We start from the raw sequence: 72,089 nt of genomic DNA on the forward strand, positions 1-72,089 counted from the left end.
CATATGCTAGATATGGAGGAGCATTTTCAAAAGGGTGTTCAAGTCATTAGATGGAAGTTCACGTGCTGGAAACATCCAGAATGAATACCCATTTTACAAACTGAAATGTAAAGGGGACAAGGGACATCTCTGTAGCAGCATTCTTAGAAAATAGTCACACAGACATCGATGCAGAGCAGAGGGTCAGCCTAGTTGTTAGTGCAGTGGACTGTAAACCAAGAAACCCAGGTTCAAATCTCACTTTAAATGCTCTCGTGGAACAGAAAAATACCTACAGTATCTGAACGTCCACCACTTCTATAGTCTTCAGGCTTGCAGGTGTTAGCAGGTGTTATATATATATATATAGGTAGTACAGCAGAGAACGTAGTACAGCAGAGAGAGGGAGCAAAGTACAAACGGGGGTCCAAACAACAAAAGCAGCACCAGGGGCCTTAAAAATGGGGACACAGTTCTTTAATCATACACCTTAATAAAACAGTCTTCAAAAAGACCAGACACAGGCTGTGTTTCGGCGCACAGCTGCGTCAGAGGTCTACATCAAACACAAACAATAAATTAATGACAAAGCAGTATTTTACATAATGCAACAGATATCAGAAAATTAAAAACAGATTAAAATATTGTGAAAGGAACCCATAAAAGATAGACAAATATATAAATTGTAGAATAAAATGCACACATAAAAACCATTGACATGTATCAAAAAATATATAATACAGAAAAATACACATAAAGATATCTCTCTCTCTCTCTCTATATATATATATATATATGCATATAAAAAACATAAAAGGAAATGGCATATTTAAAAAACTACATACATAAAATCATGTAATAATCCTAATAGTGTATATATTAATCTCATAAAATCATGTAATAATCCTGATAGTGTATATATTGATATATCTCAAAATAGGATGTCATAAAACTAGTAAACAATCATGTAATTATCTCACATTAATTTATTTATGGGTTACTTATATCCCACATTTTCCCACTCATGCAGGCGCCATGTGGCTTACAGAGAATTAAATAAGAGTACAAAGTTAAAAGCTTAGGCAAGCATAAAAGAAGCAAATAGGGGGGGAGAAACTAACAGCGTGAACTAGGCAGGGTAAGGGACAAGGGATGCATCAATCAACATGGTAAGTTGGGGGGGTAAGTCTTAGCAAAGAGGAATGTCTTTAACAACTTCTTAAAAAGGGCATGGTCCACTTGAGTTTTAAGGTGACGAGGTAACGTGTTCCAGTGTTTGGGACTCCAATTGTTGCATGTGTTCAAAAATAGTGATCCAAAATAAAAGAGAACTCAACACAATGGTCGCAAGAAGAATGTGCAGATAAACTCAGCAGAAATACTGGATGCTGCTTGTGGCAACAATATATATTCCTTATGGAGATAGATATTATATTAAATTAAAGACAAATGTAGTGTTCATAGAGATATTCCAAAAAAGGCAATAAAATCTAATCTAATTAAACCAACTAAGCGGTTGTAACAGAAATATGGTAGTGATTTTTTATTTTTAAAAACAAATTAAAGGTGTAAGAATGAACAAGATTAACTTATAGTGACAGACCTCTCACAGCAAAGCATAGCGATAACTGGAAACCAATACGGTCATATGAATATTCATGATCGATATTTGTCTGAACAGACTATAAAAAAATGAAAAAACCAGACAGGACACACATCTCTTAAAACTGATGCATATTAGAAAGGACCCATAACTATTGTAATTACAAGATCTATGAGACGACTAATGTCAACATAGACAGTTAGAGCAATTTTGAGCAAATGGGAAAAAAACTTTTATTGCTTTTAAATGACACATAACGGAACTAACATAAATTAGTTGTAAGTAGTGCCGCTATAATGAACTAGTTGTAAGTACTTCCGTTATAATAAACTTTAGCGATGTGTTTTAAGGCTGATGCTATCCAAAATGCAAAAATGTCAAATGCCGATTCAATGAAGAAACACCGCTATCAGTACAATCAACAAACCGATATGCATGAGCCGACAATCAAAATTTATGTTAAAATGAGTATTTAAAAGGTTACATTCTGAAAAAAAAAAAAAAAAGCTTACCACCGCACACATAATAAAATAGTAACGCTCTCCTTCGATATTGGAGTCCAAAAGATTAAACGGTGTGAACATTACAGAACTTAGTATAAATACATTCAACCTAGTGACGTCAAAAGTGACGTGAATGATTGTTAGCGTTTGAAACAGCGAGGGCAATTACAAATTAAACCATAAGTATGTGTGCTTTAAAAATAGTATAAATAAAATGAAAACGATCTCTAAAAGAGAAAAAGAAAAATCATTTTTTCTTTATTTCTCTTTTAGAGATGGTTTATTTATATTCTAATAACATCAGGGTAATAGAGCAGAAGGACAGTAAGAGGAGAAAATGGAACAGTTAATGTTGAATAAAGCCAACATAGCCAGTGCTAAGAAAAGAAGAAGTATTAGTATAGCAGGTTCAATGGGGCTTACATAATACCGTAAAGACTTTCCGGAAAATACATTCTGAAATAGAAAACTGTTAAATATGTTATAGTTTTCTTTTTTAATTCTTACTGATTTTATATTTTGTGTAAATGATCACACTAGCAACATGAGGTTTGCTAAACAAATTACAGCTTTTATACCAAAGTAAACAAATTCTAAACAAAAATGTAGATCAAAAAAGAATATAACAAATTATATTAATACTTTTATTAAATGAAGATATATAATTTGTAGAACTAGTACACATGGACATAATTATTAATTTGTGAAAACAACATAGTGTATACTTTTATTGACTTAACCAGTCAAAGTAAAGCTAAAAGAGGAATATTATAAGGCCGAACAGCAGTGATCGCAACTATAATGGCCTGTGAAAAAACCTTCACTAAATAAAAAGTTAAACAAAAGCTATACATCACATTTAAAAACTTAAAACACACTTAGGGGGTTGTTTACTAAAGCTTAGCTCGAGTTATCTGCAGCAGGGCCCATAGGAATAAAATGGGCCCTGCTGCAGATAACTCGAGCTAAGCTTTAGTAAACAACCCCCTTAATAAAGTTTGTATTACTCAATATTAAAATAATAGAAAAGATAATGAAATGTTATGATGTTTTATTTTTTTCCTGAACAGAGCCATTTTATTGAGTGGGCAATCTGCTATCCAATCTAGACTTTCTTTGAATTAAAGTTAACAAGTTCTAGTAAGTACTATATTTTAAAAGCAGGGTTTCTCCACCCAGTCCTCGGGGAAACCCCAAACCAGGCTGGATTTCAAGATATCCAGAACAAGCATGACAGATATTTGGATACAACAGAGGCAGTGCATACAAATAGCTCTCACTGATTCACTGTGGATATCTTGAAATTGAGGTTCCCCAAGGACTGGGCTGAGAACCTCCGTTCTAAAGGACAAACATCTTTGTTTTGATATTAGGAATTCAACAATATTTTCCCTCACACAAGAGTTAATGTAAAAAAATTCTCTAATACAAAAAATTGGCAAGTTATTGCTATAAAATGAGAAGTTAATACAAATAAGAAACTGTAAATTAATAAACCTAGGTATGTTCCTCTTCATTTTCTTCAATCTATATCGTGAAACCTTTCTATTTAACAATATATGCAACATGCTGTCATATATTATTGGACCTCCATATTATTCTCACCTTTACAATGATAATACAGTTGAATACAATGCTGGATGTACCTGGTACAGAAATATGAATATATCCTGAGAAAGGAGATCAAATCTCCTTTCTCAGGATATATTCATATTTCTGTACCAGGTACATCCATTCTATTAAAAGGTATACAGTAATGGTTCTACTGGCGTTTTACCATTTTACTTCTGCAACAAAAGTACCTCAAAGCAGATCTGGCTCTCAGTCCCAAAATGCACTGAGGGCTCAGCTTAGGGCACCTAAACGGCCTAGCCCCTCATGGAGTTTGGGACCGAGAACCAGATCGGCTCTGAAAGTTTCTAACAGGTGCCGGGTACTCCAAATACAATGGGAAATGAATGCCAAGAATATGACGATTGTGTACTGATAGTAGTGACACACATCCCAAAGAAGAACATGAATCTGTGTCAAACATTTTGTGAAGTTTTTCTGAATCAGGATTTTTGGACCTATAAGGGATTAAGCAAAAAAACTTTTAAGTAGTCATTCACTAAAGAATGATTTCTTAAGCAACAAAGACAAAAACAAAAAACACTGTGATAACAACAATGTTTAAAATAGGTTTGTATTTCAAAATGTTACTATTGGAAAGGCGAAGATAATATCAAAGATAAATATCATGTTATGAATATTATTAAATAAAAAGGTGTAAGAACAGGGCACTGTGGTTGAATTGGCACATGGATTTGCCACACTCCAAGGCCCCTTTTACCACAGTGGGTAAAAAGCCCCAAAAAAGGAAATGGCTGTGTGGTTAAAGTCAACACTTGCCACACAGCCATTTCCAGGACAGCCCTTACCGTTACCCACTGAGGAGGCAGTAAGGGCTGCCAAGCTAACCCAGCAGTAAAAAAAAAAAAAAATTACGGTCACGCCAGAAATGGTGCTCACTGGGGGGGGCAGCACTACTGCTGGCCTCCGTGTTAGGGTGGTGGTAGTGCCGGATTACCGCACAGCAACCCTTTTGGGAAAGGGCCTCTTAATTTTTATGCCAGACAAAGTTGGACTTTTTGTTTCTACCACTGATCCCTTAGAGCATTCAGCATTAGTCATACTATCAAAACAAAACACCATCAACAGTTCAGTAACCTTATTATAATATACTTCGATAGAGTTGTCCTTGTCCTGAAAAAATTTAACTGATATTGCAGACTTTAAAATGATCTGTTTGCATTCTGTAGCCACAGAATTGCACATCTGTTTTACATTGTTCACAATTATGTAGGAGACAAACTTCAAATTAAAGCAAAACAACTGTGTACCCTTAATCCATCAACATTAATACTCCTATTTATTGAAGTGTAGTAATATTTTACAGCTACCATACATTAAATTGCCAACATTTGGAGTTTTTTTTTTTAATAAAGATTAGTGCATGATATCTACAATAGGGCCCACAGGAATAAATTGATTCCTGTGGCAGATAATGTATAAATCTTTAAAAAAAAACCAAAAACTCCATGGTGTACACAAACTGTAAAACCTGTGTGTTAAATGTTAGGGATCTCCCTAGCAGTTTCCCATTCAGACAGTACAGAAGGAATGTCACTACCATAAGTTAATTATACTGCAGATAACCCTATACAATTGGCTACACTTACTGAGGTGATGTTACCTGCCATATTAACAGTTAATGCATGGTAACATCTTCCATAAGGGCAAGTGCCTACTGATTCCATTTCCCATTATATGTTAAGTGTTAATAGTGGCAATTAATGTAGCAGCCATAGTGTTAGATCATATTGAATGCTGCATTTATAGCTAACGTAGCTCAACAAATAGACTTATCTGCCACTTCTATAACTGAGATCAATATAAGCTTTACTTTAACAAACCACAAAAGAAAGCCACATTAAAAGAAAAAATCAATTATACTGTACGCCTTCTCTAGTATTTTAGCAATCATTTCTGCTTCTATACACATACATCCAAACACTAATGGTTCCTCAAGTCAGTCACTGAATTAAGGTATTTATCAACTATGAACTACTTTTAAAATTATAAAATGTTCCATCCATTACATTTTCAACTTGAAGAGATCTATATCTGTTATTCTGAATGTCCAGCGTTTTAGTTCTTCTATTGTAGATCTGAAGAACAAAAAAAACACAAATTCTAATTAGTTCTTTAACTATAATATTTCTTTCATACATATTTAATACATTTTATGTAGAACATTGACAATGGCATTTGCAAACAATACCAATTTTCCTGGAGATCAGAGATAGGAGCTGGAAGTGTATGCTTCAAGTCACATAACATTATTTGCATTGTAGCTCTGAAAATTTGTATTCTGCATATTGTGCATATTGAATAAAAAATATATTTTGAAAATATTCTCTCTTAGCATTGTATCTTTATTGAATGTGCATGGATTTATGTGCATAATTTTATTTTCTTTAGTCACACATACCGTTCTGCATGGATGGGTATTATCCCTTCCTGCCAACAGGTGGTGATAGAGAAAATGGAATTCCTCCAGGGACATCACCAGTATAGAAACATGATGGAAGATAAAGGCCATAAGACCAATCCAGTCTGCCCATCCTCTGTAACCCCCAATTCTACCTGTTCCTAAGCGATCCCACATGTTTATCCCATGCCTTTTTAAATTCTGGAACAGTCCTCGACTCCACCACCTCCACCGGGAGGTCATTCCACGCCTCCACCACCCTTTCTGTGAAATAATACTTCCTTAGGTTACTCCTAAGCCTATTCCTCTTAACTTTGTCATATGCCCCCTTATTCCAGAGCGCTCCTTCATTTGGAAAAGGCTCTCTTCCTGTACATAAATGCCCTTGAGATATTTAAACGTTTCTATCATGTCTCCTCTCTCCCTCCTCTCTTCCAGCGTATACATGTTGGGGTTCATAAGCCTTTCCCTATAATTTTTGCATTACCGCTTACTAATTTTGTAGCCACCCTCTGGACAGACTCCATCCTGTTTATATCTTTCCGTTGGTGCGGTCTCCAGAACTGCACGCAGTACTCCAAATGGGGGTACTTTAGTTATTCATTTGTACAGCGCTGCGTAACCCTAGTAGCGCTCTAGAAATGTTAAGTAGTAGTAGTAGTAGGGCCTCACTAAAGACTTATACAATGGCACTATCACCTCCTTTTTCCGGCTGGTCATGCCTCTCTTTATGCACCCAAGTATATACTGTGGTACTCCATGGCAGGGCCACCGAGACCCCCAGCTGCACATGCTGCCAAGGACCCAGATGATTGCATTAACGTGATATCGTGTTAATACAATCATTCCATGTCCGGGGTGGCACGCAGCACGAGCAGGAGACCAACCTCTTTGAGAGAAGACAGACCCATCCTGGAAGCAGGCAAGAAGAAGTTTGACTGTGTTGGGGCCCGGGCCCAGGGAATTTTGCCACCTTGCCCCCCCTCTCGGCATCCCTGGTCTCTGGAACAATCCAATATGAACGTGCCCAAGCAGCAGGTGGTCCTTTTTTGTAACGCACCCATGCGCCAACCATCCCTGCAGCCACAATGATACATCACAAAGTGGCTCTTGCTACCCTGCATATACCAGGAAACCCCATATTGCAAACAATCAGAAAATAAAGTCTTTTTTTTTATTTATTACATTTATACCCCACATTTTCCCACATGTTTGCAGGTTCAATGCGGCTTAAAATAAACCGAAAAGGCTATCACCAATCCAGCAGAAGACAAATACAATAGAATATAGTAGGCATCGAGGATAGAAAGAATAGGATGTAGAGGGAAAGCGGGAAAGGTAAGAGGGTCCACAGTGTCCAACTGGGACTTTCCCGCCGGAGCATGGTAACATTCTACTCACTCCCATGCCAAAGAACCTTAAGGCTAAATCCGATGTTCTTTCAAACTATCGCCCAGTGGCTTCCATACCTTTGGTTATCAAACTGATGGAGAGTATGGTGAACGTCCAGTTGAATGAATTCATGACTAACTTTGACATCCTTCACCATTCACAGTCAGGTTTCCGTACCCATTACAGCACTGAGACAGTACTAGTCACCAGCTTATCAAACTTCAAACATGAGCTATCCATTGGTCGGAAAGTACTTTTGATTCAATTTGACATGTCCAGCGCCTTCGATATGGTAGACCACGACATACTACTACATCTTCTTGACTCTATTGGGGTCAGTTCTACGCTGATTCAAGGGCTTCTTAACCACCAGATCCTATCGGGTCACCATGAACTCAACCGTCTCTGCTTCATGGTCTGCCGCTTGCGGGGTACCCCAGGGTTTGCCCCTTTCTCCAACATTATTTAACATCATGCTGGTACCATTAGCCACGGCTTTAGCGGACCTTGGCCTCAATCCGTTCATCTACGCCGACGATATAACTATCTACATCCCCTTTCATACCTCCATATCCGAAATAGCTGGTCTCATTGAAGCTTGCTTCTCCACAATCGAACATTGGGCTCGGGTGTTTCGTTTCAAACTCAACAAGGACAAAACCCAATGTATCGCCCCCCCCCCCCCCCCCCCCCCCCCCCCCCATAGTCCACTCACTGAAACTACTCTCCCAGTCCAAGGCTATGTTCTACCAATTTCCAACAGGTTGCGGCTTTTAGGTGTGAATCTGGATGTGCACCTACAGTTCGACAACCACGTACAACTGGTCTGCAAACAAATGTTTAATGCTATGTGGAGGCTCCGGCGCATTAGACATTTCCTTCCCAGAGAGCTGTTTCGCACCCTTGTGCACTGGCTAGTACTGTCCCACCTTGATTGCTGCAGTGGGATTTATGCGGGCTGCAAACTCTCTCTCTTAAAAAAGTTCCAGACCATCCAGAACACAGCTGCGAGACTGATTTTGGGTGAGAATCGATTTGCACATGCGCAGCCTCTGCACTACAACCTTCACTGGCTGCCTGTACAGGAGCGTATCACCTTTAAAGTTTGTGCTTTGACCCATAAAATTATCTACGGGCTTGCTCCAGACTACATGCTGAGCTTGACTGATCTTCCACCCAGGAACTCTGTGCCTACTGCCCGGTCATATCTTCAACTCCACTTTCCAAGCTGCAGGGGCGTCAAATACAAGAAGATTTTTTCCTCGCCTTTTCGCTATTGCTGCCCAAAACTGTGGAATGCTCTGCCAAGGCACCTCAAAATGCAAACGGACCACACCCTCTTCAAGAAATTACTGAAGACCTACTTCTTTGTTGCAACCTACTCCACTAGTTCCCCTGCTGATTAATATTCCCTTACGTTCCCCTCCCTGCTTAGTTTTCCGCTGTTGGTCAATGCCCCCCTTTTTTTTTTTAATCTTTTTCGCTTATTTGTACCTTCATAATTTGTAATTCCTCCTATTTTTCTGTAAGCCACATTGTGCCTGCATGTGTGGGAAAATGTGGGATATAAATGAACCATAAATAAATAAATAATGTGCTGGTTTGCAGTACTTTAGGTCTTATGTTGGATCCAGGGGGTAGGCCTTCCGGAATAAATTGGTTTTAAGTAATTTCCTAAAGTTGAGATGGTTTTGAGTAGTCTTCACAGCTTTTGGAAGCGCATTCCACAACTGGGTGCTGATAAACGAAAAAGAGGAAGCGTAGGTGGATATTTGAGGTCTGCACAGGTAGGGTAATAGAGATTTAGGAATGAACGGCATGTGCCTGATGTATTCCTGAGTGGAAGATTGATGAGGTTATACATGTAGCCTGGTGCTTCTCCTGTTGCTTAAGAACTGAAAAGGAAGCATAGAGCACACCCAGCACCCAATCTCCCGTCTTGTAAGGTCCTATTGCAAGTTTTCACAATCCTCTTGTGATTTAACAACTTTGAATAACTTTGTATCATCAGCAAATTTAATTACCTCACTAGTTAGTCCCATCTCTAGATCATTTATAAATATGTTAAAAAGTAGTGGTCTTAGCACAGACCCCGAGGGAACCCCACCATTTACCTTTCTCCAACACAGATTGCATTACTGTAATCTGGTCCTAATCTCATCATGGTGAGAATCACTGACAACTTGCCTTTTTTATGTGAGAGAGAGAGAGAGAGAGAGAGCGCGCATAGTTGTTGAAGAAAGACGACTTCTGAAGGTTGCTTGGATCTGCATAATTGTTGAGTCTAGCTATACCCCAAAGTTCATGACTTGTGATTTAATAAGGAATGTGTACTTTCAAAAGGAATTTTGACCAAATATGTGACCACTTGCATTAGGGACCCACAGGAACTCAGTTATCCTTAGATTCAGGCACAGTTTGTTATTTTTAACCCATTCTTCAGTTGCTGTTAACAGGTGGTCAGTTTATTCAGGGCTGTAGGAAAGTATGAGTAGTGCACAGCATCCTTATACATGTAGAAACAATTATACAATCAACCAAATCAACTTGGCTAGTGGTCCGAGGTAGATGTTATACAGAACAGGCAACAGTATTAATCCTATAGCCTACTCACAAACGCTCAACTTGGCTTTCTCCAGAACTTCGGATCCTTAAACAGGAAGGACGAAAACTGGAAAGGAGATGGCGCAAATCTCACCTGGATGAAGACTACTACTAACTACTACTATTTAACATTTCTATAGCGCTACAAGGCATATACAGCGCTGTACACCATACACAAAAAAAGACTGTCCCTGCTCAAAGAGCTTACAATCTAGATAAGACAGGTAAACAGAAAGAACAATTAAGGGTAAGGGAATAAATAGGTGAGGATAAAGGAGAGGGCAAATGAGTAGAGGTTAGGAGTTAAAAGCAATGGCAAAGAGGTGGGCCTTAAGTTTGGACTTGAAAACGGCCAATGACTGCGCTAGACGCACAGGCTCTGGAAGTCTATTCCAGGCGTGAGGTACAGCAAGACAAAAGGAACGGAGTCTAGAATCAGCAGTAGAGGAGAAGGGGACGGATAAGAGAGATTTATCTACAGAACGGAGTACCCGAGGGGGGGCATAGGGAGAGACGAGAGCGGAGAGGTACTGGGGAGCAGCAGAGTGAATACATTTATAGGTTAATAAGAGAAGTTTGAACTGAATATGGAAACGGATAGGGAGCCAGTGAAGTGACTTAAGGAGGGGTCTAAATGTGTGCATAGCCATTCTGGCGGAAAATGAGTCGCACAGCAGAGTTTTGGACTGATTGAAGAGGAGAGAGATGGATGAGAGGGAGGCCGGTGAGAAGCAGGTTACAATAATCAAGACGAGAGGTGATAAGAATGTGTATAAGGGTTCTGGCAGAATGCTCAGAGATGAAGGGACGGATTTTGCTAATGTTATAGAGAAAGAAACGACAGGTTTTAGCAATTTGTTGAATATGAACAGAGAAGGATAGAGAGGAGTCAAAGATGACCCTAAGGTTTCGAGCTGATGAGACAGGGAGAATGAAGTGCCATTCACAGAAATAGAGAAAGGGGGGGAGAGGAGATGTAGGTTTAGGGGGAAAGATGAGAAGCTCGGTTTTGGCCATGTTAAGTTTTAGATGACGTTGGGACATCCAGGCAGCGATATCAGACAGGCACAGGCTGAAACCTTGGTCTGGATGCTGGTTGAGATTTCAGGGGTAGAGAGGTAAATTTGGGAGTCATCAGCATAGAGATGGTATTGAAAGCCATGGGATGGTATCAGAGAGCCACGGGAAGAAGTATAGATGGAGAACAGGAGAGGACCGAGAATGGACCGAGAACAGAACCCTGAGGTACACCGATTGGTAGAGGGATAGAAGTGAAAGAGGATCCACCAGAGTGTACACTAAAGGTGCGAAGCGAGAGGTAGGAGAACCAGGAAAGAACAGAGCCCTGGAAACCAAATGAAGACAGCGTATCAAGAAGTAGGCTGTGATCAACAGTGTCAAAAGCGGCGGACAGATCGAGAAGGATGAGGATAGAGACCTTTGGATTTGGCCAGGAACAGATCGTTGGAAACTTTAGCAAGTGCAGTTTCAGTTGAATGAAGAGGGCGAAAGCCAGATTGGAGTGGGTCAAGAACAGCATGAGAGACAGTAACTTGGAGAGGAGGGGAGGAGGGAGATGGGTCGATAGTTGGAAGGACAGGTAGGGTCAAGCGAAGGCTTCTTCAGGAGCGGTGTGACCACAGCATGTTTGAAGGCATCAGGAACGGTCGCAGTGGAAAGAGAGAGATTGAGGATATGACAGATAAAAGGGGTGAGAGTAGGAGAGATGGTGTTAAGAAGGTGGGTAGGAATGGGATCAGAGGAACAGGTAGTTCGTTTTGAGGAGGAGAGAAGATGTGATGTTTCATCATCAGTGACCTCAGGAAAGGAGGAAAAGGACGGAGAGGTTGAGAAAATAGGGGAACGGACAAGGGGAAGGAGAGGCAGGGGTGGTTTGGTAGAGAATTCAAGATTTATCTTCTGAACCTTGTCGTAGAAGAACTCAGCTAGGGCCTGGGGAGATAGTGAGGGGGGAGTTGGGGGTGGAGGCACCTTGAGGAGAGAGTTTAGTGTGGCGAACAGAAGTTGAGGGTTTGAGCCGAGAGAATCAGTCAGCTGGATGTAGTAGTCTCGTTTGGCAAGCAAGAGAGCAGATAGGAAGGAGGTCAGCATGGGCACGAGATTTAAGCCAGAGGCGTTCGGCGGAACGGGTACAGGAACGTAGATAGCAAATTTTAGGGGTTAGCCAGGGCTGGGGTTTGGTACGTTTTATAGGAAGGGGCATGAGAGGTGCAAGAGTGTTTAAGGCAGAGGATAGAATAGTATTGTAGGAAGAGACAGCATCATTGACAGATTTGGATGGTGTAGTGGTAGAGAAGAGGTTCGAGACATTGGAGGATAGGGTAGTAGGGTCAATGGCCTGGAGATTCCTAGATAGATTGGTTAAGATTGGACACGATTGGGCAGGAGGAAGTTAAGCATGAAGGTTATTAGATGATGGTCAGAGAGGGGAAGATTTGATGTAAGGGAACTGGAGGGAGAGCAGTTATAGGAGAAGATCAAGACAGTGACCATTTTGGTGGGTAGGGGAGGTGGAACATAGTTTAAGATTGAAGGAGGATGTTAAGGTGAGGAACTGGGAGACGTAAGAGTTGGAGGGATCATTGGCATGAATGTTAAAGTCGTCGAGGATGAGGGAGGAAGGATCATGAAAGAAGGAAAGCCAAGCATCAAAGTCGCTGAGAAAGGATGAAATGGATTTATCAGGGGGATGATAAATAACTGCTATTCAAAGAGGCAAAGGAGTGAATAGGCGGACTGAGTGGACGTCAAAGGAAGAGAAACAGAGAGACTGAGGTAGCAGAAGAGATTGAAATTTGGAAGAGGGCGAGAGTAGTAGACCAACACCACCACCGCGGCCAATAGGGCGAGGAGTATGGGAGAAGAGATAACCACCATGGCAAAGGGCTGCAACTGAGGCAGAGTCTTCAGGGCAGAGCCAAGTCTCGGTTATAGCGAGCAGATGGAGGCTACGAGAGATAAAAAGGTCATGGATATAAGTTTGTGCAGATGGAGCAGGCATTCCATAGGGCGCAAGAGAAGGGTAGAGAAGAGGGAGGGAGGAGAGGAATAGAGATGAGATAGGAAAGGTCACGGTGCGACCTGTGTAAATAGGATGAGGGTTGGTGAGGGGGACCAGGATTGGGATTGATGTCTCCAGCAGACAGAAGAAGAAGGAGTAAGAGAATGCGGAGGACAGTGGGAGAGGAGTGGCGATGAAGACGAGATGAATTCAGATAGAGAGAGGAAGGTACAATGGAAGGGATGAACTGTTGAAGGCAAAAAACAAGGAGGGAGGAAGAGGACAAGAGAGATGGTGAGGTAATAAAATCAACAAGAGGGCAATGTGTAATTGTAGTGTACAGGGGTTTCGGATGGAGGAGGAGATTGGTGCATAGGAGTAGATTGGGAAGGGACAGTATTAGTAGAGAATGAGAAATGGAGCCATATGTAGTGAGTCAGGCAGTCCCAAGCACTAGGCAACAGTCAAGAGGTGCAGCAAGGGGCAGCAGGGCAGATGATGCAGGCTGGAGGAGAGGATGCAGGCTGGGGCAGAAGATGCAGGCTGGAACAGAGGATGATGCAGGCTGGAACGGAGGATGATGCAGGCTGGAGCAGAGGATGGAGGCTGGATGCAGAGCATGCAGGCTGGAACAGGCTGGAGCAGGTGATGCAAGGGCAGATGACGCAGGCTGGAACAGGCTAAACTGCAGGAAGCACATGGCAAAGTATCGCCATGCCTTAACAGCAACCAAAAAAACAGTATTTCTCTCAATGCATTGCACAGGCTGCCAATTCAACCAAGCAGATGTTCAGTATAGTAAACAGCCTACTGCAACCCCCACAACAGAACCAGTCTGCCCAGTCTAAACTGAACTGCAATGATTTTGCTGCTTACTTTGCCAACAAAATTAAAAGTCTCCACCAGGATTTACAGGCAATTCCACCCAGTGCCCAACCAGTCAACCAGGGGTGCACAAACTTGCCCCCTCCAGAGACAGATGGAACACTTAACCTAATGACAGAGGAGACCCTTGACAAAATCCTAAAAGACCTTCGACCAACTACCTGCCCCCTTGATCCCTGCTCATCAAAGACAGTGCAGCAGGCAAGTATGGGCCTTATAGAAGGCAACACACAAATTGTGAACACCTCTCTTTATAATGGGCAACTACCAACAACATTAAAAAGGGCAGTGGTTCGCCTTCTGCTGAAGAAAAACAACCTTGACCAGGACAAACTTGAAAGTTACAGGCCAGTATCCAACATCCTGTTCCTAGGGAAACTCATAGAACAAACAGTCTGTGTTCAACTTAATGGAATGGCTAGAAAAGAGTAACTGGCTAGATCCATGTCAATCTGGATTCAGACCCGGTTATGGAACAGAAACGGTCCTCGTATCCCTGCTAGATGATCTTCACAGAAACCGAGACAAGGGATTTGCCTCGATGCTAGTACTGCTAGATTTCTCAGCAGCTTTTGACACTGTGGATCATATCATCTTGCTAGCACGACTGACAGAAACAGGTGTCAATGGAACAGTACTTGCCTGGTTCAGATCCTATCAGACAGGCAACAATCCACAATGTTTGGCAACAATTCATTACCACCATGGACACTGACCTGTGGGGTACCACAAGGATCGATACTGTCACCTATTGTGTTCAATATCTACCTCAAGCCACTAACTGAGCTCCTCCATGTGCAACTTTCTTCAAATCAGTCACCTTACTTTCTAATTCTTCCTACTTTCTTACCCATCTATGTGTTACAACTTTGCCTTACCCTTCACTACCAATTATAATGTTCTATTACGTATTGTGTTGACATTGCTAGTATACCATGCCATACTTTGTATTGTTTTTGAATATTTTTACTGCTGTAATTGCCTATTGCTCATGTTTGATCTAGTCGTACTGTACACCGCCTTCAGTGAACTCCTTCAAAAAGGCAGTAAATAAATCCAAATAAATAAACAGTATTAATCCTATAGCGATGGAGGTGCTGCCAAACAGTGAGGACAGTTGCCAGATAGGACCTTAACCAGGCAAGTATTGCACCACTGATAATCTGTTTCTGCCAGTTATGCTAGCACAGTAACATAGCAGATGACTGCAGATAAAAACCTGCATGGTCCATCCAATCCGTCCGTCACATTCATTAATAATTCATGATTAAACCAACAATTAGGGCTGTATTTTGATTAAAATGTTTAATAAGGCGAGGCATAGCCAAAAATCCATTGGGGGGAGGGGGGCACAGGAGGGGAAAGGAGCACAGAAGTAGACTGGGGGAGTCACACATTTCCTTTCCCTCCCCCCTCCCACATTAGATATCATACCTTTGCTGGTAGGGACGCCAAAGCCCTGCCAGTTGAAGAAATCAATTGCCCAATTACCAAAGCGGCCCTCTTCCACCTTGTTCAGCCTCAGGAGTAAGGAAGTCAGTGGGGTGCTCTAGCCGCCGATGTCTGAAGGAGTAGTCTAGTGGTTAGTGCAGCGGACTTTGATCCTGGGAAACTGGGTTCTATTCCCACTGCAGCTCCTTGTGACTGTGGGCAAGTCACTTAACCCTCCATTGCCCCAGGTACAAAATGAGTACCTGTATATATGTAAACCGCTTTGAATGTAGTTGCAAAATACCACAGAAAGGCGGTATATCAAATCCCATTTCCCTTCCCTTTATGTAGCCTAGCATCCTTCTGGCTACGATCACCACCTTGTCATATTCCACCAAATTATATAAAAGTCGCTAAAAATCGTGTGTATTAAATCCGTGCATGCAATTTAATTGAATGAGCCAATTAGCGCTGATAGATTTTAATAAGCAATTATTTGTGCGAATTTTATATAAAAAATATGTGCAGGTCCAAAAAGAGGGCACAACCATGGGCAAATCAAGGGTGTTCTTTTAATTTAGGCACATGGTTATAGAACAAAAGGGATCCATGCCTCTCAAATGTTTCATTGGTGTGAATGATCACATCTAAATGTAGTCACTGTTCCCGGTGCTAAGCACTATTCTATAAACGGCACCTAACTTTAAGTGTCATTTATAGAATAGCGCTATTTTCAGTACTGATTTTTTAGGCACCAGAGTTTAGGCTATAGTTTGAGGATCTCAATACATCAAAATAAACACCTCAAGGTCCCTCTCAATCCATGCATATCAGCCTCTTGTCTCCTAGCACAAAATTCCTTTGGACTTGAACTCTCCAAGTAAATGACTCTACAGTTCTTTGCATTAACATTTACTTGCCAAACATCAGATCATTTTTCTAATTTTTGTAGATCACTTCTCATGTTGTCATTCGAAAATAGGCAACCTTTTCTTTCTAACTGGTCAGCAACGTTGCTCATAAATACACTGAACAGATTTTCCACAGTATCAATTACAGGTACTTCATTACACACTTTTCTTTCCTCAGAGTGAATTCCATTTACCCTCACCCTTTGTCATCTGTCACTCAACCAATTTCTAATCCAGTTCAACAATTTGGGTCCTGACTTCAGCCCACTGAGTTTATTCAGAAGTCCCCTATGAAGAGCTGCGTAATAGGTATTGTTGAAATCTAAGACTACATCTAGGGATCTAGGGAGTGTCCTTGATCCAATTCTCTGGTCACACAGTCAAAGAAATCAGATTTGTTTGGCATGATTTTTGTTCAGTAAAACCATGCTGCCTCAGAACTTGTAACCTGTTGGTTTTAAGGATGCTCACTTTGCTTCAGCAGAACCTCCATTACTTTTCCAACCAAGAAAGTGAGGTTTATCAGCCTGTAGTTTCTCACTTCTGTCACAAGGGACCATATTTGCTCTTCTCTAGTCCTATGGACACTTTAGCAAGGTCTAGTTGAATGTAGAGGGCAAAAGCCAAGTTGAAGTGATCAAAAATAGCTTGAGTTGAAAAAGTCAAGACAATGTTCTTTATAGCAACAGGGGTTTCGGAGTCCTTAATTTTGTACCATATCACAAGGCAGGCTCAAGACCAGGAAGCAGTAGAATGGTTTCAGATTTCAGACAATAAGCTCAGAGTTGGATTAGAACAGTATCTTATGGAGCCTGCCAGGCTTTCTTATCTTATGTGGTTGCCCCTGGCAACCAGATATCAGTCGCATGCTCTCCTGCATCTTTGACAATGCTTCATGCCTGGGATGGTACATGAGTCAACCCTGGGTTTCAGATTTCCAGGCATACCTCGATAATATGCAAACCAGTTTCCTCCAGGGCTGGCACTGGAGCCTTATAGATCATGGAAGGCGGTTCAGGCAGTTCTTTGATGATCAACTTATGAACTTTGCTAAGCTCACCTGTGCGTGCGTGCTGTCATATCATCACTATGCATATTTAGCTATTTTCTTAATAGGTGAAAGATCAAAAAAACTAGTGTTGCACTTAAAGTAGATTTGTGAATAAGCACTTGGTTTCAGTATTGTATAGACATTTTTGTCAGCAGAGACCAAAACATATGGGTTATAGAGTTAAATGGGAAACTGAACTAGGGGTTTGTTATGCTTCTGAGATGTGGGACAAGCATTATTTATTTAAACAGTCCCAGCCCACTTAAGCCTAAGCAGCTCACATAAAATGCATACAAAGTACAATTCAACAAAACACAGGCAACAAAAATTCTATTTACTCACACCAAGGCTCTTAATCTGCAAGAAAACTCAATTAAGATTTTTTATTATTGGTATCTTACATCAGTGAGACAGCATGTATTTATCGGAATGTATCTTCCAGTTGCTGGAGGCAATGTGCAGCCTGAGGAACTATGGGTCATATTTTGATGGCTTTGCCCAAAGTTTGAATGCTGTTAGTCCTAGATGTTTTTCTTGGCACCCAATTATTTTTCTGTTTGGCAGCAGTCCTTGAATATATTATCCCACAGAATTGTAGGATCCAGCAGTGTCTGATTGCAGGTTGACTCACCTTGATTTGTATCATGAGAAAATTAAGGGCTGAACGTTCTAAGGCTATGATTACATGGGAAAAACTGTGGGGACCTTTGGTGACTTTGCTCTCTGAAAGTGCCTGGTCTATTATATGGACTTCTCTATGGGGGTTGTTTTTGCTGAGTGGTTCCTCAGAGATCCTTGTTGCACCCTATTTCTTTTGCCCATTCTGAGTTTAGGTTGGGGTTAGTTTCTCTGGGTTTTATTGTTTTTTTTTTTTTTTGGAGAGGGGGGGAACATTTATTGCTTCATTTTATTAGTAGAGTGGGTATGGGAATGAATTTTTGTTTTCCCTGGTGAGGGAAATCATCTGACTGGAAAAAAAATTGGGCAAAGAATGGGGTTGTACTTTGCTCTCCTCCTGTTTTGTTTTGGTCTGGCTAGTTTATTTTGCTGGGAGGGAGAGAACTGTTGGTTTGTGTTGTAACTATTTTTCTTTGTTCTTCAATGAACTGTTATTGAATTCTTGGTTGAATAGTTTCGTGTACTGCACTAAGACCTTGTTCAATTATTTTAAAAAAACAGGAGGTTTCAGAAGTGATCTGGAAAAAGTACACACTGATTAGCTTCACATCAGTGCTGAGCAAAATGAGAGAGAAATACATAGAACAAAATTACTGAACATATAGATAGTAATGATTTAATGTGACAATGCCAACATGGATATAGCTAAGGGAAGTTTGGCTTCACTAATCTGCTATATTATTTTTGAAGGCGTAAAAAAAACATGAATAAAGGCGAGCTAGTTAATACAGTGTATCTGGAGTTTAGAAAGCATTTGACAAAGTACATTATAAGAGACTCTTGAGGAAATTAAAAGTTATGGCATAGAAGGCAAATGCCCTTTGGTGGATAGGGAATGGATTTAAAAACAGAACACAAAGAGTACATAAGTATTGCTATACTGGGACAGACCAAAGGCCCAGCATCCTGTTTCCAACAGTGGCCAATCCAGGTCACAAATACCTGGCAAGATCCCAAAAAAGTACAAAATATTTTATGTTGCTTATCCCAAAAATAGTGGATTTTCCCCAAGTCCATTTAATAATGGTCTATGGAAGTAAGCCGTCCAAACCTTTTTTAAACTCCGCTAAGCTAACCACCTTTACCACATTCTCTGGCAACGAATTCCAGAGTTTAATTACACATAGAGTGAAGAAAAAATGTCTCCAATTCGTTTTAAATTTACTACATTGTAGCTTCATCGCATGCCCCTTAGTCCTAGTATTTTTGGAAAGCGTAAACAGACGCTTCACATCTACCCGTTTAACTCCACTCATTTTATAGACCTCTATCATATCTCCCCTCTGCCGCCTTTTCTCCAAGCTGAAGAGCCCTAGTCGCTTTAAAGGCCGGTATGGTACCAAACTACTGATTATATGATGGCAGGGCTGGAGAGAAAATACTAGGTCTGATTAAGATGAGGCACACAGCAAACACAGTGGCCAATCTAGGCCAAAGTACCTAGCAGAAACCCAATTAGTAGTAATATTCCAAACAACCAATTCCAGGGCAAGCAGTGGCAAGAGACACATTAATACATCATCTCCTGCTGCCATAGGATGAGTCTTGCAATAAGAACTACAAAATCTCACAGCTCTTATCGCGAGACTGGTTCCATAGCAACAGGAGATGACATTTTATATTAGTGTCTCCTGCTGCTGACAAAGGGGAGTGTGGTTTGTTAGTGCAGTGAAGAATTGGAGAAAAAGGTGGTCATGGAATTGAGGTGTGCGGAGATGGAGCCAGAAGTAGAGGAGGTAGGGTGGACACGTCCTAAAATCTCCCTCTCAAAAATTAAGCCTCCTTGCCAGCTCTATAAAGAACCTTGGAAGGAAAGAGTCAGGGCCAGCACAACCCGGTAAGCGCGGTAAGCGTGGCAGGGGGCTAACCTCTGGAGGGTGCCACAAGCCATGCTTATCACTGCCAGGAGAGGTCTTCACGATCCGATTCCTCACCTGCCCGCCCTCAGCTTCCCACAACAGCCGTCCTTTCCTTCCTGCCGCCCTGCTACCTTTAAAATTTTTATTTTACCTCAAGTCGCAGCGGCGGCAGTGAAAGCGGCAGGCTCGGCTCCACAATTCCCTTCCCTCTCAGTGTCCAGTCCTCCTCTGAAGCCTGTTTATATGCGCCATGGCCGGTAAAAGGGGTGTGGCTACTGTAGGGGGTGGCTAGTGTAGGGGCAGAGCCATAGTGACCCCACCCTTGGATGGGTAGGGGGCGCTGACTAATAGGCTGCAGGAGGGCGTCAGAAAGCCTAGTTGGATGGGTAGGGGGCGCTGACTAATACTACTACTAAACATTTCTAGAGCGCTACTAGGGTTACACAGCGCTGTACAATTTAACAAAGAGAGACAGTCCCTGCTCAAAGAGCTTACAATCTAATAGACAAGTGAACGGTCGGTCCGATAGGGGCAGTCAAATTGGGGCAGCCTGGATTCACTGAACGGTAAGGGTTAGGTGCCGAACGCAGCATTGAAGAGGTGGGCTTTAAGCAAAGACTTGAAGACGGGCAGGGAGGGGGCTTGGCGTAAGGGTTCAGGAAGGTTGTTCCAAGCATAGGGTGAGGCGAGGCAGAATGAGCGGAGCCTGGAGTTGGCGGTGGTGGAGAAGGGTACTGAGAGGAGGGATTTATCCTGTGAACGGAGGTTACGGGCGGGAACGTAAGGGGAGATGAGGGTAGAAAGATAGTGAGGGGCAGCAGACTGAGTGCATTTGTAGGTAAGAAGGAGAAGCTTGAATTGAATGTGGTATCTGATCGGAAGCCAGTGAAGTGACCTGAGGAGAGGGGTGATATGAGTATAATAGTATAATAGGCTGCAGGAGGGCACCAGAAAGCCTAGTACCGGCCCTGGAAAGAGTAAGGCAAAGGTGTGGTGGTGTCACTGGAGTAGGAGATCAAAGGAAGAAGATAAAAGTATTGTGGAGTAAAGTTTTCACTAGATGCACAGATGGGAGGGAAGACAAGAAATAAAGCAATCAGAAATGGGGAGAAAGGCTTGGAGACTAAAGGTATGACAGGGATGGGAATGGGAGGACATTAGAATGGTGCATCACAAGACAAAGAATGTATCCCATTGTGCAGGGTAGAAAAAGGTATCTTTCTAAACATAAATGTGGTTACCAAAAACTGTGGTGATCAATAAACTACATCTACATGCATGTAGCTATCAATATACTAAAAGAGAAAGTATAACGCTTCGGAGGAAAAACTGAAATTTAAACAATCAAGAGGAAAGTACTACTACTACTACTTATCATCTCTATAGCGCTATTAGACGTACACAGCACTGTACACCTGAACATGAAGAGACAGTCCCTGCTCGACAGAGCTTACAATCTAGTTAGGACAAACATAAGGGAATATTATAAAGTGAGGATGATAAAATAAGGGTTCTGAAGAAGTGAATAAGAGTTAGGAGTTAAAAGCAGCATCAAAAAGGTGGGCTTTTAGATTTGAAGACGACCAGAGATGGAGCTTGACGTACTAGCCCAGGAAGTCTATTCCAGGTATATGGTGTAGCAAGATAAAAGGAACGGAGTCTGGAGTTAGCGGTGGAGGAGAAGGGTGTAGATTATTTATTACATTTGTACCCCACATTTTCCCACCTTTTTGCAGGCTCAATATGGCTTACATAGTACCGTGAGGCGTTAGTCACCTCCGGTAATGAAACAAATACAAAGTGGTGTTATGGTCAAATGAAATTCATGTGTTACAGACACATTAGGGAATCGTAGAGAAGAGTTATATAGTGTTCATTAAGAGCTTTGGTTTCGTTGTGTTGCAGGGTTCACGCGCTTAAGTTGGGTCAGTAGGGTATGCCTTTTCAAACAGGTTGGTCTTCAGTGATTTCTGGAAGTTAAGGTGGTCGTACGTTGTTTTCACGGCTTTCGGTAGTGCATTCCACAGTTGCGTGTGGAGGAGTGGCCTAGCGGTTAGGGTGGTGGACTTTGGTCCTGGGGAACTGAGGAACTGAGTTCGATTCCCGGCACAGGCAGCTCCTTGTGACTCTGGGCAAGTCACTTAACCATCCATTGCCCCATGTAAGCCGCATTGAACCTGCCATGAGTGGGAAAGCGTGGGGTACAAATGTAACAAAAATAAAATAAAATAAAAATATAGGAGAAGCTCAATGCCTCAACTGATTTGTACTTGAGTCCTTTACAGCTAGAGTAGTGAAGATTTAAGTATGTTCGTGATGATCTGATTGTGTTTCTGGTTGGTAAGTCTATGAGGTCAGTCATATATTATTATTATTAGCATTTGTATAGCACTACCAGACGCACGCAGCACTGAACACCTGATACAAAGAGACAGTCCCTAGAGCTTACAATCATATATCCCGGGGATTAGCCATAGATAATTTTGTGGACCAGGGTGCAGATTTTGAAAGCAATACGTTCTTTGATTGGGAGCCAATGCAGTTTTTCTCGAAGGGGTTTGGTGCTTTCGAATCACGATTTTCCAAATATAAGCCTGGCTGCTGTGTTTTGAGCAGTCTGTAGTTTCTTTATGAGTTGCTCTTTGCATCCCGCATAAATTCCATTGCAGTAGTCAGCATGGTTTAGTACCATTGATTGTATTAGGTTACGGAATGTTGCCCTCGGGAAGAATGGTTTCATGCATTTGAGTTTCCACATTGAAACTTGGCTCTCAAGTGTCAAGCTATGGTCGATTGTAACACCGAGTATTTTCAGGCTGAGATACGGAGGGTGTAATCTGGAGTGTTCAAGTTTGTGTGTATGTTTGTGTTGTATTGGGATGAGACAGTGTGTTTTTTCTGTATTGAGTTTTAGCTGGAATGCATTCGCCCATGAGTTCATGGTGTGCAGGCCGAGGTTGATTTCGTTGGTGATTTCTGACAGATCATGTTTGAAAGGGATGTATATTGTAACGTCGTCTGCATAGATGAATGGGTTGAGGCCTTGGGTGGATAAGGCCTTAGCTAATGGGGTCATCATTAGGTTGAAAATAAGAGGAGTTTGAACTGTATGCGGAAAACGGATAGGAAGCCTGTGAAGTGACTTGAGGAGAGGGCTAATATGAGCATAATGACACTGGCGGAATATTAGTCGTGCAGCAGAATTGAACAGATTGAAGAGGAGAGAGATGGCAAAGTGGGAGACCTGTGAGAAGCAAGTTGCAATAGTCTAAGCGAGAGGTGATAAAGAGTGTGGATGAGGGTTCTGGTAGTGTGCTCAGAAAGGAAAGGGCAAATTTTGGTGATATTATAGAGAAAAACGACAGGTTTTAGCAGTCTGCTGAATATGTGCAGAGAAGGAGAGGGAGGAGTAAAGGAATATAAGCATTGGAGGTTTTTTAGCCGATGAAGAACGGAAGTTCAGTGAGTAATGAAGCAGTCTTGGACCACAGTCATACAGAGGCTTTTTCCTCCAAAGCATTCTACTTCCTTTTTTAGTATATTGATAGCTACATGTATGAAGATGTAGTTTATTATCACCACAGTGTTTTGTAACCACATCTATGATTAGAAAGTAGGTTTCATTTATTGGTGGTTAAATTCTTCACATTTAGAAATAAGAAGGAAAGACAGAACTAAGGCAGCAGAGAAGGTCGAGAATGGACCCAGCATCAGCAAAAGAGAACAGAGGGGGAATACAGTGTCTGTAAGGGAAGGGGTTGTATCTGCAGAAAGGGATAAGATGGGTTAGGACAGATTTATCAAAAGTAGAAAACTGAGGAACGGATAGGGACATCAACATTCGCATCAGAGGGAGAACGAAGCAATGTTGGTAATAGTGTTGGGGGAAAGGCAATATTTTATTTTATGTATTTTGCACATTTATATCCCACTTTTTTCCACAGGGATGCAGACTCAAAGTGGCTTACAATGTTGCACAAATACAATTACATGAAACAAGAAAGAAGGAACAGAGTTAGAAGAAACAGGGAAAGGGAAGAGAGACTATCTGAAGATGGCAGTCAGAGATAGGCTGGTCTTCGTTAGACTCCAGATGTTGAGACGGCTCAGAGTAGCTAGGACAACTGTCTGCATGGCAATCCATGATGGAGAGCTGGTGAAATACCCATCCAGACTAAGAGAAAGAAGTGGGCCACAAACAGAATCGGGGAAGGCTGGAAAAGATGTGAAGAGGCCGGACTGGCCAAGCCGGAACAACATGGTGCAAGTTAAGTTGAAAACTGCTTTGGTACTGACCACCAGCACCCTAAACGAGTGGAGCAGCGACCAGGAGATGAGGTGCTAGAGGCCCAATGGCGCTGCAGCGATGAACAATGGCTGGTGAATGGGCTGAGTACCAGAAACAGGAGCGGCCCGGAGAGATGAAACGGGAACCGGGGGAGGTCCAGCTTTAGGTCGTCAATCTTGGGAGAGAGAGCAGGGAAGTTGTAGCCAGGAACAAATGCTAACACTCACAGCACAACAGGTCAGACCGCAGTTGGTTGGTGGCTGGTCTGCGGAACAGCAGCAACGAACAGATCCGACTAGACAGACGGTAACCCATGGCGCCCCAATATCAAAAAGGAAGCAAGGATGAGTTAACAATGGTTCAGCTACATTTTCACACATGCTCAGAGGAAAGGTAGGCAGCTTGGCAGATGGGTTCAAAGTTATAACTTCAGAACATTAAAATAGTAAACACGTAGTGTGGAAAATAGAAGTCTATGGAGTTAATGCAATATCACCGCTATACTTAATACCCTCTCCAAATTATTAAATATTCACTGTATCCTTCCCTTCTCTCTTCCTACAGAGAGTCTATAATAAAGAGACAGCGGGGATGTGTACTTCTACAAAGAAAGCAGACAAGCAAAGCCAATTAGTACTTCACATTATGTTGATGACATTCAAAAAGCAGAACAAATCATTTGTTTCTGAACATCCAAGAAAGAGTACTTGGCATTTTGCAAAAAAGATATTTTGCAGCCCTTTTTGCATTTCAGCAGTTGAAATATATCATTTGCTTTGCATGAATTTTCAACACACTGATTACTTTAAAAAAAATAGTCATCACAACCTCTGTATTAAGCCTAACAGTAAATTTTGCATGCTAGGAAAATAATTTCTAAAATTACATTAATACTTACAGTTTGAATATCCTTTTTCAGTACTACTTCATTAGCGATAATCATTTTTGGGGGTTCTCAGTTCTGTAGTTCCATACAATCCATTTTCATCTTTACATTTCAGGTTATCAGACTGTACTGAAAATGTCTCTTTTTCCTCCTCCTTAAATATTTGAGCACCCTTTGCATTCCTTTTGACATGATGTGAACTTGTTTCCCTGTTCAGCTGTACACCATTGATGCTTAATGGTTTACCAACAATGAGCTTTCTTGAAAATGGAGATCTTGGTGGGTTTCCTCTCTTGTCAGATGCTAATATTTTACTATCAACACAGTCACGTTTCATTCTGGGAAGCTTCAAAACATGTCTTTTCTCTATTTCCTGGAATCCTTTGTCATTTTTATTACTACATTTTGTACAATCACTTGCATCAAGCCACACTGTGCTTCTTTTGGTGTAAATGGCATGTCCAGCACCAACCAACTGATCTGCTAGATTTGTTTGCCCACTCATTAAATCTACTTCCAGGCAGATTTCTGGATTGTATTCTTTAAACTGGAAAGTCAGGTAGTCTTTATTCAAATGGTCTTGAAAGAAATGAATAGCTTCCTCTGTCCAATGCTCTCCTGTTGCAGGAACCGCTCCAGTCAAAGAGCAACAATACACTAATCTTGGTACACGTGCAATATCTTCTGGAATAATTTTCAGTGTGTAGACATTATAATAAGGGATACAGAGCGTGCAACCAATATCCAAGAGTGTAAGGAGCACAGAATGATCAGAAACTCCAGAAATTTCTGCTCTGTACCACTGATCTTCTGAAACATGTTTAATCAAGCAATGGGAACCAATGAGAATAAACTCAGGTGGTAAGGAAGGCATATTCTCAGGCTCAGGAAGATCACACAGCAACATACACAAAGTTTCCATAGCATTCAGAAAATCTTTCAACTGTATGTAAAAAAATGATGGCGTAATAACAGTAGCTGCAAATACATAGTACTGCTTATAGCTTTCCAGTTCAGCCCAAGGAACAATCTGGAAGGGTGATGTGTATTTCCTATGTAAAGTTTTCTCCCCTTCAAAACTAGTTTCATTTAAATACTGCATAAGTAGTTTGCCATCTATTATAATTTCAACTTTCCAAGTACAGATGGACTCCAAGTAACTCTGAAAAAGGATTTTTACTTCATGATTAGTGAATGAATTCATTATGTTGCCAAATGACATCTTTGTAACATGTTCAATGAAAAGCCATTTACACGCAACAATCTGCCTGGGAATGGCTTTTACATCATCACTCAGCATTCTGATATCAGATATCTTTACTTTTTCCGTAAATCCGTGATCCATAAAGAAGACTAAAATTTTCTTTTCATCTTGATATACTTTTATAACTTCTGATCTAAACCATTCCAATTTCTTTTCTGATTTTGTCAAACACTGTATGCCTTCTTGAACATACTCTGCTACTAGAATATTATCTTTTCTTTTTACCGCCTTGTTAATTAATAATGTTAAATGGAACGACTGTCTTGCACGTCTTGGAAAAGTAACATAGAAGTCTCCAGAGTCTGAAAAATTAAGCACCTGGACTTTTTCTAACTGTCCAGGTTTTAGTCTTAGATATGGAACTTGATTACTTAAAACTGTGCACTGTGCAATGATGCACTTATTGTTCTCAGATTTTTTCACCAGTTCATCCTCTTTGGAAGTTTTGTGCGACATGCTTTCTTGTTGCTCTAGATTAGTATGGTCAGTCAGACCACATTGTTTCGAGACACACAAAAGTTTCTTCAATTCTAAGGATTGTTGATATTGCACTAGCTCATCACCTAGACTCCTTTCATTAGAAATTATGTTAACTTTCCACTGTCCGTTATGCAATTGTAAAAACTCACACAGAACCGATTGCCCTGTCACCTTTTCTGTAAAATAGGAGGTAATTTCCTTGCTCCATATCTCATCGGGTTTTGTACTGTTTACTCCATTAAGAGAGCAAGGGACAGCAAACCTCGGTATAGTTAAGAATTTCCTCTGAAGCTTATATATTTGAGAATTATTTACAGTTGCTGAATTACCATAATCAATAAATTCTACACCAAAGGAGTTAACTGATTTGATGTCTTTAATAACTGCTCTATACAAAGCATGATCGTATGTATATTCTGCTAGGAGTACATCTCCGGCTGAAAGCTCACTGAAGTTCTGCACAGAATATACAGTTATTTTATTAAGTTCATCTGCCAACTGAACTATTAAGTCCTCATCTTCAGCAAGATGGACATAGAAACAAAAAGGGCTGTTAACATGAGAAATAAATGCTTTATGCTTTGAATTCTGGTCAATATTTGGCTGAGGAATATCAGCGTATTTTGGCACAGTAACGTCCTTTTCATGTTCAAACTTTTTGTGTACCTCTTTTGTACAATGCTTTGTCGTACTTTCCATAAAATGTTCATGCACTGATGAATCCAAAGGAGCGTCCCAATCTGTAACTTCACAATGTGAACCCATTCCTTTGTTTAAACCAGTACTTTTGAAACTATTTTCATTCTTGCTGACTGATACAGGCTGAAAAACCATATCCTGAGTATGAGGCACAAGTTGTTTTTTGTTCTTAGAAATGCTTTGGTCATGCATCTTATTTAACTCATCATTGATCTGATTTTTACTTTCAGCTTTTAAGAAGCAACTCTCCGTAGTTTTGCTTTCAACCACTTTCTGAATATTTTGCTCATTTGTTAATTTAGGTACTGATTTGTTGTCCCTATTATGCAGTTCTCCACCATGCACTTGCAACATATCTTTAATTTTTGTGTTAATCTGAAGACACCCATCATATAATTCTATTGCCAGTTGCCCACCTGTGTCCCTGGATACTAAAACTGCCTTCAGTGGCTTTCCTAAGCAATTCTCTTCAAACCACTTGGTCACAGCCACTGGAAAGTCATTTTCATTTAAATCTGAGAGACAGCATTTAATGGCTTGCATAGGTGTAAAGAATACTTCTGTGGCTTCTTCTGGAATAGGAAGCACTTCATGTTGTTCTACCATTTGTTTGTTTCCAAAATCCACAAAGTCTACCATCACATAAGATGATGATTCAATAGGATATGCTAAAGCTCTGTAAAAATGTCCATCTTCAAAATATTTTGCTATGCACACACTCAATCTACTGCCTTCCCATTTTTGCCCTTGCATTCTATTACCAATTTCGGCTATCTTTGTCATCAATTTGTCTAAAGTTTTAGTGTTTTTATTAAGTTGGTAAAAAAAACTTCCAGGACTATATATATGAGTGATATGTACCTCCTCTTCACTTCCAATTTTCAGATTAAATGAAGAATAGTAGAAGCTCTGAAGGGACATCGATGATGTAAGCTGCGTGGATAACCCAGACTTTGCATGGCCACACTCAATAAGAAACTGGTCTGCTCTTATAAAGGGGGTCTCCAAACTGACTATGTTGCAGAGACTTTTACGACTTTTCACAGCTAAAGCATAGATAGTGCATTTCAGTGATCCACTGGGAGCATTAGTAACAAAACTTTTAAAATCTCTGCAAGCTTCTCTTGTCCAGGTTAGGGGCTCTGAATATAAAGGCTCTATTAAATTGTAGAGGCCACATCTAAACGCCTGACCCTCAAAGTGAAGAAATTTGTGGTTAATAGCTTGGAGATCTGCAACTAGAACAGTCATTTTGTAACCATAGTCAACAAACATCACCTCTACTTCTTTTTTTGACACTTGTTTCAAAATAGATGCTCTATACCATTTCCCATCCTTCAGATACTTAGCAACACAACCAGCCTGTCCAGGTTGGTAAGGCTCATTAGAGACGTTGTAGTAGTTCTGAATTTCCTTCATCAGTGTTTTCAATTCTGCTAATTTGCTATCCAGCTGGCACCAAAAATCTCCTGGGGATATTATATGTGAACAAACAACATCAAGGACAGTTCCTGGTTTAAATACATGTTGCTTATATGAACATACAGGATAATTTGTCCTAGCTGATAAATTCGAAAGGGTATGTTCCCAATTTAGATGAGAAGTAGTATGATTTTCAGAACGAGCCATTGGCTTTTCTGAAGAATTAACTTGGCAGGAATTGACCGTTCCTGACATCATTTTGCCAATACAAATAAATTTATTCTTCTTAGGATTTTTGTCTTTACTTCTCAAATCTGAAATTTGAGGATGTACTTTGAAATTCTGCAGATCCCTACCTGGGGGACAGTAACCTGGCTTTAGCTCCCAATACTCAGCAAATCCAGCCTGTACCATAAGAGCAACAACATTTGATTTCTCTGAAGTTTCTGTCAGGTGTACATCAACAACATACTTGTTATTCCGCTTTGTAAGAACATGGACTAAGATCTCCTTTCCAAACACAGTCATTTTAAAGTAATCAGTTGCACTTTTTATCCATATATCTTCCATAGGACACGTACGGGCAAGTGTACAACACATAGCCAGAGCTGGTAATTCACTGAAAGGTGGAAGCAAAATTTTTACATCGTAGAATGGTACTGTTTCAGTATTTCCAAAATCCAAAAAATACACCGTGATTTGAGAATCAAGTACTTCAACAACAGCAGCTCGATAATAGTGGCTGTCCTTAGTATATCGAGCACAGCAAAGTAAGCCAGGTTTTGGATTTTCAAGAATGTTGTCATTAATACCATAAGTGCTATAAAGCTCTGAAATTTTTCTCATCATGGTCAGAAATTCACATTCGTATATATCAGTTCGAATCCAGAAGTTAGATGGATTTAATACATATTCAACGTAAGCCACATGGACAGAGTCTACTTTCATTTCTACGGTTCGGCATAGAATTTTAAGACAGCCTTTTGCTGGATAATCTCCTTGTTCTTCAACTCCAAAAGCACTTGGATAAGAAATACGATTTTCTCTCGTTTTAAGTTCTGCTGTGTCTTTAAACATTTTTGCACGATCAGCTGAAGAAAATGTAGGAAGTAGCTGATTAGTTAGGTGGTGTTTGTTATCAATGTCTAGGTCTTCGTTGTGCAATGTAACATGAAAAATATGTTCTCTGGTGCTGAAAAGATCAATTTGAGCATAAATACTCTGTCCTAACAATGCCTGTTTAAGCTTTTTCAACTGAGAATTCCTAATTTGTTCATTCTGATTATTTAAACATGACAAAGTACACGGGAATGACATCATTGGTACTAAAAGGAACTGTGGCTCAAGTTTATAAACATAATTAGAAAACACTGTTTCACTGCTACCAAAATCCATGAACCAAACTTTAACTTGATCTCCAAATAAGAGCTGCTCTATAACTCCCCTGTGCCACTGCCCATCTTTTCGTCGTGCGGCACAGACTGTTCCAAAGCTTTCACAGCGTAGGCCATTTTCTTTACTGATAGTTTCATACTGCAAAGACATAGCTGATGTCAAATCTTGCAGTTCCTGTAGCCATGATAATTTTTGACAATAAAATCTGTTTGGGCTAATTGCTGCTGTTACTTTTACTCTCTCTGTAGTTCCAACAGATAAATGTGGCTGAAGGTCATCAATAGCCAACTGGAATCTGGAAAGAATTTCATTTGTCTTTAATGAAATATCTGTCCTACTGATTTTCTGTTTAAGCAAGTCTGGCATTTGACTATTAAGATCTTCTGGCGATTCCTTTGACATTTCCACAATAAGGTGGAATAAATCGCCATCAGCATACTTTCCTAATTTCAGTTCAATAAGATGGTTAATAATTTTTGGCACTTCAAGGAGGATAGTTTGATAGGGTAGAACTGCTTCCACATTACCCTCAACTTGCAATCCAACAAGAGATTGAAAAATAATTTAAAGCCTTAAGAGACCACGTTTGATTAGTGGAAGTATGTTCGAAAAAATAATACCATATACCATCCTTGGTGGCAGTTGAAGAATTCTCCACAGGCAGATGCAACTTGAATGGCACTAACATTTAGAACTTTGCCACTATCAATAAAATACACTGTGTATAAAGCCTCTTTTTATCCAGTATTCGTCCTCTGTGCCACTCCCCAAATATTTTAATCTTCCACCAAACAGAACTCACCAACATCGATGTCATCTTTAATTTTTGGAACACACTGAAGCTCTGTTTGTAATATATGGTAGTCAAACTCACATTCAGTATCGTATGTACCCTGAAATTTAACTAGCACTTCCTTTGCATGACACTCAACACAGGAAATCTTCAAATTCATGTTTATCCTACATTTTGACAGAGAATGTGCAGAATCCATATTTCCTGCAAAAAAAAAAAAAAGTTGCATCTTTTCAATTCTTTCAGCATCCACAACGCTTCAACTCTTACAATAAAAGATACACTTTTAAACACCATTTTTATTTTATGAACTTTTACTGGCAAAGATGTACTTAAAGGTATTACTATTCAGTGCCCGTGGAAAGGAGGCCCCAAAAGCTGCCAAAATCGAGCACTACCAGCGGCGGCGCTGGTCTTGTCATTTCCCTTCTAGATGCTGCTGCTGCTGCCATGTGCCACTACCGTCCGTACCTCCACTCCACTTCTGATGGGCCCAGTACCTCCCCGCATGTGTACAGCGCATTATGTTTCAACCCCGCTGTACACAGGTCTAGCAACTCACGCCTTTCTGAACCCCCCACCCCACCGCAGGCCGGAATCGCCCCACTCTGTGATCCCCATTGTACCTTACGCAAGGTTTCGCTCAAAATCCCTCGCGTTTAGGACAGCGATTCGCTTACACTCCGGCGGGCCGACCATGCACTCTACTCTGCTGCGGCCTCCCGTCCCGCCCCACTTACGTAACATCGTATTTTATTTCCGCAGGGGCGAGACGCCGTACAGCAAAGAGGTTAATGATTCTCGCCGGACGGAGGCTACATTGAGAACAGTAGAGAGCGTGAGGAACAAGAAGAGGTGAGTGAGAGCCTGAAGCCAGTAGGCGGAGCTTGCCGACACACTGGTACACCCAAAATAATAGCAAACGCTATTGAAAACAATAGTAAAAACTAAAACCGATTAGAAATAACGGACTGCCTAGGCGAGGTCCATCTGATCTGTAAAAAATCAAAAGTTGTTCCACTTGGATAGGCAGTGCCTTAAAAGGTGGAGGACCAAAGCTTTTTTTTTTTTACTTATTTGACTTCTTTTTAATTTATATGATATATATATATAATGAAATAACAATTGAATATTAATAAAACAGCTTTAAAATGATTGTAGCTGGTAGACACAGCACTAATAAAGTTTGTATTTTGTGCTCATTTTTCTACACTGTTCTATACAATACAAATTTCAATGAGGATATCTTGTTTCTTGATGGGTTCATGTTAACTGTTGTAATCTGCCTTGGGAAGCCTGGGACCCTGTTTACTAAGATGCGTTAGTGTTTTTAGTGTGCCTATACTTAGCGTGTGTGCTAACCATGTAAAGCACCTGTAGGGATATTGGCATGTACATTGTTAACATGCATTAAAAACGTTAACATGCTTATGAACATGTCAAATGCTCCCAGGTTTCAACCTAATTTACTGTTTATAAAAACCTTTGTATTTATGAATAGAAACTCTGAATGTTGAGCACCTGACTCTTATAACATGATGTCTGTTTTGGTGGCCTTTGCTAGGTGAAAACATCTATGCACGAATACAACGCCTGCTAGGGTGCAGTGGAAGTCCCTATAACCAGCCCTTCCAAATGGCACACTGATTATGATTTAGAACAAATTAGTTATCTAACCAATGAAACCAATAATTCATCTTGTGTACGTCCTTATGCTTCACAAGCTGGCATGTTTGAAAATATATGTGAGATCAAATAAAAATGCTATCCTATATAATAATTCTCACCTCCAACGTTCTAATCTTGCTGCCTCAGACCGTGGCTCCTTTGGAGTTGGTCTGCTAGGCTGCATAAATCCCTGACGCCACTGGACCCATTATGACACGGCAACCAATGGATGCACAGGAAAACGTCAGGAGCAGGAACCCACGCATCACCCAAGCCCCTCGGCGCATCAAACCTCCCAGTTCCAGCCCCCCTCGCTTCTACTCATGTGGTGCCACCTCCAATTTCTGGCACCGCAGGCAACCATCAGGCATTGGCTGTCGGCTCTGCAGCTGCCTCTACTCTGGCCTCTCACGTCACTGCCCCTGGAGGACGCCCCGGAGGAGCGCAGCAATGTGAGAGGCGAAAGGAGCGACGCAGAGCCGACAGCCAATACCTGATGGCTGCCTGCGGTGCCGGAATTGGAGCTGCTGCCGCGTGAGGTAGTAGAGCGAGGGGGCCTGGAACTGCAGCAGCCGGGGTCTTACTCCAGGGGCAGTGATGTGGAGGCGACAGGAGGAGCGGCTGCAGAGCCCACAAGCTATATGCCTGATGGTTGTCTGCAGTGTGTTGCTTGATGTTTAAAAACATTTATGGATTTTTTTTCTTTTTGTAGCAGCTGCTCCTGTGTGACTTTGGTCCTGAGGTGGCCCCTAGTATGGGGGGCTTCTTGTTCTCTTTTGGCTCCCTGAGTATGGGAGCCCTGGCTTTGGCTCAATGTTGTTCTCATATTGTATTTTTGTTTCAGAACTGTTGAGAGTTTGTGTTCATGTGGGTGTAAGAGATTTTGCATGGATGGTTGTTGGGATGTTTGGTGCACTACTGGGTGTAGGGGGGGGGGATTATGTGAGTGTGTGAGTTTTGGTGGCGTATTGGTGTTGTGGGTCAGGTCCTTTACTTCCCACTCAGAAGGGGCCATGTGGATGTCTGTTTGGTCTTGGATGAAGGTGGGGGTGGGGGGGTGTGGTAAGGTGTTTCCATGGGCATTGCCTACTTGGTTTGATCCAGGCGGGGTTCGGATATGTTGTTTGTTCATTGCATAATTGTATAAAACATACTAATGTGTGCTGACTTAAAGTTCTGACTTGTAATGTTAAAAGTTTGAATTCTCCCCAACAATGGCAAAAGTTGTCATTCTTCTGCACCATAAAATCCCATGTGGTTTTTTTACAGGAGACACACTTTAAGTGGGACCACGAGAGATTCCTGCTCTCATCCTCAGTACCCTCATATTTATGTGCCTCTGCTGGTGATAGCTTCTAAGAAGGGAGGGTTGCAATTTGATCCATTCCTCTCTTCAGATATGCTGTGCTATGCTATATTGTCTTACATACCGCTCAAATATCCATAATGGACTTCTTGGCAGTGTACAATCTAACAATAAAACTCTTCTCTTGAAGAGGAAATTACAACATAAAAATGGATAAGAAAACAGATCTTTGCAATATTCTTCTCAAACTGAATATCTCCAGCTTATTAAGATTCATATATCTAAGTTTTTTAAAGTTTCCGAACCAGAAAATGTGAAGTCTTTTTAAAAAAATCTTTAGGCAATAAATAAAGAAGGATGGAACCTACCAGGGAGCGGTACAGGCCCAACGGGAAGCGGTACAGCAGCTCCAACAGCTGCAGCACAGCATCGAGGGCCTACGGCGTGACCTGCAAGCACATAGTACAGCCCTGATGCAGCAACAAATGGTGTCTCCTTCCACCACTGCACAGCAACCACTGGCAAACCTGGTGAAAATAGAGGTAAGATTTGAATGCAGCTAACATACAGAGAATGGGGAGCCCTTGACCATGAGGGATGCACACCTCTTTTCTCAGGGCCTCTTCCCCTCCCCCACAGGCAGCCACAACTGAGTGTGTCCAATAGAGAGCAACACATCTGTACAATGAGTTTGGGTAGAAACAATCATCACTATCAGAGTCCAGTGTATTAGAGTCCACTGCTGTCCCTGGCAATCCTGTTGACCAGCTGCAGTGCAAGATGCAAGAAGTGTGTTGTTTAGCACCTTCATAGCAGAAGGAGAAGAGGTGGCTGAGGGTATGAGCTTACCTTGAAGTTGTGGTGCCAGTGTTATTGATTCTGTTAGAATTCGTGCTAGTCAGACCGGGAATGCTTGGAATCACTCCTGATGGTCCGTCAAGGGCTGAGCTGATGTCAGTCTCGATCTACTTAAGCTTACTTTTCCTAAACAACCCCCTGCTTTGTTGTTTTCCCTATGTCGCGAAGCCTTACCTGCTCTCTGTCTGAGCTGTAGCTCTTTGATCTTGTGGAGTTTGTTACTCTTTCTGCTTGTAGTTTTCTGTTGCTCTCTCTCTGTCTGCCTGCTGCCCTTAGTGTGTGTCTAATTATCTCTCTCTACTCTGCACCTGGGATTCCTTGTCTATTTGGCTGTGGTGCTTGTTTGTTTAGCTTCCCTTCCTTCATTCTTGCTGTGCTGTGGTTGTATTCTGCTCTGCTCTTGTAACAGCCCGGCCCTTTCTTTCTCTCCATGGGGTTGTTGTTGTTTGTTCTTCCTTGTGTTTACATTAACCCTTGTCTGCAGTGTTCCTGCCTCGGGCAGCTGTGTGTTCAGAGCCTGATTAACCCTTTGACTGCAGTACATTGCCTGCCTCTGGCAGCTGAGTGTTTGGAGCAGTCTTTCCCTTGTGACTGTTTTTATTTTTTTGCTGTACTACCTCCTGTATTACAGAGCACTGCCCTTTTCTGTGCTGGGTGTGTGTGTTCGGCTCCGCACTCCGTTTGCGGACTTTTCCCTTCTCTGTCTGCTTAGTGTCTCTGATACAGTATCTTATATAACAGTCCCTCATCTTCTTTGTGTGTGGTGGGCTACGGCCTTGACGTGTTTCTGTGTTTGCTTCACTTTTTCCTTGATTACCAGCACCGAGGGTGTTGCTGGTGCGCCGGTCCCCTGTGGGGGACCCCTCGTTTAGTCTCTTTACCCCCTCCCTAAGTATGAGTCGGTTTCCAGTTAGGCCATGAGGCCCGCATGCTTGAATTCTGAGTGAATCGGTTCCTGATAGGCCGTGAGGCCCGCCTGATTGCCTTATCTTCCCTTTTCTAGAGGTGCAACGTTGGTTGCTGCGTGTGTGGTGCAGGGCTGGTAGCTGGGGTGGCGTATAGTACCTGTTCAGCCATCCTAGGCCTTGGCCTAAAAGCTATATTAGGCCTCAGCCTAGGCTTAAGGGCTCACGACCAGCCTGACAGCCAGAAATTGCCAAAAGGAACACCAATCTGTTTGCTACAAAGGGGCAAGAGGCTGCCTGCTTCAACTAAGGAGAGAGAGATGGGGTCAGTGAGGGGGATCGCATCAAACAGAGCAAGCAGCTCCTGGAGGATAGAGGATGGAGAGTTGGTCAGATGCAGAAAATGCAGAGTACTATGCTAAGCTGCCAGCTAACGCCCAGTAAGAAACTTTTTGAAAGGAAAGGTACATAGCCCACACACCAGTTATCTTTTAAGAATTGGCAAAAGGTGTCTCCTCTCCCAAAAAAATAAAAATTAAACTGAAAAAAACAAACAGGTGTACAAAAGCATACAGTGGCAAAAACAAGGTTTACTATAACTGAAGGTACAAACGCTTAAAAATACCACCCCATAATCTAAAGAAAAAACCTCTAAAGTGCAAGCACAGAGAGACCGTTTTAAAGAGTCCGCCCATAAAGGAATGCAAACTTCCAACTGGAAAGACAGCTGGGATACCCATAGTTCCCACCCATAATAGAAATGAGGACGCCCAAACGAAAGGAGCTTCTGGGGACATTTAGAGATTTTGCCCATAATCGAATTAGGACGCCATCTTGGGGACGCCCATCCCGCTCTTACATGGGCGTCCTTGGGACATCCTTCTCAGTATTTTCGAACTTCTGCATCCCATTGTCAGAATGGCACCAAAACAGTAACCCACCCACAAAGGGAATTTCACTGTTTCCTCTGCACTCCTTCCACAGTTCTATGTCTACCCACCTGCCTGTGTGGCTCTCTTGCACATCAGTCTCTACAGCTCACTCTATTCCTCGTCTCCAGATCTGTACCATCTACAATGATATCTGTGATTACCTGCTAATGCCATTCTTCATCATCTGTTTTCTGGGTCTTCACATGTGGGGCCATGTGTATGAATGCTGCAAAACAAAAACTGGGTTATTTTAACCAACACACTTCCGCCCTTTTGCTATGCAGGTGATGACACCAGTCAGACACAGAAGCTGGTCTTAGTGGGCACCAGCCCCAGCATACTGAAGGGCAGATAGAGCAGCAAAACCAGGGACACAGACATAGGTAACTTAATAAAGACTTCACATAAATTAAAAAATTAAAAGGTAACAGGGCACTGAACAACTCTCAACTTTCTCTTCCAACAATGATCTCGCCACTCTCCAACTCCACAAAATTGTTAATGGGTCTAAAGACGACTTCCCCTTAGCCTGGTGATTTTATTTCAGGTCTAACTAAGGACGCCCATGTTCCGCCCATGCGAAACCATTTTTCTAGCCGTTATACGCTGGAGGCGCCCATCTCGTAATGCCGCCCATAACATGCCCCTAACACGCCCCCTGTGGGGACAACCATGGATGCGCGTCCTTATGGCCCTGTTTCGATTATTGGATTTGAGCGACTTTTTTTTTTGTTACATTTGTACCCCGTGCTTTCCCACTCATGGCAGGCTCAATGCGGCTTACATATTGTATACAGGTACTTATTTGTACCTGGGGCAATGGAGGGTTAAGTGACTTGCCCAGAGTCACAAGGAGATGCCTGTGCCTGAAGTGGGAATCGAACTCAGTTCCTCAGTTCCCCAGGACCAAAGTCCACCACCCTAACCACTAGGCCACTCCTCCACTTTCTTTCACGGGGACGCCCATGTGCCTTTTGTGTCGCTTTTTGGATGCCCTTTTCTTTCGAAATGAGCCTGAAAGCCAAAATGGATTTAGTGAAGGGAAATCTTGCCTCACCAATCTATTACATTTCTTTGAAGGGGTGAACAAATATGTGGATAAAGGTGAGTTGGTCGATACTGTTTGTCTGGATTTTCAAAAGGCATTTCACAAAGTACCTCATGAAAGATTCCAGAGGAAATTGGAGGATCATGGGATAGGAAGTAGTGTACTATTGTGGATTAAAAACTGGTTAAAAGAAAACAGAGAGTAAGGCAAAATGGTCAGTATTCTCAGTGGAGAAGGGTAAATAGTGGGGTTCCCCAGGAGTCTGTGCTGGGACCTTTGCTTTTTAACATATTTATAAATGATCTAGAAAAGGGAGTAACTAGTGAGGTAATTAAGTTTACTGATGACACAAAGTTATTCAAAGTTGTTTAAATTGCAAGAGGATATGAAAAATTACAAGAGGACCTTACCAGATTGGGAGACTGGGCATCCAAATGGCAGATGACGTTTAATGTGAGCAAGTACAAAGTGATGCATTTGGGAAAGAGGAACCCAAACTATAGCTACGTAATGCAAGGTTCCACATTAGGAGTCACCAACCAAGAAAGGGATCTGGGTGTCATCATTGATGATACATTGAAACCCTCTGCTTAGTGTATGGCGGTGGCTAAGAAAGCAATTAGAATGTTAGGTATTATTTGGAAACGAATGAAAAACAAAAGTGAGGATGTTATAATGCCTTTCAATTGCTCCCATGGTGCGACTGCACCTCAAATATTGTGTGCAATTCTGGTCCCCGCATCTCAAAAAAGATATAATGGAATTAGAAAAGGTACCGAGAAGGGCGAGAAAAATGAAAAAGGGGTTAGGTTGGCTTCCCTATGAGGAATGGCTAAAGAGGCTAGGGTTCTTCAGCTTGGAGAAGAGACGTCTGAGGAGAGATATGATAGAAGAGTATAAAATAATGAGTGGAATGGAATGGAATGGGTAGATGTGAATCATTTGTTTACTCTTTCTGAAAATACTAGAATTAGGGGGCATGTACTGAAATCTCCCTCTGAAAAATCGGGACCCCTTGGTTGCTCTGTATGTATAAGACAAAAATATGTGGTTCTTCATAGGGGGAATAGTTGTTCAGTAAGTTTGCAAAATAAAGACTGTACATGGAAATATTTTGAGGATTTTAGGTACTGTTGACTTCTTTTGTGAAGTTAATAAACTTGTGCCTCTTTATGATTATTGGGGCTTTATTCATTTCTCTGGATCAGAATTCAGGGATGAATAAATGTTTCAATGAGTATTCAAATACAGTAGTGTGACTTATCCACCTTTTTCTATATACTGTAGAATCAATGTTACCTGAGCAACCCGACATGCCTAAAAAAGGACAATTAGTCTTATGCATAGAAGAGTGAGACAGTTGTTGCATTCCAGAAGTCAGCAAAGCACAAATAAAAATACTTCATTATAACCTTGTTTATGCAAAATGAATTGTTGTTTGGCCTAGCATACATTTTTTTGCTCTGGCTCTGAATAGGAATTATTTATATACATTCTGAATCACAGGAAAATTTTCATTTGCATTATATTAATTCACAAAATTTTAGTGGAACTCAAGGCAGAACACAAAAGCAATCTTCCTAGGTAGGTTGATATGGTGAATTTTAATTTGCAGAAGTCAAAATCATTCCAGGGTAGCAAAAAACATAAAAATTCCAGAACAATCTAAAATCCAACAAAAAAAAGGAAATCTAAATGCTACCTTGAAGTTTAAGGAAACTAAAAGAAAAAAAATCCTACCAATAAACTTTTAGGGCTCTGTTTACTAAGGTGCGCTAGCATTTTTAGCGCCTGCACAAAAGCGTGCGCTGTGTAGGCGCCCATAGGAATATGTGGGAGCCTACACAGTTAACGCATGCTAATGGTTAGTGCGTGCTAAAAACACTAATGCGCCTCTAGCGTGACTTAGTAAACGGAGCCCTATAATCTCTTATTTTTGAAAGCTTGGCAGCTACATTTTATCCAGTTTATAAAATCTGCACTAAAAACTGTCACGTTGCCTTAGATGAAACTGTTCATGCAGCATACATTTAAAGGCTGGCCTGTAAACCAGCCAGAATAAAATCTAAAAAAAATTTACAGCAACACCACCTTGGTAATTACTTTGAAATTAACAGGTAAAAAGTGTTAAGAAATATAAAACACCATAAGTGTGTTTGTGCAAAAATGATGTTAATCCTTATGATTTGTTAAGCTAACTGCTAAAAGCAGTAGAGCAGGATTGCTATATGTTTCCAAATGTCAGTGGAAACTTATGCGACATGTAAAGCAACGGGCTTTGTTCTGGGTGTCCACAAACTGCACTCCGAGATTGCTCCCAAACCTAGAACTTATTAACTGTAAGCTGTATTCCTTGTTGAAATGACAGTTTTTTTGTATTATCAGTTGGTAGGTGTTTTCTCAAATGAGTCACCCTGTCATGAGTGTAACAGAACTGCAGGGATCAGAAAAAGTTCAGCAAACCTGAAGCATCCCACAGAAATGAGCATTGGCTAACCTTTTACCTGCATTCCACTAGGCTTATTTGTGACCCTTGTTTAACATGTTATAAATGAAGACTCCTTGAAACTTACTGTTTGCTTTCCTCAGTCATTTGACTAGTTATCAGACATGCTTGAAATTTGGCCCCAGTCCATCCGAACAAATAGAATAAACATCTCAGGCACATAGGGGATCTTTAATTACTAAAGATTAGCTCAAGTTATCTGCAGCAGGGCCCATAGAATAAATGGGACCTGCTGCAGATAACTTGAGCTAACCTTTAGTAAAAGAGCCCCATGGTGAGTTAAACCATTTCATGCTGAGCAAAATTAGATATCAATTTAGTATCTCCTATCATTTCAAAATATACAGCATTTAACTAAAAGACAAAAAAAAAAGAGGTTTCACCTTTCCTGGTTTACCTAAACAGTTATACTTCAAAAATCAAGCATCCTACATCTTAAAATCCATGACTTGAGGAATAATTCATTAATAAAACTATTTAAAGAAAACAAATAAACTCATGCTAAACATTTTCTTAAAATGTCACAGGTCATGTATTCTAGCTCTGCTCATCTCTTTGTTGGACTTAGTCCCTGTTTTTCTCCCCCCAAATATATATCAAACATCAAGAAAACATAGAGGGGCATAATCGAATGGGGCGCCCAAGTTTTCCTGAGGGCTTCCTCGCAGGACGTATTAGCAAATCAAGATGGGCGTCCATCTTTCGTTTCGATAATGCGGTCGGGGACGCCCAAATCTTAACATTTAGGTCGACCTTAGAGATGGTCGTCCCCGGTTTTCAGCAATAATGGAAACCAAGGACGCCAATCTCAGAAACGACCAAATCCAAGCCATTTGGTCATGGGAGGAGCCAGCATTCGTAGTGTACTGGTCCCCCTGACATGCCAGGACAGCAACTGGGCACCCTAGGGGGCACTGCAGTGGACTTCACAAATTGCTCCCAGGTGCATAGCTCCCTTACCTTGGGTGCTGAGCCCCCCCCCCCCCCCCAAACCCACTCCCCACAACATTTACCACCAAAAGTGTAACAGGTAAGGGGGGATGGGCCTGGGTCCCCCTGCCTGAAGTGCACTGCAGTATCCACTAAAACTGCTCCAGGGATCTGCATACTGCTGTCAGGGAGCTGGGCATGACATTTGAGGCTGGCAAAAAATATTTTTAAAGGTTTTTTTAGGGTGAGAGGGGGTTAGTGACCACTGGGGGAGGTAAGGGAGGTCATCCCTGATTTCCTCCGGTGGTCATCTGGTCAGTTTGGGGCACCTCTTTGAGGCTTGGTCGCAGGAAAAAAATGGACTATGTAAAGTCGGCCAAGTGCTTATCAGGGACGCCCTTCTTTTTTCCATTATCGGCCGAGGATGCCCAGGTATTCAGCACGCCCCAGTCCCGCCTACGCTATGCTTCCGACACGACCCCAGGAACTTTGGTTGTCCCCGCGACGGAAAGCAGATGAGGACGCTCAAAATATTTTACTGAAGGTCATAAGGAAATTACAAGGTTAAGGGCCTTTTTTAGCAAACCATGCTAGCGATTCCCATGTGACAATGCCAACAAAGCCCAAGTGAATGGGCTTTGTCTGCATTGCTGTGCCAGAATCGCTAGTGTAGTTTGGTAAAAGAGGCCCTAAACTTATTTCTCTATGGCGGTCCTTTTAATAAGCTGCGGTAAAAAGTGGTCTTAGTGCACCCTTACATAGATTTTTCCTGTATGCTAAGGCCTATTTGTGGGGGTTTTTTGTATTAATGGCCATGCACTGATGTTTCCACTAGAATATGCGCCATCGACTCAAAAGTAGGCAGTTACACCACATTACTTTGCTGAATCACTCAATCACATATATTATCTTGAGATATACAATTAATCTTTATGTATATCACTTTAATTCAAGAAAACACAAGGGCAAACGGTCTGCAAGCTCCAAGATGGAAAAAAACGAAGCAGATCGCAAAAATAAAACAGTAATTTATTATTAAAACCTGAAGTTATATATACATAAATAGCCCGACACAGGCCGTGTTTCGCCCGACAGGGCTGCTTCAGGGGCTACAAAAGAAATAATATAAAATAATATAAAACACATCAATTTCTCATTTTTTAAGGAAATTTCAGTTCATCTCAGCACAGCACATATCCAATATTATCAATTAAACTTGTGAGTAAAGGATTGTTGTATAGGTGGGTGCCTTCCAATTTTGATTTTGATTTGGTTTTAGTTATTAAATGTTATTTAATAGTATTTATAGCTGTGCACAGATATCTTGAGTGAAATTTTCCTGTATCGTTTTGGCTAATATACATAGAGAATATATATCCTTCAATCGTTTAGAAGTGATCATTCTGTTTGTGGGACTTTGATATAACATATATTATATTTTGGAATTTATTTTCAATTTTATCATGGGATATTGGTATCATATAGGTTTTTATTAAAATAAAATGCATTTATAATTAAGTTCGACGTACATTTCTATATTATTTTATTTTTTTATATGTTATTATTTTATATTATTTTATATTTAAACAATATACAGTGGTGGAAATAAGTATTTGATCCCTTGCTGATTTTGTAAGTTTGCCCACTGACAAAGACATGAGCAGCCATAATTGAAGGGTAGGTTATTGGTAACAGTGAGAGATAGCACATCACAAATTAAATCCGGGAAAATCACATTGTGGAAAGTATATGAATTTATTTGCATTCTGCAGAGGGAAATAAGTATTTAATCCCTCTGGCAAACAAGACCTAATACTTGGTGGCAAAACCCTTGTTGGCAAGCACAGCGGTCAGACGTCTTCTGTAGTTGATGATGAGGTTTGCACACATGTCAGGAGGAATTTTGGTCCACTCCTCTTTGCAGATCATCTCTAAATCATTAAGAGTTCTGGGCTGTCGCTTGGCAACTCGCAGCTTCAGCTCCCTCCATAAGTTTTCAATGGGATTAAAGTCTGGTGACTGGCTAGGCCACTCCATGACCCTAATGTGCTTCTTCCTGAGCCACTCCTTTGTTGCCTTGGCTGTATGTTTTGGGTCATTGTCGTGCTGGAAGACCCAGCCACGACCCATTTTAAGGCCCTGGCGGAGGGAAGGAGGTTGTCACCTCAGAATTGTACGGTACATGGCCCATCCATTCTCCATTGATGCGGTGAAGTAGTCCTGTGCCCTTAGCAGAGAAACACCCCCAAAACATAACATTTCCACCTCCATGCTTGACAGTGGGGACGGTGTTCTTTGGGTCATAGGCAGCATTTCTCTTCCTCCAAACACGGCGAGTTGAGTTCATGCCAAAGAGCTCAATTTTTGTCTCATCTGACCACAGCACCTTCTCCCAATCACTCTCGGCATCATCCAGGTGTTCACTGGCAAACTTCAGACGGGCCCGTCACATGTGCCTTCCGGAGCAGGGGACCTTGCGGGCACTGCAGGATTGCAATCCGTTATGTCGTAATGTGTTACCAATGGTTTTCGTGGTGACAGTGGTCCCAGCTGCCTTGAGATCATTGACAAGTTCCCCCCTTGTAGTTGTAGGCTGATTTCTAACCTTCCTCATGATCAAGGATACCCCACGAGGTGAGATTTTGCGTGGAGCCCCAGATCTTTGTCGATTGACAGTCATTTTGTACTTCTTCCATTTTCTTACTATGGCACCAACAGTTGTCTCCTTCTCGCCCAGCGTCTTACTGATGGTTTTGTAGCCCATTCCAGCCTTGTGCAGGTGTATGATCTTGTCCCTGACATCCTTAGACAGCTCCTTGCTCTTGGCCATTTTGTAGAGGTTAGAGTCTGACTGATTCACTGAGTCTGTGGACAGGTGTCTTTCATACAGGTGACCATTGCCGACAGCTGTCTGTCATGCAGGTAACGAGTTGATTGGAGCATCTACCTGGTCTGTAGGGGCCAGATCTCTTACTGGTTGGTGGGGGATCAAATACTTATTTCCCTCTGCAGAATGCAAATAAATTCATATACTTTCCACAATGTGATTTTCCGGATTTAATTTGTGATGTGCTATCTCTCACTGTTACCAATAACCTACCCTTCAATTATGGGCTGCTCATGTCTTTGGTCAGTGGGCAACTTACAAAATCAGCAAGGGATCAAATACTTATTTCCACCACTGTATGTGGTTTGTTTCAAGTGTTTTATATTATTTTATATTATTTCTTTTGTAGCCCCTGAAGCAGCCCTGTCGGGCGAAACACGGCCTGTGTCGGGCTATTTATGTATATATAACTTCAGGTTTTAATAATAAATTACTGTTTTATTTTTGCGATCTGCTTCGTTTTTTTTCTATCACTTTAATTCAGCCATACATCTGTGTAGAACAGGAAACTCAGTTGTACCGCACTGCATCTATCAGTTCATATGCAGAGACTTATGTACCACGATTGTCATCTCCTCAATGTCCTCCACCTCCCTCAAACAAATTATCGTATTTTTTACTTTAAATCTTTCATCTAACCACTCTGAATTTTGATATCAATCACAGCAATTCACTATTTCACAGAATGGCAGAGGTAGTGAGGAGGACAGGTTTCACTGTCTCAGATTCTGATTAGATATCCCATTCTTTCACGTAATGCCAGTAAGCGCAAGTGTGCTCAATAAAAGAAAAAAAGCTTCAATCCTTTCTTGAAATAAAGAATTGCAAAACCTCTCTCTTTGGGTTGTAAATATAAGGAAAGGCTAAAGAGGTTAGGGCTCTTAAGCTTGGAAAAGAGACGGCTGAGGGGGGATGTGATTGAGGTCTATAAAATCCTAAGTGGTGTAGAATGGGTAAAAATTAATCGATTTTTCATTCCTTCAAAAAGTACAAAGACTAAGGGAAACTCAATGAATTTATATGGAAATACTTTTAAAATAGGAGGAAATATTTTTTCACTCAATGGATAGTTAAGCTCTGGAACTCACTGCTGTAAGATGTCGTAATGGTGGTTGATATATCTGGGTTTAGAAAAGGTTTGGACAAGTTCCTGGAGGAAAAGTCTAAAGTCCACTATTGAGAGAGACATAGTGGAAGCTACTGCTTGCCCTGGGTTTTGTAACATGGAATGTTACTGCTATTTGGGTTTCTGCCAGGTACTTGTGACCTGGATTGGCCACTGTTAGAAGCAAGATACTGGGCTAGATGGATCATTGGTCTGACCCAGTATGGCTATTCTTATGTTCTTAGCTATCCCTCTATAAACTACAATCTGACTTGATTTTTGAAAGAGAAGGACGCCCGTCTTTTGACACAAATCGGAAGATGGGCGTCCTTTTCCCAGGGTCGCCCAAATCGGCATAATCGAAAGCTGATTTTTTGGCATCCCCAACTGCTTTCCGTCGCAGGGACGACCAAAGTTCACGGGGGCGTGTCGGAGGCGTAGCAAAGGCGGGACATGGGCATCCTCAACCCATAATGGGAAAAAAAGGGCATCCCTGACGAGCATTTGGATGACTTTACCTGGGTCGTGTTTTTCTTACGACTAAGTCACAGAAAGGTGCCCAAACTGACCAGATGACCACCGGAGAGAATTGGGGATGACCTCACCTTACCCAGTGGTCACTAACCCCCTCCCACCTTCAAAAAAATCTTTAAGAATATTTTGTGCCAGCCTCAAATGTCATATTTAGCTCCATCACAGCAGCATGCTGGTCCCTAGAGCAGTTTTAGTGGGTGCAGTGCACTTCAGGCAGGCGGACCCAGGCCCATCCCCCCACCTGTTACACTTTTGGTGGTAAATGTGAGCCCTCCAAAACCCACCACAAACCCACTGTACCCACATCTAGGTGCCCCCCTTCACCAGTAAGGGCTGTGGTAGTGGTGTACAGTGGTGGGTAGTGGGCTTTGGTGGGCTCAGCACACAAGGTAAGGGAGCTATGTTCCTGGGAGCAATTTCTGAAGTCCACTGCAGTGCCCCTAGGGTGCCTGGTTGGTGTCCTGGCATGTGAGGGGGACCAGTGCACTACAAATGCTGGCTCCTCCCACGACCAAAGGGCTTGCATTTGGTCGTTTCTGAGATTGGCGTCCTTAGTTTCCATTATCGCCGAAAAACAGAAACAACCAAGTCTAGGGACGACCATCTCTAAGGTCGACCTAAATGTCAAGATTTGGGCGTCCCCGACCGTATTATCGAAACGAAAGATGGGCGTCCATCTTGTTTTGATAATATGGGTTTCCCCGCCCCTCCACCGGGACGTTTTGCGAGGACGTCCTCAGCAAAACTTGGGCGTCCCCTTCGATTATGCCCCTCCACCTGTTCAAGAGATCCCTTTATATGTGTATATAAGTGTAGGCTCAGATACACAGATTAGATTCCCCTGTCAGAGTTTCCATAAATCACTTGAATCAGACTTACTGTATGTGTTACTTACAAGGGCTTGACTGAGACACCTGGTTTCAAACTCATTATTTTTCCAACTAAGCAATGTTTGCTCCCATAATACACAATTTAAACAGATAAATGTACTCACTCAAATTTGCTTTATTTCTCTCTCTCTCTCTCTCTCTCTCTCTCTCTCTCTCTCTCTCTCACTCACTTAGGTTGTGCTTGCTTTAGTTTTGTTTTCACTTTTCTACCCCAACAACCCCAATCATTGATCTTGTTTTGAGGATATTTTTAAGTTCATTTTCTTCTACAATATTCCAGCTGTCATTCAATCACAGTTTTTCATTAGTATCTATAGGAAATCATAGTTTATGTATCATATTCAGTTTGGAATTTTAAGACTTGTGGCCTAACATTTCTTCAAATCGATCTCTCAAGTAAAAGATCTTGATGAATCAGGCCCTTTGGGAGTAATCTTATAAAGGGTTTTCTAAATGGAAAAGCTTTTCTACACAAGGAAAGAGGCCAATTATAAAATTATCCTACAGCACATGCACATCTAAGCCTACAGTGATGTGAAAACTATTTTCCCCCCTCCTGATTTCCCCTATTATTGCATACATGTCACACTGAATCGTTAAAATAAAATGCAATATTAGACAAAGAGATCCTGAGTAAACACATTTTGAAATTACTACTTCATTTATTCAAGAATGTTATCTAACACCCATGTCACCCATGTGAAAAAGTAACTGCCCCTTTAGTTACTCAATCAATTAACTGACCAAATTTAGATTCAGCTGATTGAGCACAGCCAGCCCTATTGAATCTAAACCTCACTATATAAATTGAATCTTATCATAAGAGTATCACCACAAAGTTTCTATAAGAACGCTATGCCATAATCAAAGGAAAGAGTTGAGAAAACAAAGTTGATGAAATATATCAGTCTGGGAAGGATTGCAGTCATTTCTAAAGCTCTGGAATGCCACTGAATGAAAGGGACAGCTATTATCTCCAAAAGAAGAAGACTTGGAACAGTGGTGAAATCTTCCTAGGAGTAGCCAGCCTGCCAAAATTACTCCCAAGGTCCAATGACAACTCCTCCAGGAAGTCACAAAACATTCCAGAAGAACATCCATAGAACTGCAAGCCTCTCTAGTATCAGCCAAGGTCAATATTTATGATTCCACAGTAAGAAAGAAACTGGGCAAAAATTGGATTTATGGGAGAGTGGGAAGGGGAAATGCGACTTGTTTTGTAACTATATTCAAAGTGGTTTACATATATTCAGGTACTTATTTTGTACCAGGGGCAATGGAGGGATAAGTGACTTACCCAGACTCACAAGGAGCTGCAGTGGGAATCAAACTCAGTTCCCCAGGATCAAAGTCCACTGCACTAACCACTAGGCTATCCAAGAGCATTTTTAAGTACCAGATTTTACACAACTGCATATCAAATGGGACCAAATTAAGGTGACAAACCCCAAATGCTTTGAAATCTGAAGTAGTTTAAATGTTAGAGAGCTCAGCAAAATTGCCCCTTTAATCACGCCTCCAGAGCCCAAATCCAACCAGTCAACTGACATTTATGTTTAACTCAAAGCAGGTGTAAATAATGATGCAGAATTTTTTTAGGTACATGTGGAATACACATATAGGGGTAAATTCTATATATATATGGCACCAAAAGAATCAGCGCTGAAAATAGCACTGTTCTACAAAATGCGCTGAAAGTTAAGCATGGTGTATAGAATAGTGCTTATGCCTGAGAATTGTACCTAACTTGAGGTACAGCCATTTGTACCAACTAAAACATGGTGCAAATACCTGTGTTTAAAGGTGCAGATGCTCTTATTCTCAAACCACACACATAACTTAAAGGAACGCCCCCGATCCACCCCATGGCCCTCCCATTTCCACACACCCTTTTTTGACTCACTTCTACATTTACATATGTACATTTCAATTAAATCTAATTAGTGCCAATAATTGCTTGTTAAAAAGCCAAGTATTGGTGCTAATTAGCTCATTATTCAATTAAGTTGCATGCACAAATTGGACACACATCCAAATTTGCATGCACAATTTTTAGCAACTTTTATAGAATTAGTGGGATAATGTCTGTCCAAATCAGTACACACACCTAAGTAGCTACTGTTCTAAAAGTGTTACTTGCACATGTATGATCATTTACACATGCAAATGGTGCCTATCCTGTCTAAAATGACCTCTACTGTGGGTTCTTTCTTGGGGCAATAGCATACTGGAATAGCCATGAAAGGCAAAATAATGAGACTTTCAGTTCGAGCAGACACTTTAAAATGCAGAGGAAATAGATTTTGTAAGTTAATTTATGTCATTGGAGAGCTCTTAAAACTGAACTGTGTAACTTTAACACACATTGGACTAAATGGCACATTCAGATCTGAAGATTTTCAGAGTATATCCATTGGTTCAGATGAAATATAAGCATACATCATACGACAGGTGTGCTTCTTTTTGCACTGCAATTTCACATTAAAAGCAAATAACCAGTGAGAAATGGCAAAAAGCAGATCTGTCAGTTTGTCTATTTCTAACCATAAGAGTCCACGTAAAATATTCACAAAAAAGCCTAATGATTAACACAATGTTGAAAGATTAAAAGTTGAATTGAACTAAGCCAAGAGGGTTCTTACTGGAATTAGAGTTCCTGAATGCAGAGATATAAGAGAAATTAACTACAAATTGGATTAATGTTTATTCTTTCAAACTTTGAATTCTGGAGTATATACAGTACTTGTCCTACTTCATGAAATTTCTGAAACAAAGCAAGAGAGTTTTAAACTCTATTTAAGCGGGACATGGGATCATTTGCTGCTCCTCATACTGAAAATATTTGGCTTGATATTCAAAAGGAGGTATATGTTTACTGTAAGGCTACGAACTGGATCCAGACTCGCAGGGCAGGGTTGATCCAGTTCTGGGTTTACTCTTTTGCATTCAGGGACTTGTTCTGATTTTCCCATTGCATTCCCTAAGAAAAGCAAGACTAAAAGTCCCAGCATGCACTGGGGTAAACCCAGGACTGGATTAACCCTGTCCTGTAAATCTGGACCCATTTGGCAGCCTTAGTTTACTGTTGACCAGTAAATGCATAAATCCTAGATGCCAGTATTCAATGCACTATCCTCCAAATTATATGTAGTGCAACTCTGAGTTGCGTGCTCAATTCAGGTCATATTCTGTATTGCGCATGCAACTTAACAAGCCAATGAGCACTGATAATTGCCAATTAACTAGAAAGTATTGACATTAATTGGCATTAATTCAAATTTACATGCACGACTTGCTAAGCATGTTCTATAAAGTGATGCTTGTCAATTCTAATGTGCATTGCCAAAAGGGGGCATGGCCATGGGTGTGGAATGGGTTTATCATGGGCATTTCTCAAAATTATGTGCGCTGTTACAGAATACACCTGCTCCATGCCTAACTTTTTAACCAGTATTTACACCAAGTTTTACTTGGCGTAAATTCCTCTGACTAGATTTAGTCGCACAGACGGGCCCTAGGCATATTCTATAAACTGTACCTAAAGTTAGGCACGGTTTATAGAATATGCCTAGGCATATTTTTGTGTGCCAGTTTTTAAAGTGCCATATATAGATTCTAGCCCTATATGGATAATGTTGGCTCAAAAGTACTCCAGCCACTCTGGCACTATCCATACAATGCCTGGGTGGAGTGAGGGCAGGAATACAAAACTGTCCATATAGCAGTAATATTCACCTACAGTATTGATAGTTTATGGATTTACTTTAGGCTTCATGAAAAGCAGTCTTAAAGTAAACACATACGCTATCTGTATAGTGGCTGAATATTGCCTATGCATAGTTGGAAGGGTCAGTATATGATAAAGTAATTTTGTAAAAAAAAAACATTAAAAAAAATCTGCAGGTAAACTCTGGTTTACCCACGAAAAAAGGGCTTTTATAAAATTATTGTGGGATTACATGTGTATAAAGTAGGCATGGAAAATATTGATACCTTCTATTATGCTTTCTTACATGTATACTTAGATGTTAGCAAGGTCTTTCAAAGAATTCTGCATTGGTGACTCTAAAGAAATGTAGGGCCCTTGGTAAGAGCTCCAGAGTGAATAAATCAATTGGTTGAGCAGGAGGCTACAAAGGGTATGGGTACATAGAGTTCACTCTAGGATAGGGGCATTACTAATGTGCCGGAGGGACTGGTCTGTGGTGTGGCAAACATTTTATTTATCCATTCTTGTATTCCACTGTTATCAAAAAACAGATTTCAATTCAAAGTGGCTTACAATTTACATTTTCTTAGAAAATTACAATGATGGTTTACAAATTAGGAAGCGGAAGGAACATTGGTAGCTAATTTAGTTAGTTGTAGAATTTTTTTTAAAGATGTAGATTTTCAGTTCTTTTTTGAACTGAAGATAATTGTTGATGCTTCTTGTGATCTTTGGTATTGAGTTCCACCATTTGGAACTTAGGTAACTAAATCCAGCCATGTAGATAGACTTGTAAATTATGTTTCTGCAGTTGGGTAGGTGAAGAAGTAGGTAGCCTCTGCTTTCAGGGCTTACGTTTCTTGGGGATAGTTCGATCATATCTAACATATATTCTGGAGTCATACCAAATAATATTTTGTAAATGATGGTGCTAGCTTTGAAGATTAGTCTTGCCTTGATTGGCAACTTGTGTAGTATTTCGAGCAGTGGGGTGGGTCTTTCATATTTCGTCTTCTTGAGTATTAGCAAGTCTTTCATATTTCGTCTTCTTGAGTATTAGCCTTGCTGCTGTGTTTTGGATGGTTTGCAGCAATTTCAGTGTGTTTTCCTTGCACCCTACATATACTGCATTATAGTAATCTAGTTGTGATAGTATTGTCGATTGTACTATGATCTGGAATGACTGTCCAGTGATAGATGTTTATCAAGAATAATTCCCAGTATTTTTAGCAGTTTCGATTTGGTATGTTTTGATGGTTGTGAAGTTTTTGTGAGATGTGGGGTTGTGCAGACTTGATAGGACCAGTAATTTGGTTTTGTCTCTGATTTAAGTTTGAATGCTGCTGCCCAGTTTTCCATAAGGTCCAGACCTGTTTTTACTTTGTCCAGTATTTCTGTGACACTGTTGTTAAAAGGTAAGTAGATAGTGCGTATATGAATGGGTTAAACTCAGTATTTTCAGTTTTTTTCTGAGTGGAGCCATCATTACATTGAACAATGTTGGTGATATTGGAGAACCCTGTGGTACCCCACACTCGGAGATCCAAGAGGTAGCTATCTTGTTGGTCATCTTTACAATGTAGGATCTGGTCTTTAGGAAACCATTGAACCATTCTGTCTGCTGTGGTGAGGGTGTTGGTTTCACTTTCTTGTAAGAAGTCTGTGATGGATGTTTGCGGTGTAGTGAGGTTAGATCTTGTCTTTGCTATTTTTTCGAAATATTATGCAAGCTCGTTTGCAGTAGGTGGTGTTTCAGTTGATGCCAGTACATCCTGGGTTTTCAGTAGATTGTTCATGAGTTTGAATATTTTTTTTCGTATTGATCTGTTCTGAGTTCACATATGTGTTGTAATATTCTGATTTGGCTTTTTTTATATTATGTTTATATGTTCTTATAGCTTTTCTCCATGTGTCTTTGTTTAGTTCAGTTTTGTTTTTGGCCCATGTTCTTTCTGGTTTCCTGCATAGCTTTTTCATAAGTAGTAGCTCATTGTCAAACCAGGGTCTTGGTTGTTTTTTATTGCTTGAGGAAGGATCGTGCAAATCTTAAGGAAAGATGAACAGTATGGCAGCTAAGATTTAATGCTTAAAGTACACTGTAGAACAGTGAGGTCTGGAAGTAATCATATCTAATGATCTTTAAGGTGGCCAATCAGGTAGAGAATGTGATGGGGTCCCAAAACAGAAACTGAGGGTAAAGGTTCATGGATTTGATATATTGCCTTTCTGTGATACAACTAGAGTTTTATGTATTATATGCAGATATTTTCTCTGTCTCTAGTGAGCTTACAATCTAAGTTTTGTACCTGAGAAGGGGACCCCATAGCCCATCTGCAGGCTATGTCTCCTTCAGCTGAAGGTTCACCTCAGGCATCCTTGGACCAGGCCTGCTGAGAGCATTGCTTTTAATGGAAACACAGTGGCTTCTGATCACATCTCCATTTAGCCTCTTCTATTTTGCTCATACCTTTTCAGTAGTAGCTCAAGGTGAGATCACAAGGAGCAGCAGTGGTATTTGAAATGGCCACCTCTGGATGTCAAGAGTGGTTCTCTAACCACTAGGCCACTCCTCCACCCCATGGCATGTTATGCTGCCCATCCTCCACCTCCACTTGATGGCCACATGAGCGTGGGGTCTCCTCTCTTTTCTTGTAAGTATGAAACACAAAGACATACATAGTAGCAGAAGCACCCTTGCAGAACTACTTTGCACTTGGGCCCCTGGGCAGAAGCCAGGAACTCAAACACAGTAACAACCTGCTCCAAGTTCACTTAGTAGCTTCCTCAATGCAGCATGTCCTGTGGCCACACTTCAGGCTGTTCCTCCAAGTCTTCATGCTTAGACCTCCACCAGCTAAACCATCAAGTGGGATAGCAGCTCTTGAGTACTACATCACCTCTACAGCCATATATCAGAGACATTTTCAGGCAGCTGCCTCAGACTTCCAGATGTATGACACCATGAAAGAGCAGCAACAGCCTTGCTGCTACAAGTCAGAGGTCTTCACACAGTTAGGGAAGAAACAGTGCCTGGTCGGCTTTAGAGAAAACAACAAAGCATGACAGGAAAACTCACCAGCAGAGTGCAACATTTACAACCACTTTTGTTCTCTTACTACAAAATGAGAGGTATACAGTTGGCTGACTCCAGCTATAGTGGCTTCTTCTAGAAAGAAAAAGACCTAGCACTCTATCAGGGGCATAGTGACCAGACTGAAAGGGCCCTGTAGAATTTCAGCAAGCTGTTTGGATTGGCTTTGGCCTTCTTCTGCAGATTTTGTAATATGGGCTTTGATGTCTCAGTTATTGTGAAAGATGTCATTCAGTTTGGTATACATGTGCTGCCAGACATTTTACTTGTGGTAGGCAACAGCTTTGGTGGAGATCGATCCCTATATGTGACAGACTCAGGGAAGATGAGCCCTTGGACTGCCACTGGAGACCGGCTAGCAGCAGGTGAGTCACTCGGGCAGGGCATGGCACTTGGCAGACAGGCCTGGACAGGAGGCAGGGCAGGTTGGAGTTGGAGATGAAGGGAACAGGACTGGAGCTGGAGATCAGGCTGGGTAGAAGCTGGTGACAGATAGGCAAGGCAGGCTGGACTGGAATCAGGCAGGCAAAGCTGTAAACCAAATGGGCAAAAAGGGCAGGAGACAAGGTTGTCGAGGCAGGCAGGAGGCCAGGTTAGGCAGGATAGGCAGGCTGGAGGTCAGGATAGGAGAGGGAGGCAGACTGGAGGTCAGGACAGGTGAGGTAGGTAGGCCAGAGGTCAAGACAAGTAAGTCAAGCAGGCTGGGCTGGAGGAGGAGATAGGCAGGGCTGGAGCTGGACAGGAGCAGGAGATGAGGCAGAACTGAAGCTGAAGACAGGCAGGACTGGAGTTGGAGACAGGTAGGACAAGAGCTGGAGACAGGCAGCAAATAAAGGCAAACCAGCTAGAGGCTTGGCTAGGCAGGCTTTAGTGACCTGTTGTGAAGGCACTGAAACAGAACCTGGACCCTCCTTAATTGCGGGAAGCATGGATGTGAAATCCCCCACTGGTTTCCTGGGTCAGCTGCATGGGCCCTTTTAAAACAGTCTTCTGCATGTGCATGTGCGCCTAGAGGAGCCAGCGCTGGGCAATGTCTAGTGTGGTCAATATTTTCTCCCCCGACAGGGCATCCCAACAGCAGCATGAGGGTCCCGCACCTGCAGGATGGCAGTCCGGACACTGGAAGTAGATGCAGAGACTGACCCCAGTGCCCCAGAGGGGCCAGAATGTGGGTAGGGCCTGGGGCACGTGACATAAAACTTTCAGATGTCTCACTGCTACTTTCACCATGGCTCTGATAGAAAAAGAAGTCAATATAGTGCTCTAAGTAGCCACTTCTCAGCTGGATCAGGAAAATTTCTAAAATTCTTCAGTATTTCAATTATCTTTACATATTGCCGCAAGATGACGGAGAGGAAGAAGGTACAGGTTAATCCCTCAGAGCTCCCATTTTCCCTCCCAGGACAGCAAACTCTGGACCAATTCATTGAAGCACTGTGTGACAGTGTGGGTAAGCTGTCCGCAGCTGGAGGAGGCACTGGAATGCCCCCCCCCCCCCCCCCCAGGGTTGGGCACGATGTTACTGTCAGCCCATCTGAATGGCTTTTCCTGCTCTCTCTACTAAGAAAGATGGGCAGTCCATGTATGATGGGGTGCAGATTGATGACATAATGAGAGAGTTAGTGTTCAGATGAATCCTAAGATGCTGTTACACTCAATAACGGTCCAGGAGACTGATTTGGGAGGAGTCCAGCAAGACAGCAGAGGAGCAGAATGATGAGATTGTATGGCTGCAATTACATTGGAAAATTGGAACCTGAGTGCAGTTAGTTTTTCATGGCCAGCAGTGAAGGCTATTGCCTTTCCTCCTCAGTTAAGCCCACCAGTAGTGACACTGCATGCTTTGTGGTCAGCCTTAGCTAGGCATGATGAGAAGATTACTGAATCTGTTGAGGATATATTTGCATTATTGTTGGAATTAAGGTATTTTCCTAAAGCCAGGATTTATGATCTTCTAGTTATGGTCTAGTCTAGACCTGAATAGGAATTTTGGAAGGTAATGTGGCTAAGATCAAGATTGTTAATGCTGGTTTGATAAAAGATAAGAGTTTCTTTATTGGAAGCTGGAAGCTCTTGAGAACCAGGCTAGACATCTTAACTTACAATTTTTGAATATTCCAAGGATTTCTACTATGGATCCTACTACTACTTATCATTTCTATAGTGCTATTAGATATACGAAGAACTGTACTCTTGAACATGAAGAGAAAGCCCCTGCTTGAAGGAACTTACAATCTACTCAGGACAAACAAACAGGACAAATAAGGGATAAGAGAATTACTTAAGGTGGGAATGATAAAACAGACATGGGTACTGAACAAGTGAATAGGGGTTAGGAGTTAAAAGCAGCCTCAAAAAGACTACATTTTAAAACGACCAGAGATGGAACTTGACATACTGACTTAGGAAGTCTATTCCAGGCATAAGGTGCAGCAAGATAAAAGGAACAGAGTCTGGAGTTGGCAGTGGAGGAGAAGGGTACAGATAGAAGAGATTTACCCAATGAATGGAGTTCCCGGGGAGGAGTGTAGGGAGAGTTAAGAGTGGAGAGGTGCTGAGGAGCTGCAGAGTGAATGTACTTGTAAGTCAATAAGAGGAGTTTGAACTGTATGCAGAGACTGATAGGGAGCCAATGAAGTGACTTGAGGAGAGGGCTAATATGAGCACAGCGACACTGGTGGTATATAAGTTGTGCAGCAGAATTTTGAACAGATCGAAGGGGAGAGAGAGAAGCTTAGTAGGAGACCTGTAAGAAGCAAATTACAGTAGTCTAAGCAAGAGGTGATAAGAGTGTGGATAAGGGTTTTTGGTAGTGTGCTTAGAAAGGAAGGGAAAATTTTTGGTGATATTATAGAGAAAGAAATGACAGGTTTTAGCAGTCTGTTGGATATGTGCGGAGAAAGAGAAAGAGGAGTCAAAGGTGATCCTAAGGTTATGAGCTGATGAGACAGAGAGGATGAGAGTGTTATCCACAGAGATAAAGAATGGGAGAAGAAGAGAGGTGGGTTTAGTGGGAAAGATAAGGGACTCAGTCTTGGTCATGTTTAGTTTCAAATGGCGGTGAGACATCCAGGCAGCAATGTCAGACAGGCAGGCTAAAACTAAGGAAGTCTTAAGAAATATGAGTATTCATGAGATATTACATATACCAGAGGAAACAACGCTTGCACTGTATAAGGTCGATTTTCTCCTAGAGCAAAAACAAAGATCTTCCATAGGTAATGAGAAAAATCAAGGTCAGCTGTCCTTGGATAATTTGGATGTTAGTGAGCTTCTGGAGATTTCAGGGATGATGATTTTAGGAGGGCAAATTTACTAGCCAGCTTTGTTCTTGAGTAGGACCTGAATATAATTCTCAGACTTTACTTTCATATTGTTACTTCCCTTCTTATGGGTCAAAGAATTTGGATATTTTCTGAGCTATCTAGGTCTACACAGGAAAGAAGAAAGTTACAGACTGAACCATTGACTTTGTTTGCTTTGTATATACTTTCTTTTTCCTTGCAGATGTATTTTTAAATATTGTGAAGTATAATTCTAGGATCCAGTTCTGCTGAAGACTTTTCTTGATACTAGGTGGACTGAACATTGGGTTCTAGTAGAAGGTTCATCTGGTAATGGGGACAGTGCAAAAGGGAGTGGATAGACTTCTTAACGAATGTGAGATGATCTCTGGGTTGTTTAATTCTGTGTTCTACCTGAGTATGGCCCTTTTGCAGGTTCAGGGTGCCAGGCCAGTAGATCTGCATGTTGTACCATGGGCACAGCTCCATAAATGTCTCTTTGAGTTCAGATCCCTTTCAAGTGAAGGAAAGTGTTGGGGTGCCCAGTCATTGGCCATTGTGTTGCATTGATATAACTGACAGCTGAATTTTTTCAGTTAAAAGAAGGGAGCAATCCCAGCAACACAGTGTGGGGCTGACTTAGCCCTGGGGAAGTTCACATTGCTTTTTGTGTTGATTGCTAATGGTGGGAGGTCCACAACCAGCTTGAGGTCTGAGCTCCTTGCAGAGTCCAGTACGCTTCAAAGTCTTAAAGCCTGTGAGCATATGTCCCGGGCCTTGATGTGGTCCATTCAAGGGCTCTGAAATTCGTGACTCACCCCTTTATTGGTGAAGGGAAAAGCCTTTAGGTCCTTTAGAATAGTGTATTGACAGTTTGCACAACCACATGTTCCTCTGTGCTCAAGGTCCTGCCATAGGGCTCAGGGTTTGGGCTACAGTTTTGGTAATGTTACACCCAAGCCTGGTCTGCCTTAGGTAGCTTGGTTTTCAGTAGAGATATGCAGTGAATGCACTTGTGACTACCTGCATTTTGCAGATGCATAAGGGTGGTTCCATTTTCCTAGAGAGCTCAGTTTCCTGTTCATTAATCAATGGACTTTAAGGGAGTGGTGTGGTGCAAATTGCATTGGCCTGGTGACCTAGAGGAGTCATTGGGCTGTGGCTATCTATGTTTATTCATGGGGCTTGATGGGTGTAGCCCCCTCCCTCCTTGGTAGTATCATGGTCACTACTTTTGAGAAGGTCTAGAACAGCAATGTGTAGTACGCCCATTTAGTGTTGCTGTTCCCATGTTTGAGCAGCACCATGGAGATGCCTAGGGCAAGGGGGATATCCCTATGCAAAGATGGTGGTATTAGGGCCTGGTCTTTGGGTTCATTAAGCTTGAGTATATCCCACTCATCTGGACTGGTCTAGCAGGATGATAAGCAAGATGAAATTTGTTGTTACATGCTAATTTCTTTTCCTTGAGTCTTACAAGATTGATGCAAAACTCACCTGAAAAAAGTTAGTCTCAGTTTTTTTCTTTCCCTTTCTTCTTTCTCCAGTAGTTGAGTTGGCCTTTTCAGTATTTCCTTGAGAAATGCCCAGGAAAACTGTTTTGTCAATCAAGTGGGTGTGAATTTTGGTTAATGATGTGTTAACAATATGTTCATGTCTCTATCAAATCTTTTTTGTCAGTAGAATAATGGTATGTTCCAGAGCTGCACCACTTCTGATGATGTCACTGAAAGCTCAGTGTTTTCTGATTTCACCTGCTGGTTGAGGAGCAGGACTCAAGCACAGGAAATTAGCAGGTAAGAACAAATTTCACCATACGTGGCAGCTATTGTACAAAAAATATAACAAAACATATATTATTAAACATACACATTAAATTAAGCAGGAAAGATGAGAAAAGTACAGTCTACGGGTCCCAAATGGAAGAACCAAAAGGAGAGCTTTAGTGATGTGGAAGTGTTTACATGGGGAAGGGCTGAGTGCATGGAGAGGAAGCCCTTATACTCAATAGTGGATGCCATGAGAATCATCGGGTTCAGCATCTGAGCTTGTATTATCTTCTGCATGCCCTCCTCCAATCAAACAAGCTGCTTCATTATGACAACCTCCTCTGCCCTAGCTGTTCCTGTTTAGCAGCCACTGCACCATATCTGCTGGGCCATGGAGGAGGTGTCAAAACTCTTCACAAAGCACCAGCAGGAGATGGTACAGTGGCTGCAGCTCAGGCAGCAGAGAGTTGCAGGATGCTATCAGGGAGAGGCAGGACGTCCAACTGGAGGGTCCTCTTCTCCCTGGGGTAAAACAGGGGGAGACTCTGTAGGGAAAGGGAATGAAGTTGGTGAAAGGGAATACTAAATGGAGGAAATGCAGCTGCTGCTGACAATGGTGGTGGTGGTGGTGCTAGCTCTGCGGATGCTGGCAGCAATGCAGGTGAGGCCAGATCTGTGCCTGCATTAACAGGGGCAGCTGAAGGAGGTTGGAGAGCAGCCTTTTGTTTACATATAAAAGTAGAAAGCAATTAGATTTTGAGACTATATGGAAATACATCACTGCAAAAGATAGGAATGATTTAGTAGTCCTGAGTGGACTATCTTTTACAAAAGGGTGGTGTTAGGGTTGGACTGAGCAGTCTGTCAATAGGACAGCATCTGAGGGCCCACAGTAGTAGGGGGCTCATTTTCCCTAACCAGTAATAGACAGTAATGTGTCATATGTGCGGTTAGGAGCCCATTACCCTTATTGTCTGGGAACCCAGATTATTGCCAATCTGCCTCTGGGTGGCATACAAAAAAAAGGAACAGGAGTGGGCACACATGTGTTGAGCTATTGTTCTTAATTACATGATGGAGCATAGCAGTTCTGTTAATTGTTCTGTCCAAACTCAAAACCCACCTCTTTACCACTGCATTTCACTCCTAACTCACTTGCCTTGTCCTTTATCCTCACCTCTTTATTCCCTACCCTTAATTGTTCTGTCTGTTTACCTGTCTTTATCCTTTATCCTCGCCTCTTTTCCCTACCTTTAATTGTTTACCTGTCTTATCTAGATTGTAAGCTCTTTGAGCAGGGACTGTCCTTTGTGTACAGCGCTGCGTATGCCTTGTAGCGCTATAGAAATGATAAGTAGTAGTAGTAGTAAGTTGGAATGGCCATCAGAGGACTTGATGGAACAGGTAATACAAAGGGAATGGTTTTGGAAGGTAGTAACTGTTCCTTAGTGGTAGTGGCAACTATGAAGTAATATAGTGAACTTTCACGAATGTTTTAGAACCTGTTTGTGCCTGGGGATGGTGGGCAAGGCAGGATGGCAGCTGCTGCTCTTGGACACTGAACAGAATGGCTATGCTATCAACCTGTGTTTTATTATTTTCTTTTCTTTTTTATGCTTTAAGTACAGGTAAACTGAAGGCCACAAGTAAGATCCATTTTTCAGAGGTGCAACCAGCAATCATCTACTGGCCCAGATCAATCAGTGACAAGAATTACCTGTTGTGGAGAATTGCCAGATCAATCCCCAGTTGATCTCAGTGCCTTGCTGAGATCACTGGGAATTTCTCCACCTTTGCTTCCAATGATGAGGATTTCCAGTACCAGACCTTTGATGAGCATAAGTGAGGAGGCAAGTGCAGTTGTTTGAGTATTTCAGGAAGAAGTGCTTCCCCCCAAAAAGAGAGATGATCCCCTTCAGGGAGATCACATACAAATAGAGGCACTATAGCTACAGCCTGTTTTGAAAGCAGAGAGAGGTGCAGGAGCATTGGGTGACCAATTGGAGGTTGTTAATCAGTTTCTACTTGAGGATTAATATAAGCTACCACTGGTAGTGTTCTCCATGAGATACATATAAGAGATAGTGTCTAGGACTGAATCTGTGATTTTTGATTCTAAAGAGAAAGTAGTCAAGATGGGAGAACAAGAAAGGACTGAGGAAGTTAAATATCGGTTGGATAAAGTTCCAGCTGTTCCCTCTCCAGGTTGCTGGAGTATTTTATGTTAATAATAATCCAGCCATACACAGTAAGTTGGAGGAACTTGAAAATATGGCTAGAAATAAAAACTTATGTTGTTAAATTTCACCAACATGAGATATCTCCTAAAGAGCTGTGGAAGATATTTATGAGGGATGCATTAAAAATACTGAATGGGAATGCTATGTTGAGCTACTGAATATTATCACAGTGTTTGACTTAAAGGTTCATTTGCTGTTGTAGGAAGATTACATTCCTTTGGTATAGGGCTGAATGATATTACATGACCTGCATCATATTTACAGGATGGGATGCAAAAGGGTACTAATAGATGGAAGGGCTTCAATCTGGTACCTGGTAGGTCTGGGTGTGTTGCAGTGTTCAGCCTTATTGTCCATGTGTTTTCATCTTTAAACCTACAATCATTGTGCAATGTTTTATAGCCGCTGAGCATTTTTTATTGCTTTTATGCTGATGGTAATATGTTATTTTTGCCTGATACCAAGTGAGTATCTGTGATGTTCACCAAAATGGCCTGTGTAGTCATCCTGCTTATTTTTGAAGGAGATGGCCGGCCATCTTCTGACACAAATCGGGAGATGGCCGGCCGTCTCCTATACCCGGCCAAATCGGTATAATCAAAAGCACTTGGCCGGCTTCACTTGATCCATATATTTTTAGGACCAAGCCTCAAAAAAGTGCCCCAATTGACCAGATGACCACCGGAGGGAATCGGGGATCACCTTCCCTTACTCCCCCAGTGGTCACCAACCCCCCTCCCACCCCCCAAAAAATTAAAAAATCATTTTTTTGCCAGCCTCTATGCCAGCCTCAAATGTCATACCCAGCTCCATGACAGCAGTAGGCAGGTCCCTGGAGCAGTTTTTAGTGGGTGCAGTGCACTTCAGGCAGGTGGACCCAGGCCCAACCCCCCCTACCTGTTACACTTGTGGTAGTAAATGGGAGCCCTCAACCCCACCACCCCAAAACCCACTCCTCACAACTGAACACCACTACCATAGCCCTTAGGGATGAAGGGTGGCACCTACATGTCGGTACAGTGGGTTTGGGGGGGATTTGGGGGGCTCAGTACACAAGTTAAGGGAGGTTTGCACCTGGGAGCAATTTTTGAAGTCCACTGCAGTGCCCCCTAGGGTGCCCGGTTGGTGTCCTTGCATGTGAGGGGGACCAGTGCACTACAAATGCTGGCTCCTTCCACGACCAAATGCCTTGGATTTGGCCGGGTTTGAGATCGCCGCCATAAGTTTCCATTATCACTGAAAACCAATGCCGGCCATCTCTAAAGCCGGCCCAAATGTTGAGATTTGGCCGGCTCCGACCGTATTATCGAAACGAAAGATAGCCGGCTAGCTTGTTTCGATAATCCGGTCGGGACGCCACTTTACGGGTCCGGCCTTTAAGATGGCCGTTCGATTATGCCCCTCCATGTCTGCTATTTGGTTGGATTTATTTTTCAGATTTATATTTTGCTTTACACCAAAGTGAATTACGATAAAAACACACTTTAACAAAACATACATAAGATTGTAGTGAACTCACACTGAACCTTGCTAAGATAGAACTGATCCAGGAAAGTTGTTAGATATCCCCACTGTATTTCAAATTGGTACATGTTCAATCCCCATATCACAGGACAGATGGACTATCATAGGGCTCTTTTTGATACTGAGCTGACCTTTTCCTGACAGATTGATCATTTTATATGTGCCTCCTTTTATAAGTTACAAATATTATGACTTCAACTATACATTGGCAGTTATGATTTCAGAACTATCTTGCATCATCTTGTTCTTTCTTCCCTGGACTACCATAATGACGCTTTTATGGGCTTTCCTGAATCAAGAGAAAAATCATTGCAAATTATGCAAAACTGTCCTGCATGGTTGGTTGGTGGAATTAGTATGCGCAATCGTATTTCTTTTAACTGGTTACCCATTGATTAGTGTATATGTTTAAGTTGATGATTTTAACTTTCAGTGTGGCCAGGTTTAAAATTCTATTTCTGCTAGTGTCTCAGTTATCTTTTACCAGCAAGTTGGGCACTTTGCTCTCAGGATGGGAATTTTTGTTCTGTGCGCCATCTCCATAGGTTGGATGTATGTTCTCTGTGGCAGCGTCTGAGTACTGGAATCATTTACCTGATTTTTTTAAAAGATATATATTAAACATATGTACCTTTCATAGGAAGTTGGAAGCTCATTATTTTCTTTGTCTTTTACTGAAGTACTTGGATCTTTCTTGTTGATGTATTCTATTCATTTTATATTTTAAATGCAGTATGGTGCATTATTGTTGTCTATATGGTATTTTTGTATATTATTTCATATAGTTCACAGTTACCCACCTAAAACTTATATGGCTGGTGGTCTAGAAAGGCTATTAAATAACTTCATGAATGGATGAACTTGCATCTCCAAGATCTGCTGTATCCCCCATGGCTTTTGTGAAGAGCATCAAGGAGGACTGGATTCTAGAATGGATGTTTCAATATTCTTAGAATACTAGTAAAAAAAGGCCCGTTTCTGACTGAAATGAAACGGGCGCTAGCAAGGTTTTCCTCGGAGTGTTTATGTTTGGGAGAGTGTATGTGAGAGTGACTGTTTGAGAGTCAGAGTGAAAGTGTGAGTGTGTGAGAGAGAGTGAGTCTGGGTGTGAGTGTGTTTGTGAGAGAGTGTGTGTGTGAGAATAAGAGTGTGTGCAAGTGTGTATGTGAGACACAGTGTGAGAGAGAGAGTGTGTGTGTGGGCGAGAGAGAGAGTGTGTGTGAGACACAGATTCTCTGTGAGAGTGAGTGTATGAGACCAAGCGAGTGTGTGAGTGACTGTGTGGCACATAGAGAGTGAATGTGATACAGTGTGAGACAGAGTGTGTGAGAGTGAGAGTCAGAAAGAAATTGTATATGAGAGAGAGAGTGTGAGCCGTGGCCTCCCAATCCATGGCCATCTGTCCCCTGCCCCCTCCATTCATCCTTTTCCAGCAATTCCCCTCTCTCCCTGAGCCCTGCCCTCCCAATCCATGGCTATCCATGTTTCTCTGTCACCTGCCCCCTCCATTCATCCCTATCCAGCATTTCCCCTCTCTGCCTGAGGCCTGCCCTGCAATCCATATCCATCCATGCCCATCTGTCCCCTCCATTCATCCCTATCCAGCAATTCCCCTCTCCCTGAGTCCTGCCCTTCCAATCCATGCCCATCCATGCTCCTCTGTCACCTGGCCCCTCCATTTTTCCCTATCCAGCATTTCCCCTCTCTGCCTGAGGCCTGTCCTGCAATCCATATCCATCCATGCCCATCTGTCCCCTCCATTCATCCCTATCCAGCAATTCCCCTCTCCCTGAGTCCTGCCCTTCCAATCCATGGCCATCCATGCTCCTCTGTCACCTGGGCCCTCCATTTTTCCCTATCCAGCAATTGCGCTCTCTCCCTGAGGCCTGCCCTGCAATCCATATCCATCCATGCCCATCTGTCCCCTCCATTCATCCCTATCCAGCAATTCCCCTCTCCCTGAGTCCTGTCCTTCCAATCCATGCCCATCCATGCTCCTCTGTCACCTGGCCCCTCCATTTTTCCCTATCCAGCATTTCCCCTCTCTGCCTGAGGCCTGCCCTGCAATCCATATCCATCCATGCCCATCTGTCCCCTCCATTCATCCCTATCCAGCAATTCCCCTCTCCCTGAGTCCTGCCCTTCCAATCCATGGCCATCCATGCTCCTCTGTCACCTGGCCCCTCCATTTTTCCCTATCCAGCATTTCCCCTCTCTGCCTGAGGCCTGCCCTGCAATCCATATCCATCCATGCCCATCTGTCCCCTCCATTCATCCCTATCCAGCAATTCCCCTCTCCCTGAGTCCTGCCCTTCCAATCCATGCCCATCCATGCTCCTCTGTCACCTGGCCCCTCCATTTTTCCCTATCCAGCATTTTCCCTCTCTGCCTGAGGCCTGCCCTGCAATCCTTATCCATCCATGCCCATCTGTCCCCTCCATTCATCCCTTTCCAGCAATTCCCCTCTCTCCCTGAGCCCTGCCCTCCCAATGCATGCACATCCATGCTCTTCTGTCCCCTGCCCCCTCCATTTATCCTTTTCCAGCAAGTCCCCTCTCTCCCTTCCATGACCCCCCCTCGCATCCATGCTCCTCTCTCTCCCATGTTCCAGCCTGGGCCGCCCTCTTCCCCCCCCCCCCCCCCCCCTTCGCATCCATGCTATCGTTTCTCCCCTGCCCTTACTACTACTACTACTGGCCACCCTCTTCTCTCCCCCCAACATCCGTTTTTGTTTTTTTTCTTCATTTTAAATTTACCTCCGTGGCGGTTCCGGCAGCGAAGCGTCAGGGAAGGAGGCGGCGCTCCCGACGTCTAGCTTTCCCTTCGCTCTGTTCCGCCTTCTTTTGACGTCATCCTTGACGTCAGAAGAAGGCGGAACACAGCGAAAGGAAGGCTAGAGGTCGGGAGCGCCGCCTCCTTCCCTGACGCTTCGCTGCTGTTTTTTTTTTCCGCCCTCGACGTCATGACGTTTGACGCGAGGGCGGGGCAGCGAGTCTTCGTCAGTGGCTTCACCACCACGAACTTACGAACCGTTCTGAGAGAGAGTCTGAGTGACTTCAGAACTTGTCCTCAGAACGTTGAGGGAGCGTTTTATTATATTAGATTCTCAAGATAATACCTGTGCAATTTTGTTAATCTCCTCTTCCTCTGTCTCTGATAAAATGTGAATTTTAAGAGTTTCATGAAAATAGGTTGTTGTGCCTAGGAAGAAAAGTAAAAATAACAGTGTTGTGAGCAGCCTCGAGAGTGGACAGAGGTGTTTCAGTGATATCAGGAAAACCTTCTTTTATGTGGCAGGCCAGGGCTTGTTCATTTGAAAGTGGCTGCAAGGCAGTTTGTCTGCGTGGAATCAAGCATACAGATGGTAGTTTGTGCATGGGTGGTGCATGCACAAGGACTATAGTGGTTGAAACTATTATTCTTACAGAGAGAGTAGTGGACACGTGTGGTACGATTTAGGTGTAGTGACCTTCTTCCTTCTCTAGCTCTACTCTCACCTCCTCCAGCCAGTCTGTAGGATGTAGGCACAGGTAACTGGCCCGCTTCTTCAGAATCTCATTCTGAAGTGAAAGAGAGAGACAGAGACAGTTATTTCAGTGACATTAGAACATGCTAATGGTATGGAGCCTATGCAGTGGGCTCTCCTTTCATCTAGTGTGCAATATAGACTACCATAGATGTGGAGGAGTGGCCTAATTGTTAGTGCAGTGGGCTTTGATCCTGTTAACCTGGATTTGATTCCCACTGCAGCTGCTTGTGACCTTGGGCAAGTCACTTAACCTTCCATTGCCCCAGGTACACAAATTTAGATTGTGAGCCCTCTAGGGACAGAGAAAGTGCCTGCATATAATGTGTACAGCACTATTGAAAATGATTAGTAGTTAGTAGCATAGATATCTAATCTGACTGAGTTCTGTGTTGCATAGGTGGAAGGACTGGCCTCAAGCCCACACAATCAGTAGTAGAAATTGTGGTCAAGAAAGCACAGAACAATGGGAGCAGGGTACCAAGCAGCCCCCAAAACAATAGCTACTCTTCCTTGAGATTGGCAGTCAGAAAAGTGATTGTGTTGGATAGGAGTTTGGGGTTTGGGAAAGTGGGGGTGCTCTGTTAGATTTCTTCTGATGTTAGCTAATTTTGAATGAAAATAATCAAGCTAGGCAACTACTGTGCTGACTTTCATCAAAATCCCATGCAGGCATTGCACCATGACTGATTCATGTAAACAAATTTGTAATTACTGAACATATACATAGGCATGGAATAATGGGACAAAAGCAACATAGATTTAACTAAGGTAAATCTTGCCTCACAAATCTACTATATTTTTGAAGGCATGAGGAAAGATGTGGATAAAGGTGAGCTGGTTGATATGTAGGGGCATTTTCGATCTGATGTCTAAGTTTGACTTTGGACATTTTGCTCAAAATCGTCCAGAATTCAGGTGACGAATATAGCCATTTTCAAAACAGCAAAATGTCTATCTTTTTTTTTCTTTTCAAAAATGGCTATTTGTTAGATGTTTTTGTGCTTTGTGCATTTATCTTTTTGGTCCATTATAGAAAAAAAAATCCAAGTGAAACATGCACAAATTTAAGCCACTAGGATATAGGAGGAGCCAGCATTCTTAGTAGACTGGCCACACATACATCCCAGCAGAGCAGTGGGGCACTTTAGGTGCACTGTGGTGGACTTCACATAAAAGCTCCCAGGTACACATCTCATCCTTACCCCCTTATATTGTATGGTGAGTCCTCCAAACCCCACCAAAAACTTATTGTACACAATTATACACCACTACAATAGCCCTTATGTCTGGAAGTGTCACCTATATGTGGGTACAGTAGGTTTTGGTTGGTTTTGAGGGGCTGACATTTTCCATCACAAGTGTAACAGTTAGAGTGGATTATGGGCCAGGGTCACCTTCTCAACAGTGCATTGCACCAACCACTAGGCTACTCCAGGGACCTGCATGCTGCTCTAATAGGACAGGCCACATAACATCTGTGGCTGTCATAGAGGCTGGTATGTACTGATTCTTTCACATCTTTTTTTTTTTTTTTTTGGGGGGGGGGGGGTGAAGGGATACAATGACCACCGAGAGAGTAAAGAGCGGGGATCATTCCTTTATTCCTCCAGTGGTCATCTGGTCATTTAGGGCATTTTTGTTGGCTTAGTTATTATTAAAAGAGGTCTAGCGCAAAACATCTTAGTTTTAGTTCTGAACATTTTTGTTGTGTTCCATTATGGCAGAAAAATGTCTTCTGAAAGCATTTGACAAAATATCTTATGAAACACTCCTGAAGAAACTAAAAAGTCATGGGATAGGAAGCAATATCGTATTGCGGATTAAGGAATGATTAAAAATAAATTTAAAAAACAGAAAAAAAAAAAGCAGAGAGTGGCATTAAGTGGTCATGAATTTTCAATGGAGTAGCTTCACTCCCAGAGATCTGTCCTGGGGCTCCTACTTTTTAACACTTTTATACATGATCTGGACACAGGAATAACAAGTGAAGTAATGAAATTTGCTGATGACACAAAGTTATTAAATACAAGAGGATTGTAAGAAATCGCATGAGGATCTTACAAGATTGGGAAACTGGGTATCAAAATGGTGGATGAAATTTAATGTGAACAACTGCATAGTGAGACACGTGGAGGGGCATAATTGAAAGGGGTGTCCAAGTTTTCCTGAGGAAGTCCTTGCAGGACGTCCCGGCAAAGGGGCAGGGAAACCCGTATTATCGAAACAAGATGGGCGTCCATATTTCATTTCGATAATACGGTCGGGGACGTCCAAATCGCAAAATTTAGGTCGACCTTAGAGATGGTCATCCTTAGAGATGGTCGTCCCCGATTTTCGCCGATAATGGAAACCGAGGACGCCCATCTCAGAAACGACCAAATCCAAGCCATTTGGTTGTGGGAGGAGTCAGCATTCGTAGTGCACTGGTCCCCCTGACATGCCAAGACACCAACCGGGCACCCTAGGGGGCACTGCAGTGGACTTCAGAAATTGCTCCCAGGTGCATAGCTCCCTTACCTTTTGTGCTGAGCCACCCAACCCCCCCCCCAAAACCCACTCCCCACAAATGTACATCACTACCATAACCCTTAGGGGTGAAGGGTACAGTGGGTTTCTGATGGGTTTTGAAGGGCTCACATTTAGCACCACAAGTGTAACAGGTAAGGGGGGGATGGGCCTGGGCCCACCTCCCTGAAGTGCACAGCACCCACTAAAACTGCTCCAGGGATCTGCGTACTGCTGTCATGGAGCTGAATATGATATTTGAGGCTGGCATAGAGGCTGGAAAAAATATTTTTAAATTTTCTTTTGAAGGTGGGAGGGGGTTAGTGACCACTGGGGGAGTAAGGGGAGGTGATCCCCGATTTCCTCTGGTGGTCATCTGGTCATTTAGGGCACATTTTTATGGCTTGGTCGTAAGAAAAAAAGGACCAGTTGAAGTCGTCCAAGTGTTCGTCAGGGACGCCCTTCTTTTTTCCATTATCGGTCGAGGACGCCCATGAGTTAGGCACGCCCTAGTCCCGCCTTCGCTACGCCTCCGACACGCCCCTGTGAACTTTGGTCGTCCCCACGACGGAAAGCAGTTGAGGACGCCCAAAATCGGCTTTCAATTATTCCCATTTGGGTGACCCTGTGAGAAGGACGCCCATCTTGCGATTTGTGTCGAAAGATGGGCGCCCTTCTCTTTTGAAAATAAGCCTGTTAGAGAAAAGCAACCCAATCTATAACTACATGAGGCAGGGTTCCATATTAGGATTCAATAACCAGGAGTAGGATCTAGGTGTCATCGTCGATACGTTGAAATTCTCTGCTTAGTATTCAGTGGTAGCCTTGAAAGGAAATAGAATGCTAAAAATCATTAGGAAAGGAATGAGGAATAAAACAAAGAATATTATCATACCTTTATATCACTCCACAGTGCACCTGCGCTTTAAATATTATGTGCAGTTCTGTTCATTGCACCTGAAAAAGAGATGTAGCTAAATTAGAAAAGATACAGAAAAAGTCACCAAAACGATAAAGGTGATGCGTCAACTTTCCTATGGGGGTTAGGGCTCTTCAGCTTGGAGAAATGATGGCTGAGGGGAGATACTGTATGATAGAGATCTATAAAATAATAAGGGGATTGGAAAAGTTGGACATGATTCTCTTGTTTGATCTTTACAAAAGTACCTGGATTAGCAGGCGCACAATGAAGTTACTAAGTAGTACATAGAGAACAAATCTGAGAAAATATTTCTTCACTCAATGTATAATTAAGCTCTAGAATTCATTGCCAGAGAGTATGGTAAAAGTAGTTAGCATAGCAGAGTTTTAAAAAGTTTTGGATAAGTTTCCTGTAAAAAAATCTGCAACCTGGATTGGTCGCTGTTGTAAACAGGATCTGTCCCAGTATAACTGATTTTTTACTTTTATATGTATGATTGAAGAGTGGACATGCAATATTTTTAATGGGGAGTTGCAATAATTAGGTTCAAGCTTTTTATTATAGAAAAGCTTAGAAATATATTTTTGTGAGAATAAAATGAGAAGACTTATAAATCAAAAGAGAAATCAACAGAGCTAAGAAGCAGCTTAGTTGATATTTTGAGCAATTTATTTCTGTTGCTTTAAGTTATTCAGACAACTGCTAACTAATCCTTTTGTTTTCTTCAGTGGTGGTTTACACATTGAAGTGCCTTATCAATTCAGGTATAAAGAATGCTGATTCTTCAGCTGCTTATCCACATTGGACGGGTATTAGCAGGTCAAAGTAATTCTAGTAACAGGGAGCAACTGTTCCATTGCAACCAGTGTATCCTTGTATTTCTGTTTTTGTCACTCTTTATCTGAGACTTTATAAAGAAAGTGCAGTGTCTGCGCACCACTTAGATTATAAAGGACCTGAGGGAAGAGCTCTCCTCTTATTACTCAGATCACAAGCCGCACTTTGCACCAAACAAATATATGCTGGCTTTAACCTTTGCACTGCGTTATAAATCTGTGTGCTGCGTGGCAATGATTTCACTTAAAACTAGAGAACAAAGAACATCTTGTAATTAGTCATGCATATAACAACCATTAAAAGGAATGAAAATATGCCAGTTATAGAGCTTTCTTTCACATTCCACTGACTATGAAGTGAGAAATGGAATAATACCTTCCCATCATGTTGCATTCTCTGTGAAGACAGGATGCAGAGCTTTCAATTAGACAGAAACATAAGTTTTGTGCAATAATATAACCTTTTGCTGGCATTTGTACAGTTCATATGTCTTTGTAAAATGTATAAGGATAATCATAATCATATAACTGAGTGCACATGCAAATAGTATATTCCTGCATTCCCCTGCAAGTATCAGCAAATGTTCCCCCTCCCCCCCCCCCAAAAAAAAGTATATGCATTCTTCTACTTTGAAAATTACTCTCAGGAATGTAGGCACTTGTGTTTACACCTGCTCTTGACTATGCCCAGAGTTTCTGGGTTACCTCACACACATGCAAATATATTCAAAAATGTGCACATAAATGCAGGCCCCACCCACAACCCTTCCCTGAGAATGTCCCCCACTCAGTTCATATAAAGGTATATGTAAGAGGCAGTATGAGGTTAATTTTATATCACCGTGCCTAGGTAAAGTGAGTAGGAAGGTGCCCATTTATGTTCTTGGAAGAGTAGCCTAATGGTTAGAGCAGTGGACTGAGAACCAAGGAAGCCTGATTCAAATTCCACTGCCACTCTTTGTAATCTTGGGCAAAGCAGTTAACCCTCAATTGCCTCAGGTATGAACTTAGCTTGAAAGTCCTCCATGAACAGGAAAATACCAGCTATACCTAAGAAATACTGACGTATGTCATAGCCCTGCAGGAGAAGTTTGCCGGAGAACCTTGTTACATTTAAAGAACATTGTTGTGTTTATTTTCTCTCCCTTACCTGTGAATGTAATAGGACCCCTAACCGATATTTATAATGAACAATATTTTCTTTCACCTGCAACTGTGACTCTGTCCTACTTGGTTTCCGGGTCCAGGCTCATGCACATTACCACATAGCCATTAAATTGTGGTGTATATTTTTCTGCTAGTCAGTATTTATTCATTTATTTATTTATAATATGCCTTACACCAAAGCAGGTTACAACCAAACCAATATAATCATAATAAAAACAAACTATAATACCTTATTAAAACAAAAGGCAGGAAGAACAGTGTAGAGCAGATCAAGATGGCTGACAACATGTCTTGACTGGTGCACAGTTCTCCTAAGAAGCTTGTTCTCCATTAATTGTATATGAGTGCTAGCTGTGAACAGTATTGAACCCTCCCCCCCCCCCCCCAGCACCTACCATAGATCCAATGGACTGTCATGTGAAATAGCCAAGTTCAGCTGGTGAGCCTAGTGAGCAGTTGCTTGGAATGCCAAAAAGAGACTGTAAGCAAGGTGAGTCCTATGGCATCTGAGACTTTATTCATCCTGGGCAAAAGGCAGCCCCCACCAAACCTGGCAATAGAGAAATCTTTAAACTCCTGGTTAGATGCAACAGTCCTCATTGGATATTGTGGTGGGCACTACCAGAGCTGTGATAGCTGCCCCAGTAGAAAGAGATGAAGTTGCTTCCTCCTCTGAGAAAATGTGTTGATTTTCTGAGTAGGAGGGTCATAAAGGACAGCAGTAGAATTATATTTCTCTCTATATATAGAATTATATATTTCAGTT

The 72,089-nt window shown here is 42.0% G+C and overlaps 1 protein-coding gene across 1 annotated transcript; it reads right to left on the bottom strand.

Annotated features, from left to right (window-relative positions):
* Nucleotides 1-3,767: 3,767 nt before the first annotated feature.
* On the bottom strand, nucleotides 3,768-32,003 carry TDRD15 (tudor domain containing 15). The gene is made up of 5 exons (XM_030195141.1): nucleotides 31,919-32,003; nucleotides 31,188-31,382; nucleotides 25,138-30,918; nucleotides 5,727-5,795; nucleotides 3,768-4,154 (listed from the first exon to the last, which is right to left on the bottom strand). Exons 1-3 carry the CDS (start codon nucleotides 31,923-31,925, stop codon nucleotides 25,169-25,171), a joined length of 5,952 nt encoding a protein of 1,983 aa, XP_030051001.1. The 5' UTR covers nucleotides 31,926-32,003; the 3' UTR covers nucleotides 3,768-4,154; nucleotides 5,727-5,795; nucleotides 25,138-25,168.
* Between the last annotated feature and the right edge of the window lie 40,086 nt (nucleotides 32,004-72,089).

Source organism: Microcaecilia unicolor, chromosome 3 (genome assembly GCF_901765095.1).
Source record: "Microcaecilia unicolor chromosome 3, aMicUni1.1, whole genome shotgun sequence".
Lineage (NCBI taxonomy): Eukaryota > Metazoa > Chordata > Amphibia > Gymnophiona > Siphonopidae > Microcaecilia > Microcaecilia unicolor.

Excerpts from the sequence above, each read along its gene's own strand:
- TDRD15 (XM_030195141.1), bottom strand. Across the intron at positions 30,919-31,187 it reads TAAAGATGACATCGATGTTG|TTGAGGGTAATGTGGAAGCA; the intron begins GTGAGTTCTGTT and ends TTGGATTGCAAG.